The 68,005-nt window shown below is 38.1% G+C and overlaps 3 protein-coding genes and 1 long non-coding RNA gene across 4 annotated transcripts; all 4 read right to left on the bottom strand.

Moving 5' to 3' along the window:
* Positions 1-7,482: 7,482 nt before the first annotated feature.
* On the bottom strand, positions 7,483-17,127 carry LOC140936702 (uncharacterized). The gene is made up of 4 exons (XM_073386189.1): positions 16,860-17,127; positions 15,327-16,064; positions 8,220-8,239; positions 7,483-8,127 (listed from the first exon to the last, which is right to left on the bottom strand). Exons 1-4 carry the CDS (start codon positions 17,125-17,127, stop codon positions 7,483-7,485), a joined length of 1,671 nt encoding a protein of 556 aa, XP_073242290.1.
* An 8,987-nt stretch (positions 17,128-26,114) lies between these two features.
* On the bottom strand, positions 26,115-43,864 carry LOC140937735 (CUB and sushi domain-containing protein 1-like). The gene is made up of 13 exons (XM_073387299.1): positions 43,552-43,864; positions 39,206-39,377; positions 38,551-38,718; positions 38,246-38,413; positions 37,308-37,484; positions 36,730-36,897; positions 36,335-36,511; positions 33,014-33,181; positions 32,548-32,724; positions 32,043-32,210; positions 29,318-29,494; positions 28,537-28,559; positions 26,115-26,943 (listed from the first exon to the last, which is right to left on the bottom strand). The coding sequence occupies exons 1-13, from the start codon at positions 43,813-43,815 to the stop codon at positions 26,287-26,289; spliced, it is 2,664 nt and encodes an 887-aa protein (XP_073243400.1). The 5' UTR covers positions 43,816-43,864; the 3' UTR covers positions 26,115-26,286.
* LOC140937743 (uncharacterized) lies at positions 39,889-42,107 on the bottom strand. Its single transcript, XR_012165514.1, has 3 exons — positions 41,747-42,107; positions 41,376-41,522; positions 39,889-40,607 (listed from the first exon to the last, which is right to left on the bottom strand). It is a non-coding gene; the product is annotated as an uncharacterized lncRNA (long non-coding RNA).
* Positions 43,865-46,610: 2,746 nt separating the features above from the next.
* Positions 46,611-60,715, bottom strand: LOC140936701 (coagulation factor IX-like). The gene is made up of 7 exons (XM_073386188.1): positions 60,595-60,715; positions 59,343-59,510; positions 58,228-58,419; positions 55,215-55,409; positions 54,345-54,467; positions 49,615-49,744; positions 46,611-47,463 (listed from the first exon to the last, which is right to left on the bottom strand). Exons 3-7 carry the CDS (start codon positions 58,412-58,414, stop codon positions 46,863-46,865), a joined length of 1,236 nt encoding a protein of 411 aa, XP_073242289.1. The 5' UTR covers positions 58,415-58,419; positions 59,343-59,510; positions 60,595-60,715; the 3' UTR covers positions 46,611-46,862.
* Positions 60,716-68,005: the final 7,290 nt, after the last annotated feature.

Raw genomic sequence — 68,005 nt, 5'->3', positions numbered from 1 at the left:
GAGTTCATTATTTAACAATTAATGAATGAGGCTAAGTATCTTATGAAGAATTATGGAGATCGAGGAGGGTGTTATCCGTCGAGGCCATGGGCCGAGGCGGATATCACCCTCCGAGATCTCCATAATTCTTCATTTGATACGAAAGCCGAATTCAATAATTGTTTTATTATTCATTCAAAATAAATCCTAAAAACATAGCTAAAACAAGCTTTCCTGCGTCGATGTCAAGTTTATCTTCGATAGTTTACGTTTAGGTTTGTCCAGCTCCGCAAATACTCTTCAAATAGCAGATGTCACCTTCCGAGTTGTCTTCCTGCTGTTTTTGCTTATTTCGCCTAGTTCCAGCTGTAGTTCTTACTCTTGAAACGAGTGAAGTGTCCACCATTTTAGTTTTTACAACGAAAACAACTCAATCTCTCCCCAGGTCTTCTCGGTTAACGGTACATTAACCTGTACAAGCCTACATTTTTGACGTCATTTCCTCGTTAAACACAAAATTCTTCCAAATTTGGCCATAAGTAACTGGTTATGGTGAATTATGCGTGTGCTTTTAGCCAATCAGATTGGGGAAAAATTTTGAATGAATAATAATAGGTGTTAATTTTGGTAGGGGAGCCTCCGATATTCACCGGTCTTGGGAAGCCAGGAAAGGGAAAAGGCATGGTCAGATTAGGGTTAAGATTTTGTTATTTTGGTTTATATTTTGATACAACGAACTTTTCTTGTCTTTTGTCGAATTTTTTTCGTTTAAAAGCTACGATATATTGCTACTGCTTATTTGTGACTGTATAGATCATGTTTTAGCGACCACGAAATGTAACTAATTGTTTCTTGGTTTAAGAAGTCTTGGGAAAAAGTTAGCGGGACTAATGTCTCTTATTATCTCTTACCCATTAACTTACCTAAGCAACGTGGAACAGGGGAACTCCAACTCCTATTAGCTTGACAATATATGACATCAGTCCCCACTAGAGTGTGATTCTTGTCACAAACAAACTTGACTGATCCCCCATAGACGTAGCCTTTCTTGATAATTTGCTCTCCATTTGTTATTTTGCCAGGATCACCACACTCAACAGCTATATGAATTGCAAGGGAGCTAAATTTTTAACCTTTGTTCTTTACAAATAAACAAGAATGGGAAATGAAGATCACAGCTGCGGGATACCAAGCAAAACTTTTGACTAGAATTAGAGTAGAATTGAATGCACACACGAGTTAAATCATCTTTTAACGGTTACAATTTGAGGGCTTATATTACACAAAAATTTGTTACGTGGTATTAAAAAATGCAAAAAAAAAAAAAAAAAACAGCAACAACAACAACTTTAAGCTCCAAAATCAATACAACATTTTGGTTTGGGAAACGAGAAGACTGCTAACAGCTCGCGCGTGCCTTTTCCCGGTATGATAACACATGTTGCGCGTTTCTTAAAAGTCCTCTTAAATTTTCCAGCCTAAAGCCATTTTCTTGAATCTAACAACTGTGTCCCCAAACTAACCAGTTGTTTCTTTAACTGATAGTTTTTTTTTTTTTTTTGCAACTCGTTTAAAACTATTATAACCTCGACCTTTAAGGTAAATTCCTTAAATTAAAGCACTCCGATTTCCTGGTAGGTCACTACAGAGACTTTCCAGAAACTCAGGTCCCTGTACTAGACAGTTTATAAAAGAAGCTCAAGTTTCTAAAATAACAAAAGCTGTTTGGAAAATAAACAACAATGATCGTTACCTTTGCACTTTGGAGTATCAGTGTTCCATCTTCCCTCCACACAAGTCAGTTGAGCCTCGCCTTCAAGTGTGAACCCAGCGTTACAAGAGTATCGAACTGTCTTTCCGTGCTTGTAGTTATTACCGATTTTAAGGCCGTGATTTATATCACCAGGGGATCGACAGTTAGCTTTAATTAAAACAGAAAGAAAAATCTTCATACCATAAAAGCTAGAGTAAACGAATGAGTTGTTCTTTTAGCTCCAGTTTCATAACAAATTAATTGGTTTCGTTAACTAGCGTTTCTCTTTATTTTACTTAGCACACTAAGTTAAATTGTTCGGACAACTACATGTAGTATTAATACCTATCAGTTGTAAAAAGCTAAAATTTTCTACCGCTAATTTTCCTAGACTTATGTTTCTACCGACTTTACAATCTTACTGTTATTTATACTTTCAAGAGCCCTGGCTAAAACTAATGAGGGTAAATGTCTTTTGTTTTCTCTCAGTACCAAACTGTACTTACCCACGCAGCGTGGAACAGAAGAACTCCAACTCTTATTAGCTTGACAAAACATAACATCAGCTCCCACTACAGTGTAATTCTCGTCGCAAACAAACTTGACTGATCCGCCATAGACGTAGCCCTTTCTGACAATCTGCTTTCCATTTGTTGGTTTGCCAGGATCACCACACTCAACAGCTATAGTAACAATTACAGGGTCGTTAATTTTTAGCCTTTGTCGTTTACATACAATACAATAAAAGAAGAAATAAAGATTGCTGGGTATTAAGTAACTGCAACTTGAATAGACGCACACGAGCTAATTCTTGTTTTAACGGTTCAAAGTTGCGGGCTATGTAATTCATTTTGCAACCATTAAAAAATCTGCAACGAAATTTGAAATGTTGCAAATAAGACAACCCGCTTTACCTCCAAAATCAACACAAGCTTTTATTTTAGAAAACAAGAATGAACGCTAACCTTTACACTTGGGAGTGGCAGTGTTCCATCTTCCATCTACACAAGTCAGTTCAGCCTCGCCTTCAAGTGTGTACCCAAAGTTACAAGAGTATCGAACTGTTTTTCCGTGTGTGTAGTTATTACCGATTTTAAGACCATGACTTAAGTCACCAGGTGAGCGACAGTTACCTTAATCAAAAAAGGAAAAAATCAAGCTTAGCTACAGAAAAAATTGACATAGGGAAAAAAATTGCTCGTTATTTCTTTAGTTCTTTATAGAAACTAATTGACAGAGTTGTTTCAATTTGCTTAGAGCGATTTTCGCATGACCTTGCCAATGGACAAAAAGACCAAAACATGGGCTCTTTGTTTTCCCGCCAAAGAAGAAGGCATTGTTCGATTGGCCAATCGTTTTGAAGCAGTATGAAGTCAAAGTGAAGTATCGATTGATTTCTAGAAAATTATCGGGCATGAAGGTTTTTCACCCGAGCGTTCGGTTAACCAACCAAAACACACGCGCGTTTGTCTCCGTTCGATAAACCAATCAAAGCGCTCTATTTCCGTTCGTTTGTTGTTTTGTTCGCGCGTTTTCATTTCAAGGTCATACGAAAATCGCTCTAATTTACCTTATTGGGACCCAGGAATATCTTTGAATATCTTCAAAATCAATCAAACTATGAAATGAAACTTAGCAAATATTTCTAAAAATAATCTAAGAACATTTTAAAACGTTTTAAAAACTTCTAGGTATCACTAGATGTTAAAAAAGGTTGAGTAGATTATTAGGGGAAATTTTGGTGGTTGTGTGTCAGGATCTGTTTAAAAGTTATAGAGGGGAACCTCCGACGTTCCCCGGTCTTAGGAAGGGGGAAAAGGGAAAAAGCGTGATAACATTAGGGTTAAACTTTTGTCTCTTCTGAGTGACGACAAGTTTTGTCGTGTTTTGACGAACTTATGTCGTTTAAAACTACAATATTTCTACTGCTAACCTTGTTTTATCACTTTTGAAAGCTTTTTGTAGAAACATACAAAGGTAAAGAAAATTTCACGCTAGGTAGTGAATGAGAAGGATGTCGCATTTATCGTCATGACTAACAATGACAAAAAATAAATCCTTTAAAGCGGTCGAGGAGGCGTTTAGAACTGCCTATCATGGGCTATCGCCTTGCAGGAAGAGCCTATGGCCAAACTCATCTAAACAATTTGTAAGACAAGAATCGTTCTAAAACACTACAGCATTAGAACGCGCAGCAAACCTTGGTGACTAGGCTTTCTCGTTGCGTTCGAACAATGACCTGTGGACTTTAATCCTAGATAAAAGGATAATGAATTTGAAATTTTCTTTAAAGTTGTAGTAAACGATTCTTCAATCACTTCAATCATCGGTTTTTCTCTTTTTCCGTTTTCTTCTTTGAATAAAATAATGACTCACTTCAGGTAATTGCTGAAAAAATCCTATTAAGTGACTAAAAACAGTTCCCTGTAAACCCGCTATCCGGTATCCATTCATCACTTCCGCAGCCCCTTAAAATAAAGTACTGTATTTACTCGATTAAACACCGCACCCAGGTATAAGAATGCTGCATTTATTCGAGGATTTTAAGAAAACTCGGTAATCTACACCATTTAGCAGAAAATTACGAGTCTATCAGGCTCAGAAAAAGAGCGAGACATTGGGACAGTTTAAACCACTCATTCTCTATCCGTTCCTTTCACATAATACTGGGTTACAAAATTTAACAAGTACTAGTGAAAAAAAACGCCGCCCTTTAATAAACGCCCATGCGGAAACCATATGTTTCTGTAAAAAAAAAAACCAATAAACGCCACGGCGGTTAATCGAGTAAATGCGGAAGTCAGTCTTATCAGGTGAGTATGCGCGCGAGAACTCAAGTCTGCCATTCAGCCGATCTAACCAAAATACTGACCCACAGCTGTTTTAACTGAGGAAAAAAAACAAATTACCAAGGGCCCGTTTCTTGAAAGTCCCGGTAGCCGGCGGGCCCGAGACCATATTTTAATGTCAAAATCCAAAGAATGTTAGTGTTGCTTTTAAACTCCTAACCAGCCCAAATTCTTTCTTTATCTAAATTTCAATTGTCGTTTTTTAAAAGTCATTTTCAAAACTATTACAACCTCGATCTTGAATAAATACACAGCAAATATGAAACATATTTCGCGGCCCGGTTATTATCTGGACCTTCGATAAATATGTCTCCGGTATCACAACTAAAGCTACAGATACGTTATTAACCAAGTCAAAGGTTGCCCGATATTGGTCAAATTTTCTTATACATTGTAATAAGTTGATGCTTAAAGGATATTACACGGCGGCGTGATCGAAGATATGAATTCTATTTTCGAGTGGTGAAAACAATATTTCGGGAAAGAGCGTAGAAAAAAGACTGGAATTTAATTCAAAGTTGAAATATATTTTAAACTTTTGAATTTCAAAATTGGCAGTGAAAAGGTAAACTTTCCAAAGATATAGATGAAAGTAAAAACCTTGTTGGCGTCTCACTCCTATCACAATCTTTATCGCGATCTGATGTTAGTTCGGCGGCAGGAATTTCTTGACGTTCTCTCCTTTCGTCCTTCGTTCTCTTGTTCCTTAGAGAAAGACTTTATGTCAACTTCAGTTAACTTTACGAACTTTATCGCTCGCCATTAATAAATTGAACACAAACAAAAAAATGAGGTAAATGACGTCATCGATATCCTCACTACTGAGGATATGGAAAATACGGTACTCAAGTCCCGGATGTGGTTTCGTATGAACTTCACGAGTACAGTTGTCTATTTTCCACTTAAACACTCTCGTCTCTATAATAAATACAGTTATTTTCACACCGACACCGATATGATCAGGTGACTCACAAGACACTTTATTGCCCTTTTTATATTAAGCAAAATAGTTAAGATTGGGTTTAACACCTGCTAGATACCACCCAGAAATAGTATAAGATATGAGGTTTATATTCATGGGGACTTGATTTTTATATCGCCAATAGTGCCAGCTCCAACATTAACTCGTACTCTAATTTGGGTCACAGTTATGCCCAAATAACGGGATACACATACGGAACAAGCAAAGCGCAGACCCTGCTTGCAGGATCCTACAAATTTACGCCGCACGAGGTGGAGGTGTTTTACCAGGCTTACAAAGACTAAGAGCAATTAGTTATGGGTAGCGTTTCTTAACTCCCAATATTAAATCCTCCTACCAGTAAGCCCTCTTATCTAGTATGAATCCTGCCCGCGTCTCGCGGCTTTGGAAGAGAAGGGGCTTCCCTTGAAAGCCCCTTTCTACCTACTTAGTCTGGTAACGCGTTTTGGTCAAGACAGTACATGTACAAAGATTTAAAAAAGTGAGCTGAAACAGTTTACAGATAAGTTGACACTATCCAAGAATGAATGACAAGGACTAAGGAAGATAAATAGATAACATAATAAAGAAAAAGGTTTAAACAAAATCAATTGTAAATTAAAGTAGAAACTAATGAGCAAGAATATATTTTGCGACAGTTTTGGCTAATTTTTCCCTTTTAATTAAGTTGGGCATTTCAATATAGTCTTCTTCTGAATTCAAAATGTGGAGAATAGTCAAGAACCTGGGAATCGTGTTCAGTACACAGATAGAATAAATTCGATTTTGCAGATCAAGAAAAACTGTAAACCCACCGTTCATAACTGTATTTTTTAGAGGCTAAAAGAAGTTATGTCATATAAATGTAATTGACGCCGACCAAAACTCTTAACCGCTGCTAGGGATTACCATTCGTTTACTGTACATGTCGTCCTGTGCTAATTGACCAAATTACAAGAGGAAGGATTTTGCCGGAACGAAAGCTTTTCCTTCAATAGTTGTGGCTGACGGGAGCCGGACTTCCTGTCGTTACCATAAAAAACGGGTCAATTTTGTTCGAAATAAAACTAAATAGTGCTAGTAGAGCCAGTGAATGCCTTTCATATAGCGTACAAAACTCTGCTGTTTGCACACAGCACATCTAGGCGTAACCAGGTATTAATTGTTAAATACTTTTAAAAATTAATTTAAAATGGGATTTTCTCTTTTTGCACGACGTCTCCATATGCATGTTCAGAATTACCTGTGTAGCCCCCACTTTTCAGCGCGGCCAAGGGTTCCTAAATTGATCTTATCAGAAATAAACATGTTGACTTGGCACAATCAAAAGTGAATAATTATTGTCAATTTATCGACTTACATTTTTATGATAGCTTTTAATCCGACTTCTTCTTATCTTATTGTCTGTTATGCGCATATGAAATATTTCTATTGTATATGCGCAATATAAGTTTTATATTTATTATTATTTATTTTATTGTCATTTATTTCGCGACGTGATTATGAAAGCGGCACCTCACCATTTATATGGTGAGTTGTTGTTACCCTCTTGCATTTAGCCGTATTTTGTATCTTAACAAAGATGTGCCTTTTATGAACAAGTAACTCAAGATCACTGTCAATTAGCGGATCCACAAGTTCAGTGAGTAGGACTGGGTTGGAGCAGTCCCCGTATTAGCTTCATATCCAAAGTCATATTTAGTTGCACTCCCGCCCATTTCAACAAAGGAAGCAGCGTCAGTTTCTGTTATTCCAATCCCGTGATCAGCACGGTTACAGTACTTTCCTCCTCCACCAATCATCATCACTGATCCATCACCACCACCCCCCCCCCCCCCCCCCCCATCGAGACAGTGTGTTGTAATTATAATTGTGTTTTAAGTTGTATTTCGTATAGGCCGAGAAGCTTTTATGAACAAGAAACTTAAGATTACTGTCAATCAGCGGATCCACAGGTTTAATGAGTAGCCGTGGGATCGAAGTGTCCCTGTCACAGCGTCATATCCAAAGTCATATTCAGTTTCAGTGCTGCCAGCTTCAACAAAACAAGCAGCCCCTGTTTCTGTGATTCCAATCCCATGATCAGCAAGATTACAGCCACTTCCTCCTCCACCAATCATAATCACCGATCCATCACCACCACCCCAGTCACACCAGAAGCCTATCTTGTTGCTACTTTGGATGTTGCCACTACACTCAGCCTGTTGAAACCCGTCTGTTGTCTTGTACTGTCCGCCATATTGAACCGTGCAGCTTCCCAGGCACCTGTTACTGGACCAAACCTTGCCGTTTCTGAAGTCGCCATAACTTGTGATTTTTGATCGAAATGTTTGTCCACCCAAACAGTTCCCTGTGGTCTGCAACAGGGGCGTGTGACTGGAGTCATCACAGCGCGTGATTTTAAACTCCCCCCCTTTGACTTGCCAAAATGATGATGAGATCATGTCAGCGTTAACTGACGGATTACTTGTTGTTCCAGCAGCATTTCGTTGGTCATACCACCAGTCCCCACTGTTTTTCATCCAATTTTTGCCGTCATTATTGGAGAACCGAGCAATCAATAACCAGCCCGATTGACAGTGGCTCTAAAAGGGAAGAAAATGACATAAATATCCTGATCAAAAGGAAGAACTCTCAAAACCGTGCAGTAGGGAAATAAGAACTTTGAGAGAATCACCTGATAATTTGATATCATGACTGCAAACCAACAGATAATCACCTCAAAAGTTAACAGCTATTAGATGTGACTGAACATGATGTAAAGAATTATGCCTTCGGCCTTGGCAGATAACATCCTCCGAGATCTGCATAAATCTTCAGATCGTAAGAGACCCATATAAGAAAGCCAAATCCAATATTAATTGTTTCATCATTCATTCAAAATATTTCATACTTTAGAACATATTCTCGGGAAATTCAGGATATAAAGGAATGTTTAGTGTAGCATGATATTCCAAAAATAGCAGTTGATATCCGTTGAGTTGTCTGTTCTTGCTATGTTTTTAGCTCGACTATGTGTTAAATTGTCCGCCATTTCCTTTAACTATTTACAAAACAACTGAGCTTACGCAACCTGGTCCCTTAGGCGTCTTATGCTATCTCTTTTTCGGGAAATAGCAGTACTATTGACGTCCGAATCACGCAAACTTCTTCTAAATTTTGATCAGCGATAGCCGGTTAAGAACAATTAGTCGGGGAATGAGGCCAATCAGGACAGAGAAAAATTCTGAATAAATTGCAATGAGGAAAATATGGTTTCACAAATAAACTGTGTTTAGTAAAGGCACCGCGATATGATTCACAAGAAACCTATTCCACGAAGGATTCCAGCTTTAACTTGGCGGTTGAACACTAAACACTAAAATTTTGATAGCAATACAATGTTCTAGCTGTTTTTTTGTTGTTGTTGTTGTTTTTCTTCTTCTTCTTTTTTTTTTTAGTATCTTTTATATAATGTTTAAACAGTCCGGAATATCCCTAAATTCAAGGACAGCTGTGACGTCATTGTTCCCGAGTAAAATGGTGTATAGATTACCTAAACGACCACAGTCACGGTTTCGAGGCTCTCAGGCATATTTTTAAGACTTTTCATGAGGCATACACAATTTTTGTTAAGTCTCGTGAAATATTCAGCACATTTTGTGGCTTATTTCTACTTTTAAACACGCGACGTAGGCGTGATTTTGGTCGGTTTTCAAGGAACGTGAACAAGTATCTATTTTTTTTTTCGATTCACAGATTTTTTACGAAGTTCTAGATATTTTTCCTCGATTGTCATATTGATTAACTTTTACCATGTTGAATGTATGGGGATGGTAGACAACCTAGAATTTTGGTAGACAATTTTTGGATCCTGAGGTCCAAAGCACGTACTTTTTATCCCTCCCGGGTTTCTCACAGAGCCGACTGTTATTACTTTTTTTCGCATTCAGTGCAAGCCTTTGTCTTTTTTCTTTTCAAGGCCAACAACTTTATTACTCTTATGGATATCCACGTCCAACATCTCGCCTCACTTTGCCGAATTTGCGGGAATAAAATTGAAGATCATACGCGCAAGGTAGATACTAACCGCTTTGTTTCTGAAATTTGCCAAATCTGGAGAGATTTATTGTTGTTGAATTCTCCAAATGTTCATTCACAGTTTAAAAAATTAAAGAAAAAAGGAAACTTTCAACTGTAAATAGTGTATTTCGCTACTCATTGAACATGCACTGATTATCTGGGATAAAATTAAAACATTGCAGGTACGACTGGCAAGCAAAGAAAGCACCAGATGCGTGAAGTCAACACGAAACAACGCCAAAAAACAAACGAGAAAAATTAATAAATTTGAACTACCTTTTATTCTCGTTATGTTGACTGGTTCTCTGATTCTTGCTATGTAGAAGTTAATATGTAGTACCAATTCTGTTTGGTACGATCTCATCAAATTTTCACACTCTCTCTAAGGCTATTTTTACACGGGACCAGATTGCCTCTATCAAAAATCTTGCGATCCATGCCAGAGAAGCCGCACGACCTCTGCGATCGGTCCGGAATCAGTTCGAACACCCCAATGATTCCTTGCAATGAATAAGACTCTTATTTTCTTACATGAAATGTTTTATTTGAAATATTAATTGTGAAACCTAGACGAGTACTGTAAGCTCATCTTAAAATCTGTGCGACTCCGTCCGCTGTTGTGAAAATTTTTCATCACTGGGGCGATGTTTTGATTAACACAAGCGCGCCTTCTCATTGGTTGAAAAGTGTCGCGTGACCCGTCCCTGGCCCTGTCCTTAAATTTAGGGATATTCTGGACTGTTAAACACTAAACAGTGCAGTATTATCTAGCATTTTTAGACTCCCTGATTAATGTAAATTCCTTGCGCTTTCTTAAAGAGCTCACGGCCCTGTCAGGGAAAAAAAATCAAAAAGTTTTGACTAATTAGTCACGTGACCGTTTGTCCGCCCGCCCGTCCGTCCGCACCACAGGTATACCAATGTAAAATAACTCAATCAACAGGTATGGCAGCCGAAATGTAACTCAGGGTTTTATTTGGCAGGAAATCGCATGACCACCCGGAGTTTAGAGAGGAAAAAAAACAAAAACAATGTCGAGTCTTTTTCGACGTTATTTTTGATGTCTACACTCCGGTTGAAACGCAGACCATCCAGACTGCAGACTGCAGACTGCAGACCGTGCAGACTGTGCAGACTGTGCAGACTGAGTGTTATTATTTTTTTTTTTTTACTTGTACCTTAATTTTCTAGTAAAATCTTTACTGTAGTTTCCCGAAGGAGTGAGCACGATGGAGGAAGGTAAGCTGTTTCTTTCTGTAACTGCATTATATTGCCACGATTATTCATTTTTTTAGTAGAAGAAGCTCTTTCAGGTTAAGTGACTTAAAATAAAACCCTTTTCGGCTTCCTACAACGGCTAGGAGAGAGACATTTCCTCAATTTCCTTGATTGTTGATGATCGTTTTTGGTTTCACTCTGTAATTCAAACCGGTGACTTGCAAATCTTACAGATACCGACGTCATCGTTGTTAGCTGGGAAGATTCGGGTAAGACTTTTGTTTATGTATTTTTTTTATTCGATTCTCAAGAGTGTCCTTCGCTCCTGCGTGAACGCGGCGCAGCTAAAAGCACGCGAAACTGCTTTTACATCTGCCAGTAAACATGAGCCCGTGATTTTCTCATTTCCTACCCATGACCCTTGCAGGTACACATCAGTGCACTTACGATGGTGGTGCACAGTGCACATAATGAGAGGAAGCAGTAAGCTATAGTAAAAATTTTACTAGAAAATTAAGGTACAAGCAAAAAAATAACACTCAGTCTGCACAGTCTGCACGGTCTGCACAGTCTGCAGTCTGCATGGTCTGTGTTTCAACATGACGGCTACACTCAGGTGGATAACAGAGAAAAAGCTAAAGTGAGTGATTGAAAACAAAGGAGACGAATTTCGTTGGAAGAAAAATATGACAATTCCAAAGCGGCAGTGAGAAAATGAGAAATACTGGCGGCCAGCGAGGTGAAAAATGAGCGGCAGTGAAAACAAAGCGAACAGGAGCACAAGCAACAAAATTTTTGGTGATCACATATACGACAATTCCTCGAAAAAATGATGTGTAACAAAGGAGTTTCACGTTTTAGTCGTGCAAAACAACCGCAAAGAAATGTACAAAAAAGTGCGCCGCACATGCAAATTTGTATTTTTTTTGCTCATTAGATCTGTTGATTTTGATGCTGTTCTCATTGCCGTCGCCCACGAGACGATTTGCAACGACAATTTTTAGGGCAACACAGCGTTGCAATGTTGGTACAATGTTGTAACAATTCGAAACAACATCGCAACAATGTTGCAACGCTGTGTTGCGCTAAAAATCGTCGTTGCGAATCGTCTTGTCTAACATCACCTAAAGGTACGGAAAAACGAGCAACAAAAAACGTGCAACTTGTCTTGCAACATTGTAGCAAAACGAGTTGAATAGCGATGTTGCGCGTTTTACCACCCACATCAAACCTGACATGCAACAAATCAGGTTGTTGACAGGTTTGAACGTGGGTGGTAAAAAGCCCATCATCGGTATTAGCTGCTATTCAACTCGTTTTGCAGCAATGTTGCAAGACCAGCTGCACTTTTTTTGTTGCCCGTTTTTCCGTACCTTAAGCATTACACCATTTTCTTTTTTTGTTTATAAGTATATTAACTGGAGCTTCGCTGCGCTCTTTCCCATGCTAAATCTATACATTATGAAAGTAACAGTTTTCGTATGAAGTTGACGTGGTTGCAAAAAAAAATTCACTCTTTTGAAAGCCTCCATGGAAGATTTATAAGTTTTTCTAAAATGTAAATTATAATTATTCTAGATATAAATATACTGTATAAAAAGTTAAATTGTACCTGGAAGGATTGACCTGTACACCCTGAAAGATAAATAATACAAAACTATCTAGAAGGTCATTTCAATTACACCGCCTTCATGAGGCAGTTTTTGTTTAAGCGAAAAAACATGATTAAAAATAAGAAGACCGCCAAAACAGAACTGAACAATAACATGCACTCTGAAAAGTGGCTTAGGACACATTTACTGTTTCTCAGCTACTCTTTGTGTACAAACCTCCATCCACCTCCCTACTGCATATGTTAACCTTAACTAAGACCTTTCGCTGGTTATTCACCCAAGTTAAACATTCGTTATTCTTTTTAAAAATATTTTGTTTTTTTCTTGGAATATTTTTCTGTTTTCTATTCAATTTGTTTATTGTGGGTGTTTCAGTAACATACACCAAATGAATATATTTTCCATGAACTAGGATGATTCTTCAATCATTTCCTTCTTATCAAGGTGGCACGAATCTGGTACGGCATTAAACGACTGCGGAGCGAACATATGTTGAAATAAGTCGACACAAAAATGCTTCCATTAGCCACTTAAAATAAAAATCAATATAAGAGTGATTGAGCCATCGTCAAAAATTTTTTTGTGAGTTCGAGGTGGGGTAGTTTTTCAGGCTGACAACATGCAGAACATGCCTTTAGTTGGAAAAACATTGTAATTATGTAAGTGTTGGTTAATTTTTGCTTATTATCACCCGATTATAAGTAGCGGTATAGGCACAGAATTGACCTTTTCTTTGTGGATTTGATTAACTTTTTGAGTGACATAATTTAACGCCGAAGACGTCATGCACCTCATTAAGAAAGGATGATGTCATAGTTTATTTTCAGTTACCAAGCGCTCTGACCTCGTTTTCATGTTTTGCACGAAAAATCAGTACGAAATCGCATTCGCCTAACCCTCTTTTTCGCACTTTTGAGTACTATGAGATAAATGGATGATTTAATTAAGGACTGTGACTTAAAAAGCAATCTACCTTTTTTACACATTTTTATCGTCTTTTGGTTGAGAAATGTACGCGCACTTGACAAAATAATTATCGGAAAAGTTAAATTTTGAGAAGATTTCATTGCAACTTAAAATTAACTATTGCATCATCATACCTGGATAAATTATGACATCATCATGAGCAAACAGGGACATGATATCATTTTCCATTTATAGATTATGATCTCAACATTTTTTGATGACGTCACCCTAGGGTATTCTGACGTCACTTGCTCCATGCTAACTGAAAATAAACTATGACATCATCCTTTCTTAATGAGATGCATAACGTCATCGGCGTTAATTTATGCCACCCAAATTGTTAATTAAACCCACAATTGAAAGAAAAGGTTAATTCTTTGCCTCTACTACAACTATTATACCTTAATCAGTTCACTTTATATGTATTTTTGTTGCTGAAAGAGTACTCATTTGTGGACATAAAACTTGAAGAAAACTCACTTATGACGTTAGTGGCTATTTTAAAAGAAACAGAATATTATGACGTAAACAATAATAAAGAGCCCCGACTCAGAACGATTCTTGCAATGAAGATTCGGTGATCAGTCGTGATGGCCTTGCGTTTTTTGCTTCATGCAGAAGTCTTTGCCATCATGTTTTTTTTTTTTAAATGACATTAGACAGAGTCAGGACGTTAAAAAAATTACGTCTATGACAAATAACATCACCTGTAAAAACTACTTCAGACGTTACTTCCGATATTCCAAATTGGTTGGTTGCACGACAAGTGTATTCCCCAGCCTTCTCTTCATTCACGTTTCCTATGGAGAGGCATCCATCCTGCTGGAAATATGGGAGCAAAGCAAGAGCTGTTCCTGATCGTGACCACACCACGTGACCATCTGCCTCACAACAGAGCTTCACGGTGGATCCTATGGCCGCAAAAACTTGAGGTGGAGGCTTTCTTGTAAATATCGGTGATGCTGCATCAGCGAAAGAAATAATGAGGATTTTTTTTTTTAGGTTTCAGTGTATTAAGATCTGATAGAGATGTATCTGATATATCTTAGTATTAAATGACAATCTCTGCCAAAACAATAAGTAGTAAAGAGAACCCACAGGTACCTTAAGCTCACGAGTGAGCGTAACAGAAATATTACGAAGGTTTGCATGAAGTTATATACTTGTGTAACGAACAACAGCAGAACTAAAACTCCCTGGAATCGCCCAGAAACTGCCAAAAATGCTAAGAAAACACCATAAATTTAGACAAGGAGAAAAGGTAAGAATTTCTGATGTATTTATATTGTTATTTTTTACACCGGAATAACGATCGCTTAAATCACCGTACAAACCCTTATAATATTTCTGTAACGCAACAACGATTGTCACTCGTGAGCTTGGGGTATCTGTGGAGAACCGCGTCAGAAACAAACGCAAAACAACAATTTTGCACGTGCGTTCTATTTTTTCAACTGCATTTCTTTGCCATCACTGCGAGGCAACGACATCACCCAGAAATTTTTCTTTCCCTATCTAAGCTAGATGCAGTCCGTAAATCCTGGTCTATCGTCTTGACCGCCTAAGCCGTTTCCAATTCAAACACCTCTATGTCGCGATCCGATCCGAAAGACGGCAGTCTCTTACGCAACGTATTTTGTGACGATCAACTCAAAAAACGGCTGAGAAGAAAAAACCGAATAGGACGACGGAGACAAGCAAAGAAATCGAGGATGGCCCCGAGAAATGGAGACGATCCAGACAATTGCATTATAATCCAGTCATTAGAATTCAACTCCAAAAAACAAATTTTGATTGGAATTGTATCTTAAATTGAATTATACAGTATTATAAGAATATAGGAAAAAGACATTTATAACTCTCTGTGTTGTACCATAAAATAATTACTGCCCCTCAATAAAGCCATGGAAGGAGAGGTGTCTTACCTTTTATTCCTAGAGTGGTGACTGCTTGGAATATTCCATAACTAGTGACGACTGTACATAAGTATGATCCAGCGTGTGATCTTTGGACATTATTGATATGAAGAATTCCATCTGTCGTACTTATGTCACGGAGCAAGTTACCTTCCAACTTGCGCCAGGTTATTTTCTTAAACGATTGACCTTGAACCCAACAATAAAACGTTGCCGGCTTGTTTAGAAACAGATACTGAGATTCTGGCGAAACAAATATTTTGGGAGGAACAACACATTCGCCTTTTGGTCCTTGAATACCAGTAACGCCCCTGTTTCCTTTGTTTCCTGGAAATCCAATAGAGCCTTTTTCGCCTGGTGGGCCCATAAGTCCAGTATCTCCTTTTGCTCCACGAGAACCAACAACTCCTACTTTACCTTTCTCTCCCTTGGATCCCTGCAACCCTGTAGGCCCTTGTTTTCCCCTGATACCTTGAGTTCCCGTGAGGCCTTCAGGACCACGAGGGCCGCTCTTCCCAGGAGCTCCTTTTTCTCCCTTGTATCCAGGGTATCCAAGGGCACGTTTTTCTCCCTTAGGTCCCTGTTGACCTGTTTGACAGAGCTTATCAGCTGTGCTACACACTTGTGCGAATTTCTTGTCGATTTCCTGGCGAATTTGGTGTAAAGATAATGCACCAGCTGTCGGGGCTATTTTTCGTCTTTCTCGTAGATGCTGACCTGGAACGCTTTCTACGGTTTCTTGAAAATCTGTTTAAAAAGAAAAAAAAAGGAATTCACCGTCTGACCGTCAGATTTCACGCGACCTCTGATAACCATTGCGGTAAAAAAAATAAAAAAAAAAAAAAAAAAACAGTTAATTCGGACATCTGTCCTTGCCCACAGACTAAGTTTTAACGCCGTGCATACAAACACAATCATTTTAGATAAACATACTTTTAGAGATGAAGATGAGGGGCGTATGATATACCAAGTTGACTGAAGCTTTAGGAAACTTTTATTTAAATTTTATACAAACACAGCTGAAGCTAGTACATTGGACATACCACTGCATTAAACCTCATGCATGAAAACGCTAGTCGTTGACCTAATTTAAAAGGATGTGTGATTTTTCTCCTCGGCAACAATAAACAATTCCCCATGATACTTAGTAAATGGTTTAAAGCGATCTTTGGGCGAATTATTTTTTGGTAGACATTTAAGATTAATAGAGATCATAATGTGTCAAGCGTTTAATGCTGATCGTAAGTGCTCCTGAGCGCTTGTGCTACGTCCTGTATATTCAAAAACAGTAGTTCTAGACTTACCCGTAACGTAATCTTTTTAAATTTGTAATTTAAATGAATTGGAGTTAATATCTTGTACATTTTAATAGTTTTTACATATTTTAGATTTTTAATGTCTTGGCGAATTGTGTGTATTTTGTAATTTTTTTTTTAAATTTTATAAGATCCTTTTTGAAAACCATATTTTGTATGAAAAAGTCATCTCAATAAAGATTATTATTATTATTATTATTATTATTATTATTATTATTATTATTACCCATGCTTGCATAAACTCTTGAATGTCCTGTCGTAGTTCTTTCCTCTGTCAGTAACATCTCCTTCACAATAGTCTGTACTTTCATTTGCATTTCGTCTTCGATTCGCTGAATTCGCTTTTCAAGTTTTGCTTCCATCACCTCTGCCTTCCTATGTACAACCTCTATCCTCACAAACATCAACCCAAAGAGAAACAACGACATAGCAAAGATCACCAATGATTCTCTTTTGGAGAACTTGGTAAAACGTGATTTGGATCCCTCTTCCATTGTGCTTTGAGTTTAGTGATTCGCTGTGTCCAGTTTGCTTCGCGAACGGAAATCAAGGTCTGGCAAGAGTATCATTTGTGCAAGCTCTTATAAACACGAATATGATTACAAAAGCTGTAAACAATTTAATAGTAGCTATATTAAGGACAAGGTAAGGGTATAACGAGTGTCAGTTTACTGCTAGAAGGTATCTAAGGGGGTAATTACGTGAGACCGGGACGAATTAGAACTGGTATGAGTTCGTATCGCTGTCCATACTTTAAATGTTAATAAAACTCTATTATAATCTTTAAAGCAATATAAACATCTTAGGATCATCTCGGGATGAATTCAGAGAAAATGTAAGGGCTTTCTTTCCCCAGGGACAAAGCGATCTGTCCTTAACAAAGAGCTGTCCGTATTAACTATTAAGCGGGTGTCCTCAAACCCGAGTTTCGGCGGGGTTTGACTGTACACTCTACTATCTGAACGCCTGGCAGGCTAACGTGTATAAGGAGTCAAAGTATCCGCGAAATAAGAAACACAACAGGTCATATAAGTGAGTTTAGCACATTCCTTAAAATCAAAAAAAATCTAGGGAACAATTTCTTTCTGCCGTTAACGCTTTTTACCCTATTTGCGGCTACCGGTTAAAATTTTTCTATTTTTACGGCTATCGAGTGAAGTAAATTTTTGGCCTTTTTACGCCTAACGGTTAACCCCATTGAGACCCTCCACTTCATGAGATGATTTCAACATAAAATCAGGATGCTAGCCTCCCTGGTTAAGGTAGCTGAACACAGTTTTGTGGGGGGTCAGCGGCAACTCGCATGACGGCGCGGGTTTTAATAGCGCTGCGCGCGGTTACTATTTATAGACCCGAAACTGAAATTAACATTAGCAAATTACTCACTTTTATCTGACTTTTGTCCTTAAAATGTCATGTTTGTCTGTCTTTTGTCATTAACATAAGAAAAATGACAAAACTCAGACAAAAATTACAAATTAGTCACTTTGACGTCATGCATTCGCGCTACGCTATTAGCGGAGCTCCCGCGCGCGAAGCGCGCCAGCGGAGCACCATGGGTAATAAAATTTGGTAAACCATCCATCTGAGAAAATTTGGTTATGACGTAGCGTACGCCCGTACACTCTTTGCGGGGGAGGGAAGGGAATCAGGTGTCAGCCCGTCCGGGGGAGGAGTATGTTATAAATCGCGCGATGCATTTGTGCAACCCACCTGTTTCTTGGCGGGAAATCGCGCAAGAAATGACGTGACTGTCGTCGCGTTCAAACGTACTTCAACGGATCTCCTTCATTGCATAAGGATTTTGTGTCCGGAGATCTCAGTTTCTAGTAAACTGTTTTGAAGAAATTGTTATGGCAACAAACAATAGCGGATTGGATTCAAACTATTTTCTTGTAAGTGAAAAGCGACGGGAAAGAGAAGAAGAGAAAGGCATAGAGTAAGAATTAACAGGCGCGCTAGCGAAGAGGATTCAAGTGGAAAATTTATGCAGCATCTGCGACTTGTTCACTGATAGCTGAAGCTGACAGAGTTTTGAGTCATCTTTTGATGTTTTTACCTGTCTTTTTGCACTGGATCTACAAAATGAAATACAGCAGCTATCAACATTCTTTTGTTATTCTTGGCTGGCTTTTGTTTACTGGGTTGTGGTTGAGAAATGCGCCGCACGACAAAAAGAAATCGGGAATCATCGTTTTCAAAGATAAGCTACTCTTAGTAAGCTTACTTCGCCTTGCTGGACCATGCGAAAAGTCTTAAGCGATTCTCGCCTTACTTGATGGGTTTCCGTGCTGCATCTCGACCGGTAAGCTTGAGTAATTTTATTACATTTTATTTGTTTTCTTTTTTCATGTTTATGCCGTCATTTTACGCACATTTGTAAGGTTTGAATCAATTTATCTGACCTAGTAAAGAACTTAAAAAGTCTTTGGACATTTTCTGACCGCAACTAGAAGAAAAAGTTCTGAAAAATAGTTTAGTTATCCTATTGTTTGTAAAAAGAAAACTTTTAGCGATATTCTTGCCTGGAGTTCATCTTGCAAAATAGCAAACACGGCGAAGGCGGCTTAAAACTTAAGGTTTTGCTACGCCAAAAGTGACAAAATATCAAAGATGCAACTTTATAATTCAAATCCACCAATTCACTATCAAGATCGATAAAATTAACATCAATTTGCTTTTTGAATGTGTCAAGATTTTAGAATTTAATTTCAATTCGCGCGTGTTTCATGTCATGTATCAAGAGACACGTATTCTAAATCAAGATGTATGTTTTTTAATTCAAGAAGGGAGACGACAATTTTTGATCAGTTCTGTTTCCGAGGGGGACTGAAACCGAAAACTCTGCCATGCTCCATGGACTGTCCCATGAAGAATCCCACCCATTCTTGCCCATTCCCGTCCTACCGCGTTAGACATGGCGAAGGAAGGAATCGAAGAAATTGTCAGAAGAATCATTCAAGCAGCACATGGAGTTAACACATCTCGAACACATCTCAAACGTGTCAACACCTGACGAAAAACTGAGGCAGCGATTTAAGAACGAGATAGGCTCGATCAGAAAGAAAGCAGAACAGGCTCTCGTAGAAGCGCTGGTGAAATATCACCACAGGCGCGCAGAACGATTAAAAAACAAGTATAAATCTCGCAGGAACACTGTAAGGAATAATATGGGAATACTAAGCAAACGTCTCACCAGAAAACGCAATCACCGGCTAGAAAGAAAACTGTCAACAAAGATGACAATGTAATTGAAGACCAAGATTATTAGCGAAGTCGATGTATTGTTAGAACAGTGTATGCGAATAAACAAAGTGAATCTTACTCTTGTCTCTTATCAGACTCCTTAGAAGTAAGGGGAAAAGGGAAAGCAAACCGCAGAGATAACAAAGCGGCCAAAAACCGCAAAAGAAAAGAGCGGAGAAAAATCAAAGACAAAAAGCGCGCCGTTGAGTCACGCAAACAGTATATCAAAAACCTGTCAAATGAACAACTGACAGATAAGCAAATTACTCTACTATCGCGTGGTCTAAAGTTTATTCCTACACCCGTGACAAAAGAAAATCTTATCAGGCGCCGGCTTCTCGCGGATTTCAATCAATCTGCGAGACGAATGCGACTACAATATATTTTTCACGGGGAAGAAAACGAACCTCATCCTTTCCACGTGAAGTCGGACTGGAAACCACCAGTCCAGCTATCTGTAGCTCTGGAGACCTTCCTAGAGGAGGTAAAATTAGAGCTCGCAAGTATTGAATTTGACAAGCCAAAAGATAATATATCTACGGGAGAGCGCCAAGCTCTCAAAGAGTTATCGCGCAACAAAAGCATTATTCTTAAGAAATCTGATAAAGGTAAACACCACCGTACTGATGAGCAGACAGGACAAACTAAAGGAAGGTCAGGTCCTGCTTGATGATTTAAGTAACTACCTACATCGAGACAAACCAATGGTTGAAACTACAACCAAAAAAGCTCAACAACTTATTAAAACACTGCTCTCAGAAGGCCACACTGATATTACGACGGCTAAATGGCTCTTCCTTACGCCCGATCCTCTGCGAATCCCCGTGTTTTACACACTAACGAACCTATTATATCGCAGGGTGTTCCGGACCTACAGAACGGATCTCAGCATTTGTTGACCACCTTATTCAGCCAATAGCACAACTACAAGCTTCGTATCTTAAAGATACGACAGACTTTAAATTATTTACTTCATCGAGAGGATTAAACTGCCTAAAAGTGCCATACATGTTTCAATGAAAGTCACAAGCCTATACGAAAAAAAACCACAACGAGAGGGTACTACCACTGTATGCCTTGCATACGAAGAATTTCACCAAGGAAATCCTCCAGTCCCTACCAGGTTTTTAAGCGAAATGCTTAGTCTGATACTACTAGAAAGCTCGTTCCAATTTAACGAGAAAGATTATCTTCAAACCCATGGAACAGCCATGGTCACGAAAATGGCTGAAGCCTTTGCTAACATCTTCATGGCCAAAATAGAAAAAGAAATACTCAGACAGAGGAGCATTAAGCCCATCTTTTGGAAAAGGTTTATCGATGACGTCATATCAGCATGGGACACAAGCAGAAAACGAAATCGGTCAGTGTAAAACGCAGACTGCGGACTGCGGACTGCAGACTGCGGACTGCAGACTGCGGACCAGGGGTAAAATGCAGACTGAGTGTAAAATGCAGACTGCAGACTAAGAGTAAAACGCAGGCTGGAGTAAAATGCAGACCGAGCATAAACTGTAGTCGTGGAAGGGTTTAAGGGCAAAAAATTCCCGCAAATACATGTAAACGAACACTTACTTGACGACACCTGCTTTCACAAATCCATTCCTTTCTTCTCTGGAACGGCGTCGACGACCCGAAAACATACGGTAAAATTCCGAAAACAAGCCCCGGGGCTTATATTTTTCAAAGGCCCTTTTTGAGGGGCTTATATTCGGAGGGGCTTATCTACGGAGGAAAATTTGCGTTTACAAATCGATTGGGCTAGCCTTATAGTTGGAAGTAAATTTACCGTTTTTGTGTTGTTTTACTTTGTATTTGAGGGCAATTTTCCAAGTACAAGCCCCCAGGGGGCTTATATTTGGAGGGGCGATTTAACAGAGGGTTTTTTTGCGTCACCGGTTTGGGGGACTTATATTTGGAGGAGCTTATACATGGAGGGGCTTATTTTCGGAATTTTACGGTAATCGCAATCTTGAACCTTTTTCCTGTCCGAGAGACTTCACGCTTCAACTTTAGATGCGAAGTTTTCGATATACGTGACCAGGGACCCTGAACTGGAACACCACGATGTTTACGCTTAAATGAAAGCTGCTGACCCAAAATACTGTACAGGAAGAATTATGGCGATACAAAAGGGAGTAAATCATTCCAACAACAAATAAAGATGTTCTGCAGGAAATTTGGATGACCTTCTATGAAAGTATTGCAAATCAAGGTACGCAGACTTAAGCTGTTCAGATGTTCATTGAAACTTCAGGCGAATGTGTAATGCACTTCGACTAGGAAGCGAAGTGTGTAACTGATACCGGCTAGCTATTTCACCGATTTGGAGAAGAAGGAGCACAAATGTTTAAAAACGTCTACAGTCTTTATTCTGCATTTTGCACCCAGCCTGCGTTTTACTCTCAGTCTGCAGTCTGCATTTTACACTCAGTCTGCATTTTACCCCTGGTCCGCAGTCTGCAGTCCGCAGTCCGCAGTCTACGTTTTACACTGACCGGAAACGAAATAGAAGAATTCCTTCTACAAGCAAACAACTTCCATCCTACAATCAAATTCACACACGGCTGAAATATCAGAAACAGAGACTACATTCTTGGACACGAAAGGTACGAAGGTTTCAGATTCAACAAGGATTCTATCCTTGAAGTGCGAACACACTTCAAGCCAACAGAAACATTCCAATACACGAATCAGTTGTATTCGTGTCACCCACCAGGCGTCACAAAAGGCTTCATCACTTTTGAAGAGAACATGAGGAATTTTTCAACACGCCTCAAGAATGGAGATTACCCAGCAACAACTGTAGAAAAACATCTCTCAGAGGTCATTCTCGCAGACAGAAAGAAAGCACTAGAACTTTGTAGCGCAATACCACCCTGCGTTGCCCAACCTCAAGAACATACTCATGGGGAAATGGCACGTTATACAGAACCAACCATATCTCAGAAACATCTTTAAGGAACCTTCCCTCATTTCATATCGCAAAGGAAAATCCCTAAAATACACTCAAGTAAGAGCTAAACTATAAAGGTTTTAAGACCAATCTATTTGCGAACTGCAGGAGTCGTGCAGGCCCGTCAACACTTTTAAACCTTGAATTCCAACCTGTGTGCTCGGTTTCAGTCCCTCTCGGAAACAAAACTGATCAAAAATTGTCGTCTCCCTTCTTGATTTCAAAAACATGCATCTTGATTTACAAAACGTGTCCCTTGATACATGACATGAAACACGCGCGAATTGAAATTAAATTCTACAATCTTGACACATTCAAAAAGCAAATTGATGTTAATTTTATCGATCTTGATAGTAATTTGTGGATTTGAATTATAAAGTTGCATCTTTGATATTTTGTCACTTTTGGCGTAGCATAGTTTAATTTAAATCTATTCGTGACTCAGCTTTACTCCCAAAACACGTCTTCGGGAATAAAAATTATTGACCTTTAAATGTTTCTTCGTATTATATTTCTTGTCTTGATTGTTTGTCAAGATCTCGTTCTTCTCTGATTGGTCAAAATTTGACAGGTGAGTTTATGCGGAAAATTTATGTAGCATCTTGAAACTTGTTTACTGTGACAGCTGAAGCTGACAGAGTTTTGTGTCAACTTGAAGTGTTTTTAACTGTCTTTTTCTACTGGATGTACGAAATGAAATTCAGCTACTATCAAGAGTCTTCTGTTATTCCTGGCTAAATTGTCTATGGGGCTTTTGGTTGAGAAATACGTCGCCTGTCAAAGTCGGAAATCCGATTTCGGATGGCATCGAGTCGTTTTCGTTTTTCACCTTGCTTGACTGAAAAGTCTGAAGCGATGTAGCTTCCAGGAGCTGCCTGAGTAATTATTGTATTTGTGTTTGTTTTTTTCATATATCTAATTTCATGAAGCCGAGCGCAGTTTATGGGGCTATAGTTTATACACGTTTGAATTAAGATTTGAGATAATGATCTGACCTATAGTATGAGGTTTGATTTAAGCTTGCAGAACTTTAAAAAGTCTTTAGTCGATATTTTCTTACCGCAAATAGAAAAAAAAACGTTGCGTTTTTATTTTGGCTGTAGAAAGAAAGCTTTGAGCAATTTTCTCTCCTCGAGTTCATCTTTGAAAACAGCAAACACCGGGAAGCCGGCTTTAAAACATAAACTTAGGCTTTAAGCATAAAGACTCAGGATTCTTAGAGACACTTTAATACTTAATTGTCTTCGTGAATGAAAATTGTTGTCTCTGTAAATGTTTCACCGAATTATATTTCTTTTATTGATTGTTAGTAGTCTCTCTTGCAATTTGCCGTTAATGTTTTCAGTTGCAGGAGTACTCAAAACGTCGCGCGTGTTAAACGCTTGTTAAGTTTACACATCGTTATAAAACCATTAAATAAAAAAAAACTATAAATTCTTTATTATGTTGAAGTGTAACTCTATTAATATTCATTCAAACACTCTGCAGCTTGCAACTGGCTGGCCGTTATGTAGGTGATTTTGGAAATTTTTTAGCGGTTTCGCTAAAAGCCCACGCGTGCTTCGATCGTCCTGAATATTGAATGAGTGCAACTTATATTTCAAAACAGTGAAATACTGCATTCTGTCAGAGGTCTGTATGCGCCTCATAGTACTGTTTCACCTCAGACTGTCAGATGTGATGTATAAAAAGTATAAAAGGTTGGTTTGCACGCCCCCAGATTTGTTAGCAAGATTTTGTGAAGCAAACTTGTCAAACGGAAAAAATTCTGCCGGATTTGCTTTCCAAGTATCTGTTTTCCAGGCCTATTCTACTGTGATCAAGAGCCCTTATAGACGTTAAATGCGATCGAAGATGATTGCTATTTTTTGGGTGTACATATAAAGGCCGTCAACTCGATGTAAGGTTTGGTGCACTCTTGGACTGTTAGCAAATTATTTTTCTCTCAAATCACTTAGCCTTATCCCTCAAAACAAAAGTCACATGAATGTGCTCTAAAGTGAACTGATTTGTGGAATACAAGTTTATTGTTTGATTGAAATTACAAATTTATTAATGGGAGCTTCGCTTTTAGCCCTGGCTAAATCTATATATTAGACAAACAAACACGGCGGCGAAAAAAGCAGTGGTACACAGAAGACGATTTCTCAAAATCTGCTTATTAAAATTTTGTGATATTTGGCAGAATTTTTACTTTCATCGTATTTTGAATAATGAGAACTTTAAAATGAAAGTTGAACCGACGATTTCTGTGACACATTTAATAAAAACAGTACAATTATATTATTGATTATCTAAAAATCCGTCTCTTAAAATTTGGTCAAATAAATTTCAAATGGTAATGATTAAGGTGACTCGACCCAGTTTTTTTTTTTGGGGGGGGGGGGTTCCATCCTACTTTGAAGCTCTCTGGTATCCCCACCTTTACTTTTATCGTAAGTTTAACACATAGAATGAATAACCTATAGATCAATCTACAATATAACATAAAATGTTTGGCAATCGGAGTAAATGTCACGTGGTTATAATGAGGTCTGAGTCGAAAATCTGCTGTTGCCGGCATTTTTCGGGAAAATCTCTCGGCTACACATAGTGCGCATTAGTGCCCTGCGCTGAACAGAGTTCAGACCCAATTCGAGAAATTCAGCGGTTTCCAAATTTAGGTCATAATTTATGCGAAAATGATAAGCAAACTTTACATGATTATATCTAATAAACTATGAGATTCATCCCTTTATTTTGGGCATCGTTATAACAGATGGGTCCTTGCAAGTCAGCAAAACGCTTTAGGGCATTGTAAATGCGCGCGATTTCGAGCAAAGCAAACATATAGAAATTATAGTTTTCGCTAACTGTTGACGTTTGTCAGCGTTTAAGAGTCCTTCCTACGAAAAAAGCATTTTCTTAAAAATTCGTATTTTTTTTTCCTTCAAATTTTTTTCTGGGCCACAATTGATTAACAAAGTACCCGGACTCTGAATTTCATGGTCATTGAAAAACTGTGACATTATCTTCTATAAGCCCAAATTTGAGTAAACATTGAAGATTTTTAGCGTTTTGGCTGAGTTTGTGCTTTGGGAGTTGTCTATCTATTGTTTCTAGTCTGTCATTATACAGCATTCTTGTTCGGCACGCGTGCAATGACCACGCGTGGCTGACTTCCGAATGCTCACCGAGATATGATAATTTAGTATGAGAAAATAGAGGGGATTCCCGTCACGAGTTTGTTTAATTATTAGCTTGCATTAAACTTATGAAAAAATGATATTTTTTTAATAGTAAGTAGATTTAGTGTGTAGCACTTCTTGATTTTTTTGCAAAGGCACAAGAAGCACGAGAATAGATTAAAAATTGTGAGTTAAACCTCTACGTATCACGCGATGGCCTGTCTCGCTGTACCAAAATTATCGTAGCCATTATAAAGATCCAGGTAAGTAAGGATAACAGTGCATCAGCGAATCCATAAGTTTAAAGAGTACGACTGTGATGACTGGGATGGACTACCACTCCCTTTTGCTGGGAGATATCCAAAGTCATATTCAGTTTCATCACTGTTCTTTTCTACAAACGAAGCCCCATCTTGTTCTGTTATTCCAATCCCATGATCAGCACGATTACAGCCACTTCCTCCTCCACCAATCATAATCACCGATCCATCACCACTACTCCAGTCACACCAGAAGCCTATCTTGTTGCTACTTTGGATGTTGCCACTACACTCAGCCTGTTGAAACCCGTTTGTTGTCTTGTACTGTCCGCCATATTGAACCGTGCAGCTTCCCAGGCACCTGTTACTGGACCAAACCTTGCCGTTTCTGAAGTCGCCATAACTTGTGATTTTTGATCGAAATGTTCGTCCACCCAAACAGTTCCCTGTGGTCTGCAACAGGGGCGTGTGACTGGAGTCATCACTACGCGTGATTTTAAACTCCCCCCCTTTGACTTGCCAAAATGATGATGAGATCATGTCAGCGTTAACTGACGGATCAGTTGTTGCTCCAATAGCATACTCTTGGTCATACCACCAGTCACCACTGTCTTTCATCCAGTTTTTGCCGTCATTATTGGAGAACCGAGCAATCAACAACCAGCCCGAGTGACAGTGGCTCTAAAAGGGAAGAAAATGAAACAACTGATCATCGAAGCAATTAACAAGTATTGGATGTGGTTGAATATGATGTGAAGAATTATGACTTCGGCCTTGGAATGTAACACCTTCAGAGACCTGCACAAATCTTCAGACTATAAGAGACACATAAGAAAGCCCAATAATAACAGGCCGCTTGCACTAAGAGTTCACGTGACCATGCTTCCTTTAAACAATGAGTTGGAATCTGGCTGATGCCAAAAATTGACAGAGCACATAGAAATTATCTTACACCCGAAGTTAAGGGAGATATTTTATGGCACTTTGATTTTTTAACAAAGTAGTATAATTTGTATTGGCCGCCATGTTGGAGGGCATACTCTTGCCCTCCAACATGGCGGCCAAAACTACTTTTTGCTTATATCTTGTTAAACGCTCAGATGTACTGTAAACGTTACCAAATCATCTTTTAAACATTTTCCTTCAAGTTTAGGTAAAAAATTTGTGTTCAGAAAGAGGTAATTCAGAATTTTCAAAATCACATTTTGGTCACGTGAGCAGCTACGAACTTACTCATTTTAAGAAAATGGTGCGGGTTTGAAAAACCAAATTACTATTATTTTGTTTAAGATATGACCTACTAATCGTTTTCCGAAGGCAAAATCATATAACTTTCATTTCAATAACAACTATGCCACATGACCTCTTGGTGCAAAATGGCGTATTGTTTCATCATTCATTCAAAACCGCATGCGCAATTCGTACTATAAAACATGATCGGCAAATTCAGAATGTTAAGCGGATGTTTAGTGTAACATATATTCTAAAAATTGCAGTTCATATCCGTTGAGTTGTCTGTTCTTGCTATTTTTTAGTTCGACTATTTGTTAATTGTCCGTCATTTCCTTTCGCTATTTACAAAACGTGAACTGAGCTTGCGCAAACTCGTCCCCAGGGCTTCTTGGTTGCCATCTCTTTTTCTGGAAATATAGCTGTACTATTGAAGACGCCGGAATAACGTAAACGTCTTCTAAATTTTGATCAGCGATAGCCCGTTACGAAGAATTAGCCGGGGAATGGGGCCAATCAGAGACGGAAACAAATTCTGAATAAATTGCAGGGAGGAAAATGTGGTTTCATGAATAAATTGAGTTTAGTGGAAGGCACCTCGACATGAATTAAAATTTTGGCTTCAAAAGAAACCCTTTAAACCAAGGATTCCAGCTTTAACTTGGCGGTTGAACAGTAAACACTAAACTTTTGATAGAATATGTTCTAGCTGTCTTTTAAAAAATATTTTTTGTATAATGTTTAAACACTAAACTGTGTAGTATTACCTAGCATTCTTAGACTCCCAGCACTGTAAATTCCTTACGCTGTCTTAAATAAAGAGCTCACGACCACAACAGGAAAACAGTTTTTAAATGTTTTAAATAAACTACAATTTGCAAGTAAGACACGTAATATGATATTAATTTCAAAAGTTGGTCTGGTCACGGATGGCGTAGACTATTACAACAACTTCACTCCGCTGAGAGCCTGTGTGGAAGATTTATAAATTGCTCTAAACTGTAAATTACAATTATTCTAGATATAAATATATTGTAATTGTACCTGAAAGGATTGACCTGTACACCCTGAAACATAAATAATACAAAACTATCTAGAAAGTCATTTACAAATTGTTTTAGCAAAAAAATAATTAAAAATAAGCAAACGAAACAGAACTTAACAATAATAGCCACTCTGAAAAGTGGAATAGGTCACATTTACTGTTTCTCAGCTACCTTTTTTTTGCAAACCTCCATCCATTTCCCATCGCTAATGCTAACCTTAAGTAACACAATTGCTAGTTATTCACCCGAGTTATTCTTTTTAGAATTTGTTCCTTTCTTGGCATATTTTTCTGTTTTCTATTCAATTTGTTTATTGTGGGTGTTTCGGTAACATGCACCAAATTAATGTATTTTCCATGACCTACGATTATTCTTAAATCATTTCGTTTCTATCAAGTTGGCAGGAATCTGGTACGGTATTAAACGGCTGCGGAGCGGACATATGTAGAGAGAACAGTCGACACAAAAATGCTTTCATTAGTCACTTAAATAAAAATCAAGATAATAGTGATTGAGCCATCGTCAAAAATGTTTTTGTCAGTGTGAGGCGTGGTGGTTTGTCAGGCTGACAACATGCCCTTAGTTGGAAAAACATTGTAAGTGTTGGTTGAACATTATTTTGCTTATTATCACCGGAGTATACCTTGATCAATTCACTTTATAAATTCCGTGGCTGAAAGAGTACTCATTTGTGCACATAAAACTTGAAGAAAACTCACTCATGGCGTTATAGTCAGCAGGACTAATGTCTTTTATTTTCTCTTACCCATGACACTTACCTAGGCAACGTGGCACAGCGGAACTCCAACTCCTATTAGCTTGACAATATATAACATCAGTCCCCACTAGACTGTAATTCTTGTCACATACAAACTTGACTGATCCGCCATAGACGTAGCCTTTCGTGACAATCTGCTCTCCATTTGTTGGTTTGCCAGGATCACCACACTCAACAGCTATAATAAGATTTGTAGGAAAGTGAATATTTTAGGCATTGTCGCTAACATGAAACTACTATATGAAAAGAAGATTACATGGATATTAAGAAAAACTTTTTACTACAACTTGGATAGATGCACACGAGTTAACTCTTCTTTGAACGGTTCAAAATTTTGAGATATTTCATGTTTTAGCAATGAAGTCTTATTGGAAAAGTTCAATATTACTAAAACCTCAATCCTCAATTTAAATTCTTAAACGTACTACCAAAGCTTTTCGCAATTGATCATTTTAATGACATGGCCGGATTTTCCAGTATTAAACTGGTCACTGGACGCACCATAATAAACAATAGGGGGTTTAAGAAACGACCACGACGACGATAGGGAAAACGTCTCTTAAACTAAGTGAATTCACTCTGTTTCAAAATTCATCGCTCTTATTACATGACGTTTAATTTGTCAAATGCTGGCGAATTTTTCTGGAGTTGAATTCCAAAGGACTGTATCTAAGTTGAAAAAAGAAATAGAAAATCGTTGTCTTGTGTTCACGTCCTCCAGAAAACGTGAAATTAGGCAGTTTTACGTCGTGGTCGTGCAACAACGGCAAATATAAATAAATGTACAAAGAAGCGTGACGCACGTGCAAACTTTTGTTTTGCTAATCTAAAGCTCTTGCTTTTGATCCGTTCTCGATGCCGTAGTCGACGTCGTTGCTTAAGTTCCATAATATTATAGTCGACGCAAGGTTATCATCAAATAAGCACAACTGCCCCTTTGTTAAAACACAAAACAATGCAAGTTGCTCCCACCCCAATCTCCTCGCGGTTTCTCTGCCCTCGACCGCCTTTCAGTTACTTAGCGCGCCCAACCAAAAACCGCCATGCTACGCAGGCTAGCTTTGAGCTAGAGTTTACTAAGTCGTTCGCGTCGCTTGTCAGTCGCGTAGTTAACAAACCAAAGACGCAACTGAAAAGCGACGCAAACGACTTCGTAAACGCTAAAAGCCTTGAAGGCAAGAGAGAAACCTCTGCTCGCAGGCTAGTACAACTTGAAGATAACAGCGGTTGAGGAACATCAGGGAAAATGATTATTACAGACTATTACACGATTTTGAGCAGACATACTTTATAAAATTCAACAGGAATACTTTTCTACTCAAACTGAATAGTCTCTCGCATTAGGTGCTAAACTTCCTCCCCGGAAAAAAAAAATTCGTTTCAATGGTACATTATAAGAAGCTATGTAAACGAGCATTATGATGCGAACTCTGAGGGATCTCCTTGAGAATCCATTCGGCTGTTCGGGGTTGTTCCTCATCGGCGCAGTTTCCTCTGAAACGTCTTTTTTTCTCTTTCCCGAAGCTGGTGGTACTCGAGTTGGCGATTGAAGTTTAGTTGATCTCTTTTCTTGCACTCTTACGGCTTCATCTCGAATTGAAATACCTTTTTACAAAAGCGACATAATAAGCTGACGTGCTGACGTGTTGACATTTTAATGACAAATTAATTCCTGGAGGGCGGATCGGCGGCATCAAAGGCATGTCTCCAGGCTCCGCCACCCTTTTCCCTCCCCACTGACTGCATCTTCTTCCTCTCTGGAAGATCAGCTCGAAAAAAGATCCATAATTTCTCCATCAAATCGAGCCATTTGTGCCGGACTTCGAGTCGACACGGCGGGTGCCAGGGCGGAAACGACACGTGACTAGGCTCTTGCACTGTGAAAAAGCGAGTGCTAGCACCCGTCGTGTAAGTGCCAATTGTCATAATGCAAATTATTTGGTAAGCGCGACAATGGTCACAGGCACTGGACGAAAGCCAGACGTGTCTCGAAGTCCGCCACAAATGGCTCGATTTGATGGGGAAATTATGGATCTTTTTTCGAGCTGATCTTCCAGAGAGGAAGAAGAGGTTTCCCTCTTAGGCTGGAGCTGAAAAGTTTGCTGTGGATTGAATTTCGGCTAAAAAAAACGGCATTCTTGTTGCGACTGGTCCAGATTCCCGACAGATCGAAGTGAGCAGACTTCACTCCGTTCTATGAAAGGAGTAACAGTGGTTACGCAATAAAGCCAAAAAATCAGTAAAACGACAAACAGACACCAAAACGCAGTGGAATACATTGCGGGCAAGTCTTTTGTATTCATTTCATTTAAGAAAAAGTAAGGTTTAGCGTTATTTAGCGTTCGCAGATCTCAGTAATATATTTCTCATACAAAGTCCCCAAGCCATACATTTCTTTGTAGCGACTTGCAATGTTTGCCCCCTGGCGATCCCATAATCCTGTGCGCATAACTAAGTCTCACGTTACTGGAAAATCATTCATTACATTACACCCTTCCCTCGTAAAGTGAGTTTGGGCCACCTGTGATTCTAATACCTTTTTAAAAAAGCGACATAAGAAGCTGACGTGCTGCCGTGTTTCCCTCCCCAGACTAGATTTTTTTTTTTTTTTTTTTCGCCCACGCTGATTTTTCTTTCGATTCCTTTTTCTCCCAATGCGGATCCTGGTCCCAGGCTACAAGCTACATAGCTCTAAATACAAATTCATGCACCCTTACAGACTGTACCTTTGCACTTGGGTGTATCAGTATTCCATGTTCCCTCTTCACAAGTCACTTCAGCCTCGCCTTCAAGTGTGAACCCAGGGTTACAAGAGTATTGAACTGTCTTTCCGTGCTTGTAGTTATTACCAATTTTAAGGCCATGATTTATATCACCAGGGGATCGACAGTCAGCTTTAATTTAAACAGAAAGAAAAACCTTAACAACAGAAAAACTAGGGTAAACGAATGATTTATTTCTTTAAGCTCCAATTTCAGAATAAATTAATTGGTTTCGTTAACTTGCGTTTCTCTTTTTTTTATTCAGCACACTGAGTTAAATTGTTCGAACAACTAGTATTAATACGTATGTGGAAAAAGCTACAATTTTCTACCCCTAATTTTCATAAAATTATGTTTCGTCGACCATATAATCTTACTGTTATATTTACACTTTTAAGATCCCTGACAATAGCTAAATAATTAGGGTAAATTTTTTTTTATTTATTTTCTCTTACCAAACGGTACTTACCCACGCAGCGTGGAACAGAGGAACTCCAACTCTTATTAGCTTGACAAAACATAACATCAGCTCCCACTACAGTGTAATTCTCGTCACAAACAAACTTGACTGATCCGCCATAGACGTAGCCCTTTCTGACAATCTGCTTTCCATTTGTCGGTTTGCCAGGATTTCCACACTCAACAGCTATGGTAATAATTACAGGGTCGTTAATTTTTTGGTCTTTGACGTTTACATATAATAAAATCATAGAAGAAATGAAGATTGCAGAGTATTAAGTAGCTGCAACTTGAATAGACGCACACGAGTTAATTCTTTTTTTTTTTTTAACGGTTCAAAGTTGCGGCTATATAATTCATTTTGCAGCGATTACCAAAATCTGCCTCGAAATTTGAAAAATTGCAAATAAAACAACCCGCTTTACCTCCAAGATCAACACAAGCTTTTATTTTAGAAAACAAGAATGAACGCTTACCTTTACACTTGGGAGTGGTAGTGTTCCATCTTCCATCTACACAAGTCAGTTTAGCCTCGCCCTCAAGTGTGTATCCAAGGTTACAAGAGTATCGAACTGTTTTTCCGTGTGTATAGTTCTTACCGATTTTAAGACCATTATTTAAAACACCAGGTGAGCGACAGTTAGCTTAATCGAAAAGAAAAAAATCAAGCTTAGCTACAGAAGAAAGAAAGGGAACAAGACTAATTGCTCGTTATTTCTTTAGTTCTTTATAGAAACTAATTGACTGAGTTATTTTGATTTTGCTTTTACCTTTTTGAGACCAAGGAATATCCTTGAATATTTTCAAAATCGTTCAAACTATGAAATCAAACTTGGCAAATATTTCTAAAAATTATCTAAGAACATTTTAAAAACATGGCGACCTGTACGTCAACTTTAACGTTAACATGGTAACCCAGGTTTAAGAGCCTTGTTTTACGAAATTTGTCTTTTTTTCTAGAAAAAAGGAGTTATTGTAAGTGTTTTTTTTTTTTTTTTTTTTTTTTTTTTTTTTACCGAAAAATTGTATTACACTCAATTTAGAATTATTTAAATATTTGTTATAACTGTTAATTCAGTCGAGGCCTTTTGGTGACCACATTCGCTATTTGCACTTCTCCCATAACGCACCTTGTTTGCCCCCCAAATTTTGCATAAGCATCGTCTTCAGTCTCTCCTGAGAAAATTGCAATACCCAGGAGAAATTGGAAAAAAGGTTATGTAAAGCTTTAGGGGCAAACGAGGTGTATTATGGGAGATGTGCAAATGGCCAAATGACCTTTTTAGCGATACGGCGGCCATATTGAGTTAATTAGTTTTAAGGAGTATTATGGGATGCCCAGGGGGCATAAGTTTGATCTGATGTACTCGTTCGGTATTTACGGCCGCTTTTCGGGCACCTTTTCCCAAAGACTTCCTAGAATATGTTTGTAATGGGAAAAAAAGGCCGCTGTGTTGTATTTGGGGTAATAGAGCGGTTTTCACTTGACTGTCGTAAAACCAAAACCAAAGTAAATACACTAGCCAACCAAAGGGCGTAGTAAAACCAAAACCAAAACCAAAACCAATCCCTTTCGACAGTCAAGTGAAAACCGCTCTAATGATCATACCAGTTTCTTCGGAGGTACGTTAATTCTGCTCTTGCAAAGAGCAAAGGCACTTGGCTACTTGGACGAGACTACTGAGCCAGAAGGTATTTAAGGTGGACAAAAATACTAATTAAGTTTGCTCAAATCATTTTAAATTTGGAAGACTGGTTGACAGTCATCCTCATCCAACGCTCTTTCTAAAGGGTCATGAAAGGGAAATAGATGTAACACGTAAGAGAAATGCTCCCATGGATATGCTTCTAGTACTTCTAGTACAACCAATTATTAGTAAGAGGAAGAAGTCAGATAATGATTCCAAACAGCAAAAGATAAAAGAAGCAATTAAAATTGTGGACATTCCGAGGAAACTGGTATGGTCTTTCACTCAGGTACGATTTCTCGGGTAAAAACCGATCATTATCACATCCAAACACGGTACAAAGTTCTTTTTTCCCATTACAATCTTATTCTTGAAAAACTTTAAGAAAAATTGCCCCTAGAAGCGCGCTTAAATACTGAGCGAGTGTATCGGATGGTGCTCATGACCCCTGGGCATCCCATAATACTCCTTATATTCTAATTAATTCAATATGGCCGCCGTATCGGTAAAAAAAACTGAATATAAAATGACTCAATGGTAGATGTTGGATTTAAATTTTAACAGTGTTCAACAGTTTTAATTGTCAGCAGTTTTTTTGTTGTTGTTTTTTGTTGTTGTTGTTGTTTTTTTTACTTTTACACTAACAAGTATTTTACTGTTAGCTTGTTTTATTTTATGTGTTGCTTTTTAAGCATATATGTACTTTAATACACAGAACAAATTTTATATCACGGTTTCCTCGATTTACATAGGCTAGCTTCGAACAAAACTAATAATTCAAAATGGCAGAATTAATATGGCGTTGTTCCAGTTTGTTCTCTAATAATAAGTCATCATGACGCCACTGCTATGGTCAAAGACTACCAGTGTGTCAGCCAACGTCATGATTTTTATCAGACATTTCACTATTTTAGCATGTTTCACTTTAGGCTACTTCTAGGGAAAAAAAGATGAAATTTGGTTTCTGCTTATAACTTTAACAATGTTACGTCATAAGTACGTCAAATCGCGTTAGTTATCCCTAGATGTTGAAAATGATGCGTACATTATTAGGTGTACGTAACTGATTTTGGTGGCTGCGTGTCATGGTCTGTTTTTAAAGTCCGACGTTGCCCTGTCTTAAGAAGGCAGAAAAGGGGAAAAAGCATGGTCAGATTAGGGTTAAACTTTTGTTTATTCCGTGTGACGATACGTCTTTCGTAGTCTGCTACACAGCCGTTTTTAGTGTCGTCACGCAACGCTCCTCCCCACTAACGGCTGCTGAAAACCGAACCACATTCCTTTCCCGCGATTAGCCAATTAGAATTCAGCTCCCATTTTCTGGAAGGTGTTCGCGCAACGTTTGCGGTATGGTGACTCCTCTAATCACAGCTTGCTTTTATCGTTGCCCCATGTGTGAATGACAGAACAATCAAATTCGTCCCGTGAAAACAAGCAATCAACTAGAGTAGCGTTGTCGTGGTCGAGTCCTTTCAAACTTTTTGAGATTTATAAACAGTAACAGCAAGCAAGTCGAGCAAATATGATGCACAACATGGATGTGCTTATAAAGTTGTCGGGTATAGTTTCGGAAAATCGCGTATCGATAATCTATAAGATTGCTTTTGTTTGAATCAGTACCCCTGGGAGTTTAGTCTACACAGTCTTTTAATAGCTTCACATGTACAACAACTCAATGAGCACATCCGGCACATGAAGTCCATGATATTCATCATACATATGAGGCCATGATTTATATCACCAGGCGATCGACAGTCAGCTTAATTAAAAACACAACAAACTAACTTTAACAACAACAAAAAAAAGACTGTAAGGCAACAAAAGAATTGTTTTTTTGTTTTTTTTTTATGACGCAAATTCATAAAAATATATTACTTGTCTGAATTGTTTCGTTATTGCAGTACGAGTTCTCTAAATCAAATTGTTCGAACACTAATTAACTAGTAGGATTGATGAAAAGCACTTATTTCCTACCCCTAAATTACAGAAATTGTGTGTCTTCGAGCATCAAATCGAACTATGCCTTTGAATTTTAACTGAGCATTTGTAAAAACATGTGAGACTAGTGTCCTTAATCCTCCTTAATTCTCTCACACCCATGGAACTTACCTAAGCAACGTGGAACAAAGGAACTCCAACTCCTATTAGCTTGACAATATATAACATCAGTCCCCACTAGAGTGTAATTCTTGTCACAAACAAACTTGACTGATCCACCATAGACGTAGCCCTTCTTGACAATCTGCTCTCCATTTGATGGTTTCCCAGGATCATCACACTCAACAGCTATAATAAAAATTGTAAGAAAGTGAATATTGCCTTTGTCGCTTACATATAAACTAGTATATGAAATGAAGATTGCAGGGCATTAAGAAAAACTTTTTACTACAACTTGGATAGAGGTACGCGAGTTAATTCTTCTTTGAACAGTTCAAATTTTGAGCTAATTCATTTTTTAGCAATGAAAACAAAAATCATTTTTTAAAACAAAAATCAACTCCTACCTTTGCACTTTGGAGTATCAGTGTTCCATCTTCCGTCTTCACAAGTCAGTGCAACCTCGCCTTCAAGTGTGTACCCAGGGTTACAAAAATATCGAACTGTTTTTCCGTGCGTGTAGTTATTACCAAATTGAAGGCCATGATTTATATCACCAGGTGATTGACAGTTAGCTAAATTTAAAAAACAAAGAAGAAGGAGAACAAATAAATCTTGTTTTTTTTCCCCGTATGACGACATAAGTACGTTTCATTGCTTCTTGTTTCAATTAAATGCTGGAAATAATCAGTACATTTATGTTAATAATTATGCAATTTTGGTAACTGTATCATGATCGGGTTTAAAGTGCCTCCAAAGCCTACTGTCTTAGGAAGTCAGAAACAGAAAATGCACGGTCAGTATAGTGTTAAAGTTGTTTTTATTCCAAGTGCGCTAAATTAACTTGTTCATACAACTAACTAGCCTAAGTTATATTAAGAAGTGACAATATTTCCACTGCTCATTTCTTCGACCTTGACATCTAACTGTTAAGGAGCGTCCGAAAAATTTTATTAGTAATTAGGATTAATGTCATGGATTTTACCAAAGCAACGAGGAACGGGAGAACTCCAACTCCCATTAGCTTGACAATATATAACATCAGTCCCCACTAGAGTGCAATTCTTGTCACAAACAAACTTGACTGATCCGCCATAGACGTAGCCTTTCTTGACAATCTGCTCTCCATTTGATGGTTTCCCAGGATCACCACATTTAACAACTATAAAAATTTTAGGGAAGTTAAACTTTTAACGTTCATTTATCGTTTATACGTAAACTATTGTAGAAAATCAGGATTAGGGGATATAAAGACTACAAGTTGGATAGACAAACACAAGTTTTTTTACTTTATTTTTTTTTGTTTGTTTCAACGGTTCAAAATTGCGCTCTAAGTCATTTTGGTTTACCAAGAAATTTTTATAGTTGTGGTGAAGCAAAAGCAGACCCCTTCGGCTCTTCTTCGTCCGATAACACATTTTTAGGAGATCAAAATTGAAGACTTTAGATTTGAGAAGATAAATTAATGCAGACATAAACTTCTTTGTAACAAACTTTGAAGAAAAATTGCCTGCCTGGGAAATGATTTGGAACCGCGAAAGATGTCCTCAAGTACAATAATCTTCCTAAACAGCGCAAGGTTTTGTGAGAATCGCGGCCTTGAGACTTGTTAGCAATAATATGATCCGTAAATCTATTAAATTTTATTAACATTTTATTTTAAAAACTACGCCTAAAACAGATTTACGCAAAACGTTTAGGGAACCAGTTTGCCGAACTCTTGAAGACCGAGATCAGCTCGCTTGGTCGCACGTGCCTTTTGTAGGATATGTGATTCGCGTTTCTAAAAAGTCCCAGTTATAGCCATATTATCAAATCAAAACCTAAATCCCCTAGCTTACAAACCAATCGTGTGTGATGGCTGGGTTTTGTCAGTGCTACATCAAGCTGTACCAATAAATTACCAAACTGTCGAAAACCTACTTGTACATTCAGGGATGGTCTCACTCCATGTTCCATTTACGCAAGCTATTTTTTCGGACCCAAGGAGTTGGTAACCAACGTTGCATCGAAATTGAATGGACGAACCAGAACTGTAATCCTCTCCGATGATTGAACCATTTGCGAAAGGTTCTGGATTCTTGCAGTTGCCTTTGGACGAGAAAGAGAACGAAAATGTTCTATTTATTTATTTTTATTTATTTATTCTAAAAAAAGAATAGCTTACTTTTTTTGCTCATAGGAAAAATATTTCACCAAAAATTCTAGTCCATTTTCATATCTCAAACCTTCACAAGTTGGAATACTGCCGTTCCATTTTCCTTGAACACATCTGATCTGCCTCAAACCTTGCAACTTAAATCCCTCATTGCATGAAAATGACACTAATGCTCCATTTTCATTGCCATTTTTGTGTATTTTTCCATTCCTAAGGGTTTGTAGAGGATCACAAGACGCTGAAGATGAAACGAGAAGTCAAAAAAGTAAACACAACATCAGTGTCATAACATACCCATGAAAGTTTGATAGGTCTAAGTAAAAAAGACGGTAGAAGAAGAACCCAGCTGCTTCTTCTGTCTGGATAATAGTAACTCATGTGCTAATTAGCGTCTATAACCAACAGCAGTAATAAGTCAGAATCACTAACAGAAAGCTTCCGGAATTAACCCTCAAAGCATCAATCCTATGATTAAGGTATTTTAATTCTTTGTTTCGGTTTGGTTTGTTTTTTCTTTTATTTTTGTTGATGTTGTTATTGTTTTTTTAATCTGCAGTTTGAATTTGTGATGTGTGTAGATCATAACTCATGGATGAATAATCGGCAATAATTCTGAAATGATATGTCATCCAAAAGCTGACTTGAATTCTTCGCGCCCTTTAACACACAAATTTCACGATTTCGTGATCCACGCCACTGCCTTGAAGTTCGCCATCTTTACCTACCTGGAGCAGAACATCCATAGAGCTCCAATCTAAGACATGGAACCACAGGAACTGTTGAATCCATCAAAAACCCAAATGGATCTTTTGGGTATATCCTGATTGATCGTGTCTTGATTGGTGGCTTAAAGACATTATTTTTCAAGGATCTGCTGTTTCGATTACCTTTAAGTATCTGTAAACAGAAAAAAGGTGTATACACTGTAAAAACTGACCAGTTATAGTGACCTCAAAAAAATGGTTAAGGTTTGAATCCCAGGTAACCGTATTTTATTAGGTTACAGTAACCAAAAAAATATAGTTCAGGTTAACCATTTTTTTTTCCCGTTGAAATAACTTTTCTTTATGGGTTATATTAACCCTTAAAAATGGTTGTTTCTACCACAGCCCACGCCACTTCTTATGACTTGTTTGTCATAACCTCTACTTTTTGGTTAAACTAACTTTAAATTTTTAGTTGTTATAACCGAAATAAAAAGATAAATATGTTTCAACCCATACAGATAAGTTATAATAACCATTTTTTGTGGTCATGGTAAACCAGTTTTTTGGGTACTAGCGATGAATCTGTGGTAACCCATTTAAAATAGTCAAGAGGTGGTAGCTTTAACCATTCCATATGGGTTAGAAGAAAACGGTCGTTTTAACTGATAATAATGAATTACATTAACCTCACAATAATAGTCTTCAGCAACATTTTTAATGGCTATGTTAACCGTTCTCTACAAACAACATAGTTGACCACTAACTTCATAAAAAAGATAATCATACAACATTGCAAGTAAAAAATGCTTATGTTTCTTAATACAAGTATTTAAAGCAGAACAAGAAATGATTAAACAATCAGCCCTGCTTCCTAAACTATAGCAAATTTAAATTGGAATACTGCATGTCTCTCACAAGACTGTAAAACAAGACTTTGTACACTGGCATATGATTGTAAAACAGAAACATCCTTAAGCAGAAAAAATTCAAGTAACTCCAGGATCAATAGTGATACAGTACTTAGATTAAATTAAACCCTTAAGGTATAAGTGCCTTTCCTGCCAAAACTGCTTTGTCAAGTACATAGGGAATTAAGAATTTCGTGAGATTCAATGATATAATAATTGTAAGATCTTGCCAGTGAAGAGTCAACTCCTCACCCACTGTACATGTAACTTTCTTTCTTTGGCTAATGATTGAAGCGGAGCATATGATCTAAAACTACCACTGCCCTTCATTGTTCTACAAGCCACGTTTTTCTACTAGAAAGCAAAAAAAGATCCTATTCCAAGCAGTGGCTCGTTGAGGGTAACTCATCCGCCGGATCAGGACTTGTCTTGCTTGTAATGAAAATATGGGTACTCGCCGAGCTTCATTCAAAGTTGTTTATTCCCTCAGTCGTTCAAATTTGATGATATTTCTGAAATAAACGAAAATATTTCGTTTTTAAGTTCACTGGTTAACGCACGAAAAATTACAGTCTTTCAGCGATACGCCTGTGGGGAACACGCACGCACGCGTGTGCGTGGTCATCGTAAGCAATGCGCGACTCAAAGCTACATTTAAAAAAAAAGCTTGGTAATAGAGTACCGAAGTGATGACGTCATAAAAATGAAATTTGTGAAATTATGGGATTTGTTAAGCTATTCTGAAAGAACAACGTCCAAGACGCCTACTCGCCAAAAATTAGCAATTCGGGGCAAATTGTCTCTGAGATATTAGCCCAGTTATGCTGTGACGATTCCATACAAATCCTTCTAAATTTGGCTTGGTTCATAAGATTGGGAACCAGGCAAGATTTAGAAGGATTTGTATGGAGTCATCGGAGCATAACTGGGCTGATATCTCAGAGACAATCTGCCCCAAATTGCTAATTTTTGGCGAGTAGGAGTCTTGGACGTTGTTCTTTCAGAATAGCTTAACAAATCCCATAATTTCACAAATTTCATTTTCTATGACGTCACACTTCGGTACTCTATAGCGTATGATAGCTCTGTAACTGCAGTACAATATTGCAATTAAGATGGTCATCCGAAGACCGGAAAATCTATGCAACTGTACTGAACATTTAGAAAACTTTAAAGGGCCACGCGAGTGTGTGGGGTTGTCTTAAAACGCGTCTATTTATTTGCAAAAAGATAATTTTAAAAACGATTTAGAGTTCTGTTTAAAAATAAGCAATACATACCGGTCATGCTGTTTCAGTGAAGGTCGGTGAAGCAAGTCTTCGAGATTTTGCCTGTGTTCATTTGTCTTTAGTCGACGGGGCAGATATTTTGCTTATCTATTTCAGGCGGTCAACTGAAGTAAATTCTGTCATGATCTTATCATCCTCCTTTGAATAAAAGATTTGCAAGGTATTCGTTAGCTGAGAATTTTGTAGAAGCAGTAAAGACTGAAATTCAAGTGAGTAATCTATTCTGAAGACGTTGTCTTCCGACTACCCTGTGAGCAGAGTCTCCTTCGATCTTCCTAGATAAGTCGACTTATCTAGGAAGATCGAAGGAGACTCTGCTCGCAGGGTATCTTCGGACTTGCATAAATTTGAAATCACATTACCTTTTTACTTGCCACATCTCCATTGCTGTCCGTGACTAAGAAACGAGCTCCTATTGACTTTTAACTGAAGGGCTTTATCCAGGCGAAATATAAAATGTTTCTTTTCGCAGCGATGAACCAAGAGTACTGACTTCAGCTTGGCGCAAGGCGGTTAAACTAAAAAACTGAACTATGAGAGCCGAATTTGGCATTGATTTTGAAATTCCAAGTCTCTCATTGGCTAGCTAAGTAGATTAACGTCAAGGTGTTAAGTAACATACTACAGTTGACAGGAAACAATGCAACATTTTCTAAAAACCCTTAGTTGTTTTTCGAGTAAACTCAGTAAACTCGCCTCACATGTTTCCAACCATGAAATAGTTTAAGCTTATAAAAAGGTTTCTGAGTAAGATTTTTAATTTACTGAGAACAATTAACGCCATTTAGGGTTCGTGACGTGACGAAATAGAGTTACTTTAGGTCACTTAAGACAAATACCGGAAACCCGCTGGAATTTTGTGACCGGTGACAAACACGAAAGTATTTTTTGAAAATACGCAAGGATAGCTGTTGGCTTTTCGAGGTGCTCAGCATTGATTTGAATGACATAACCTGTACAGGACATCGTGAAGAATCATTTCACCTAGATGACGATTATTTCTCTCGGCTTGTCCGTCGAGGGAAACGTCAGAGAAGAAAATAGTCCTCGCGTCACGCGACTTCGCCTCTCGCGCGCGCGTACCAGCCCAGTCATTGAAGCAAGACTCGCGAGTTGGACGCAAGTCATTTAAAATATTTTAACTGTTGGGGAAAGTTGATTTGGCTATTCAGTCTTAACCTATCCTAAATCCCATAATAAATGCTGATTATTTGTTCTTTCTTCAGCGTAAGGGAAAAGTCAGCGTTGAAGGTTGGGTACAAGGCTTTTATGATCTGTTGTTGTAAACTCATACCCGCCGTTTGTGTAGCCATTTCCTTCTGTGGTTTTCCGTTCAGTTTAACCCCTCGGAAAAGTCAGTTTTGACCATTCAGTGTTTAACCTACTTCATGGCTCTAAATAACAGATCATTATTGGTTAGTCATGACCAACAAATAGTTAATAAAAGATTTTAACCAATTGATTTCAGGTTAGATGCACATTTTTACCATTTGCTTAACCATTTGGTTTCGTTATTTTGACTGCCTTGAAAAGTTATTTTGACCAGTCGATATTCTAACGGAATTATAACCGTCACAACAACTGCTGATCATTGGTTAATCTAACCAATAACATAAAGGTTACGATTTTAACTAGTTTATTTTAGGTTAAAATTACCTTTTGCAACTGGTTATAACCTTTTAATATAGTTACCATAACTGGTCTGTTTTTACAGTGTATTTTATATTCCTAGCTCAGTAATAGCTATGTTAGCGGAGAAAATTACATACCTTTGTTAGTGATAAAATTTATAAGAATGTAAGGATTTGTATGTGTCATCAAGTATTTGCCGTCAGCCAGTATTTTTTCTCAGTTTGGGTCTGTCGCGTTATGAACGCCGCAGTAGTTTAAGCTCCACGGAACATTCACAATATAACAGAATACAAGATATATGTCAAGAATGTTGTTATGTTCCGAAAAGAGCCAACGAGATGTCAGGAATCTAAACCGCAAGCATCAACACCTTAACGGTGATTATTTTATGGTTTTGCTATTTGCCTGCGTTTTGTCCCCTTCAATGTGAAATGACAAATTAATCATTCCGAGAAAAAGTGGTTTGGTTTGTTTTGACGAAAGTAACTTTATAATTCTGGTAAAACCACCACTGTTAGTTTTCAGAAAAAGTTACCTTTTTGTACGATGTCCATTTTTCGTCTCTCATGTATGCAACTTCAAAATTTCTGGCCCAACTAAAATCGCGAAAACTTCCCTGGGTTGTTATCGCTGTTATAAGGTTTTCTTCGTCCCAAGTAATTTGTATATACGGTGATTGATCTCCCGGAGCTGAGCACCAGGCACTCGGTCCATCCAGCCGTGCAAATACAGGTGCGTGATTAGCGCTTAACTCAGATGATGACGTAATATCATTATCTGGGATTCTTTTGTCTTGCATTCCAAGTTCGCTGCTACATTCTAATGCTTAGAAACAATATATACGTGAGTATAATATCACACAAATAGAACTTATATTTACGAGTCACTGATGGACCTGATCGTATAGAGTAATGGTGGCTCATCAGTAACATCATAAAAGATAACGTCAGATGCAAAAGCTAAAATAAAACGAGTTTGCAGAGTAGGTTGAACGTGACGTTAAGACTTATATCTGGATTAGCAAGGCCAAGACGCTTCTCAATTACATGTCTATAAAACAACTGATGCATTATTTTTTGAATCCAAGTGATAGCCAATGAATTTTTACTTGAACCTATCTTTAAACTTGCGCATGCGCCTGTATATTTGACGGAAACGCCGATAACCAAGACGTGGGTGCTTTAATTTGTAATGCTGCTAAGTCATCCCTAACCGTCTCCTATTTTCCCTTGCGTTCACTTTCAGTTTTGTAAATGAGTGCGATACAATGCGATAGAAATATGGCTGATAACAAACGTCATTTGAGTAATTCCGATGTATTACAAATTATCGACTCAAAAATGTTGTTTTTCTTTGGTTTTAAGAGTAAACAAACGCTTCAGACCATGTTTCAACGCAATACCGCACCAACAATGACTGCTTTAATTAAAACTGAGTTCTTTAGCCTGAATGCTTAATCACATAATTGGTGCTTCATCTCTGCATCCTATTTTTTCACATCAAAGCTATACTTCCTTAATATCTGGCACGTATGATCTCTCAAGTAACACACTTTAAAGTTTGTTTGTAAAGTGTATCTCCGTACGTCCATAAAAGTTATTACACCGTTGTTAAGTTGGTTTGTGGTGACATTTTTTTCCTTCCGTTGTGTAGTGCAAATTATATGCCGACACACACTAAGGTTAGCACACTCTCAAAGAGTAGCCATTTGGATCCTAAAATCACCTTAATATTAATACTTACTTGCACTTGCAGAACGTTGACCAATGAAAATCAGTAAAGCCGCAAATAACCACATTAAAATCTGATGAAAATAAGACGATAAAAAAAGAAAGTATTCGGACTTTTACTTAAATGAGTATTTCATAGATGAATAGCGATTTTTTTCTTTTCTTTTTCAGGTTTAAACTTTGACACCATTCACAACTATTCAGTAGAAGCCATACCTCTTTGTTCATTTCAAAAAAAAAATTATAATTATAATTATAATAACCGAGAACAAGCTAGTTAAAAAACCAAATGCACTGAATGAAAAGAGCGAGTTTCACTTGACATTTGTCGTCTCGCGTCATTTCTACTTTGTAGCGGCTGCTACATACAAGTATATTGCTGAAAATAGTTTTTGTCAAGATGGAAGCGGTTTTATTTTCATATGCGGTCAATGTATAAAAACCTGAGCAGAATACCATTTGGGCTTTTAGGTCTTTTGTTTCAAATGACGGAAGCCAATTGTAATGGCACGTCCAATCGAGACTTAATCGAATGAATTCAAAAAGGAAATGTTTCACTGACTGATAGTTTACTGTTATCAGTGGACTTGCAGCTCAAATCATGCGTTTTATAAGCGTTGTTTGGAAACCTCTTCATAGTAAAAATGCTGGTAAAGCTTAACTCTTCGAAGCAGGTCTGTGGCGTAAAGACCTCTGACGTGCACAGTGTTTAAGCTAGGCGATGGTTTAGCATGAAATAAACTTTTTTAGAGACAACATTTACTTTTTGTACCTTAACTGAACCTACCTGATAGCCAAGTGAAAACATTTCGAAAACTGGAAAATGACAGAACCATCAACTACTTAGAGATGGAATTCCCAGCTGAGTCTCTATTGTTAACTTTGAATCCTTGCTAGTCTACAAGGGATCCTTCAACTGATTATCGTGCAACGGCTGTTAACCTTTTAAGAAGCAAGAAGGTCACGTTTTCCCAAAATGACAGCCTGCCAGTAAAGAGAGTGACGTAATTGGGACAGTTCTGTCAGGGAGAGGTTTGGAAAAGAGGGGACTGACAGGATCGAGTGGAAATGTGCAGTATGGCCGGTACATGTATCGCTTTGAGTTATGTGGCTCTCAAGCAGTATTGTCTAAGACTTTTGTATAGCGAGATAAAATCAGAAAGGTTAGATTTTACGGAGTGTTGTCTGGTATCTGCCGAAATTGAATAATTATAGTTAACAATTAGAATTCCTTATTTGAGTTTTCAAAAATACTGCTGAAGACTATCAATCACAAGTGATATCATTTGCCAACATAAATATTAATGTTCCATAGAAGCTGAAAAGCTCGCGTCTTCCCGTCACGAGAGACATGCAACAGCAGTGCCTGGCTGTCCATTAAGGCCTACGGAAGCCAAATCTGTGGAGGTGGTTATAAATGCAAGGTTCTGCGGTAAAAAAAAAAAAGCCTATAGCATGGCCGTTACCACGACATTAACATTGTCGGTTCTAGAACAAGTCTTTTCCTTATTTACAAATTGTTACAGGCGAAAGTGGGACGGTGAAGTACATCATTCACCTCTCGGATGATAGCACCGGAGCGCTTAGAGACGTCGACTGCCTGGCCTGCCTCTTCCAGGAAGAATTTTAAGGAATTTATTACATCACTGATTTGAAAGCAGGGAGATGGATTGAATAAATCTGGCGTGCTCGAGAGTTACAGGCGACATGGGTTTACTAACAATTACAGCTGTACAGGTGAAGATGAATGCCCCCCAGTATCCCCCCCCCCCCCCTTATTCTAATTTTTTCTTCAATAAAAAACGAAATTATTACTGAAAGAGAAATGATTTAATTTTCAATAACGAATCAACTTAAGGTAGTCAAATATATGTGGCATATGTTTAGAAATAGCAACCGTTAAGTCTATGAAGCCTCCTGTTGCTTAAATGATCTGAATGACAACAAATCCTTGATTTGGGACTTTAAGGGAGTATTGTTTGTCTCTCACGAAGTCAATACAAACCTCTAACTCAAAAAAATCTACACGAAATTCACACAGGTTATAGACTGATCCTCGATCCATCAATTACCATAAGACTCCATTCATTAGCCATGGGCCTCCTTTAATACGGCTTCAAACTCCATTCATAATTTTATTTATCCAGTCAATGAATGGATACACCCTGGTGTAGTAGGCATACTGGTTTTTTTGTGCACACCCCTCCCCCCAGCTGACAAGGCCGGCAGCGATCCATCTGTAACCGTCACCTCTTCTTGATTCGCGAACAAAAGCCCCTCCACTGTCGCCAGTACAGGTACCTTTTACACCTTGTCCGTCCCCGGCACAGAAGGTTACTGTCGAGTTGTATGGTAAAGCTGCCCTGTTTGCGCAAAGTTGATCGTGTTGAACCGGGAAAACAGAGTATAGAAGGGAATTGGCATATCGGTCAGCATCTTTAGGTCTCTCTCCAGGCTTCAAGGCCTTTGTTGATCCCCATCCAGCTACTATGCCATATTTCAAAGGAACTGCCACATCGCCTTCTTGTTTTTGGGGGAGGCACACAGTTCGTACAAACTTACCAAGCTTCACTCCTGCTTTAAGTTTGACGAGAGCTATGTCATTCACAAATTTTGAGTGAATGTAATTCGCGTGAAGATAAATTTTCTCTAAGTCCATGAGCTGCTCAGACTTTTCTTTCTTGGATAAATTGTGGTCACCTACTTTTAGAAGGTATCTACAAAAAAAAAGGAATAATAAAAAAGAAATTAAGAAAAATATATTCGTACACTTCTGCAAAACAACCCCGGCAACAGCATGCTCTCCAAGCAAAGATAGCAACATTTATTGACATTTCTCATACCAGAAATTTGGTAAACAAAACTAAATTTGAAAAATGTTTGAGATACACCCAACATAAAGAATTGAGTACGAATAAACTCCACCAGAAGGTGCATTTATCTGAATACCATTAATGAATGTTAGTTTGCCATTTACATTGGCGAAACTTTAGGTCGGTTTACGGCTTGGGCGAATCGCAAGCAGAACTTAGGGTTGGTAAATTTCATTCCGGAATCGTGTTTAATTTTTGGTTGTTTACCAGTACAAAAAGTTTACGGAAAATCCGGTTGGAAAGTTAATGGAACATGACTTTTCAGGTCGATCCAGCGGAAAATTTCCGATAGCAACGGAACACTTGAAAAGGTAGTCCTGTTTTTCCTGACGGAATACTCCAAACGAAAATTCGAATTCCATTTCTTCAAAGCTATCTTTGATACCGGCATCAGGCATTCGCGGTTCTTTTCCGGTAAATGGAACAGATTTAATTTGTACATATGGTAAACGCGATTCCAGGACGAAATTTACCAGTCCCGAAGTTTGCGTACCATTTGCTTAAACCGTGGACCGCTTTTCACTAGTAAGTTCCATTTACCGAAAAATGGTCTCGAAAGCCTGAAACTTTCATCAAGTATGCGATATCACAAATGGAACACGCAAATCCGTTTGGAACATCCCCACTAGAAAAAAAGGACTACCTTTTCAGATGTTCCGTTTGTTCCGGAAATTTTCCTCTGTAACGACCCAAAGACTTGTGTTCCATTAACTTTCCCACCGGATTTTCCGGAAACCTTTTGAAAACGACCAGTATTACTTTAGGTTGCAGTTTATTTTAAATCCTGTTAGTTTAATGCGGATCGAAGGTGAACTTTGAGTTTTCTAAATCAACTTTTTGCTTCCAGGCCACCAGGCCTTTGATAAATCTCTCAAGGAAACAAAATTTGACACTTATTAAGGCAATGAAGGGACAAACGCTCGATCATATATTACAGTAAAGCCACCGGGTTCTTTTATTATTCGGGAAACTGAAGCTAAACAAATGTATTTTTGGGTCCGATATCTTACTTTCAAGTTTTCAGGTCCTTATGGCATTGTATCTAATTATCTATTGCCTCAAAAACCTGTTGCTCATACACTCATGATCAGTCTATTCTTCTGTAAATCCTGCCTTGACGCTCATACCATTTCGATAAATATTTATTTTACCACTCCAACATATGTATTTAATTGAGATAGATAAAAGGTATACAGTACAAAAGTGTCAAGTTCATTGATTGAATCCCTTATAGGAATCCAGCCTGAGTTCCTTACATGTTCCTAAGTGTTTTAAGACCAATGTAACACACCCTTTTGTTCTCTTCATCACCGCGGTCGAAAGACGGGTGCAGAAACAGAGCGAAGATTCAGTTAAAGGATTCATACTTTCTTGAATACAACTTACATTTCAGTCTTTCTTTTTTGTTAGTTCAATAACCACACAACAGTTCAATAACCATACCAGTAGTTCAATGACCACACTTTAGTTCTCATTGAGCGTAAACTACATGTTAAGCTGCGGGAAAAATAGCTACAAATACGTTAGATATTATTTAATTAGAATGTGTAGCATTAAGTAAGTAATAAATAACTATTTATTAGCAACGATACAAGAACCAAATTGAGAAATAGCTATGGTACACCGTTATTAAGTTCTAGTGAGTTCACTAAATATAGACAGGAACATGGACTGATGTTAATTTAAAAATTCTAGTCTGCTCAGAAGTTCTGTCATTCTCATCAGGGGCACGGTGAACAGACCTGGAAGGAGAGTAAGCGCTGAAAAGGGAAAGCTAACTCGGTCCGGAGAAAACTTCACACTAAATAACCTGACAAAGCGCGCGTTGATAAAGCAGCTGAAAACGTAATGGTTAACGGCGGATGACAGAAACCTTGTTTTTTGCCTCTCATTCCACACGTTTCAAACTGTGGTACCACAGCTGGCCCTAAGGTGTGGTTGTTTAACTGTTCTGTGGTTATTGAACTAACAAAAAAGAAAAACTTAAATACTTACAAATTTTTGTTATCATTGTATGTGTACGTCCCAAGAAAGGGATTCCAGGAGTAAAAACAGCTAGCTACGGTAAGAACCCATCGAGGAGAAATCAAAGCACCGGCGCAAAAAAAATGGAGCTTGCCTGAATCTATGAAAATGCAAAATAAAGTCAGTGAGTTTGCGGTCGTATTTTGGTATTTATAATAAATTACATTATACCCAAATATTATTCGTTTGCAAAGTGGTGGATGGCCGGGACTAAGCGAAGTATAATTCAGGCAGAATTCAAATCGCCCGAGCGAATACCGCGAAGATGATTAACTCTGATTGAACGACATGAAGTCAAGAGCTCAGAAGTAATAAACCGTTAAATAACAACAGAATTTAAATGTAGAAAAAGTAACTAATTGAAGAATCGAAAGATAACATATAGTAGAAGATTTGCATATAAAAAAGCATGCAACTTGAAAAAGGTAATATTGTTTTTCACTGCTGACATTGTCATTTAGGGAAGGTTGTGAATTTCTAATCAGTAGAGTGTCCTTTATCCTGCACTGGGTGTCAACGATCATTTACAGGTCACCTGACTAATGTTTCAACAATGAATATGTCACATATTGTTAAGGCCACCGAGCTAAAACTGTTTGCCAAGTTTCATGACGACTGATCAAAACAATCCGTTTCAAATGCCACTTCGCCAAATTATGCAAATTATGAGGTTACCCATGCCTTAACATACCTGAGACCGTCGGGTGTCTGTAAAACGTGGACCGGATACCTGCGGATGGCGGATGCGGATGGGAAAATGCGGATGGAAAAATGCGGATGGAAAAAAATGCGGATAACAAAAAAAGTAAAAAGGAAAAAACGAGAAATGCGGATGGCAAAAAAAATAAATAAACAAACAAACAAAGGAAAGAAATCTTTCTTTCAAGTCGCAGTCACATGGTTGGACCCTTCACTTAGATACAGAACGTGATGCCAATAGTTGACACAGTTATTTTGTACCTTGTAATTCCTTTCAGTAATGTCACAGAAATAAGGACGCTCCGTTCCTCCTCCTTAAATGCACACATACTTGGTGCACTTCTCCTTTGAGTGTTCAGCTTAAGGCTTGTAGGCAAGGTAAACAGCTAAAAAAATCGGCTAGCAAAGGAGGTGTCTGCAAAACGAGGACTGGATACCTGCGGATGGCGGATGCGGATGGGAAATGAGGATAGAAAAAATTGTGAACAATAACAAAAACAACAGAAAAAACAAATTTGGATATATAAATTGTGCCACTAAAACATTTCTTAACAAAACAAAACGTGTATAACGTTGTTCGGACAACAAGAACAAAAAAGGACTAAATTTCCTCAAATTAAAAGAAAATTAGAGAAAACAAACTAAACCAAAAAATAGGGTGAACTACGCGAAAAAATCGGCGTGCTTTGCGTCGCCTATTTCACGCTTGCCTCTGCTAAATCGCCATGTTTCCTCACAAAGGAGCCTGATTTTCAAAAGGGCTCATAATACAAATCAACTTTCGCTCTGCCTTGACTCTGGTTGACTCTGCCATAGCAGACACTTCAGAGGGTGATTGCAGACACCTGCAGAAGCCCGTTTTTGAGATCAAAAGCTAAGCTACTGTTACACTAGTGGTCTTCTGTTACAAAATTTCCTCTCGGTTTTGTGTGAATCGGTCTTGTTTAATGAGGGTTTTTCTACAGAAATTCATTTTCAAGCAATATGCCGCACCCTCAACAGAGTCATTTTTCTGGCCTTCGTTCCATTTTCACAGTTTTACGAAAAGCTTCCATCAACATATAAAGAATGCTGATCTGGTGTAGACATAGCTAAAAAATTTATATAGTCTTCTTAAGAAGCAGCTTGGTTTTTTTCTGATTTGTAATAATTAAACATCTTTCCATGTAGAAAAGTATGTTTGGTTGCTGCTTCACAGATAGACAGGAGCGGGCCAAATAATTCGAATATTATATAAATTATTTTCGATTCCGAATTCTGCCCTTCACGCTTTTAAAAACGAGTTTTAAGTTGCTCGATACAGACGTTCTAAAAACTCACTGAGGATATGTGTTCGAAACTATTTTGCTAGCAGAAAAATTCGAAACAAAAACAAATGAAACAGAAAGTAGCCTTCATTAATGCGTTTCCAAGCGACACTTCTTTGCGGGAGTTTAATTTTGCAGATTATTTTAACACCTTTTCGGGAAATAATTTTTGCGATTGATCAAGAAGTCTGTTTTTTTCTTTTCAATCTGCAGTATATTTTGCAATTTTAAAAATTCGAACTCATTATTCGTGCACTTATAAGTTCCCAAAGGGTAGAACTTGTAAAATATAAATCCACATGATAGGCGGATCAGGCGGAGTTGATTGGCATCTACCAAATCGGAACGTTCGGCATTTTTTCTAATTGATACTGCAATTTTTTCTGTCTTGAGCCGCTCAAACAAATAAGTCTTGATTTGATTGGCCTGAGAATATTCTCTCTGTAAGTTGAGTACACTATATCTAGTGAGAGCAAAGAAAACATGCCTCCCCTTCTTTTCTTGATAATAATGAAATTCCTAATGAACTAAATCATAAAAAAAAAAATAGCGATCACTCCCGAAAGTAAAGACAGACTGCTTCGTGAATTACACCGCTTTAGGATGCTGGTATGGTAATATTCTGCATTCTGACCCGTGATTGCAGGGACCACTGGCTCCTTATTTGGTAAAGAGAAGAATATTAAACGGGGCCAATGCAAAATAAGCGAACCTTTGCTAGCCGATTTGAGCTGTTTACCTTGCCTGCAAACCTTGGGCTAAACACTCACAGGAGAAGTGCACCAAGTATGTGTGCATTTAAGGAGGAGGAACGGAGCGCCCTTATTTCTGTGACATTAATGAAAGGAATTACAGGGTACAAAATAACTGTGTCAGCTATTGGCATCACGTTCTGTATGTAAGTGAAGGGTTCAACCACGTGACAGCGACTTGAAAGAAATATTTTTTTCCTTAATTGTTTGTCTGTTTATTTTTTTTTTTTTTTTGCCATCCACATTTCTTGTTTTTTTTTCCTTCTTCCTTTTTTTGCTATCGGCATTTTTTTTTCCATCCGCATTTTTCTATCCGCATGTTCCCATCCGCATCCGCCATCCGCAGGTATCCGGTCTGCGTTTTCCAGACACCCGAGACCGTCCTCTTAACAAAATTTCGAGTCTTCGAAATGGTCCCATTTCATGCTATGACCTGTTTAACCGTGGCAGGATTAGCTCAGTTGGTAGAGCGTTTGACTGCAGAGCGGGAGGTCGCGGGTTCGATTCCCGGGGCCGGACGATTACTCAGGGTCTTAAAATGACTGAGAAATAAAGGTACTTTCTTTGCACTGCAAGCGGCGAGACCCTCGCGTGGCTCGGATGACCACGTAAAATGGCGGTCCCGTCTCCATTAGGAGACGTAAAAATAGTGTCCCCAATTAGCACTCTCGTGCTAAATACATTGACACTGAAATAAAGTGCTTTTTTTTTTTGACATGGTCGGCAATAGAGCAGATGAGAGATTGCTACTCGTAATGGTTTTGAAGTGCTCTGTTTTTCTGTCATGCAATCTTCGTTTAGTTTCACCTAGTATGTAGAACTCCTGGCAGTCCCAGCAGCTAGCCTTATAAACAAAACTGGATATTTGGGAACGGGTGAGTCTGACTTTGTAGGGAAAAAAGACAATACGATGTGTGGTTTGAAAAACTGAACTCGAAGGTCAAAGCAGCCGTAGAATCTATTTTATGCAAGTGTTCACTTGTTTGGTGAGGATTCTACTTTGCAATCGTAAATAAGGTAAAATTAAGAGGACTTCCTTTGTGGGGACTTAGGATACCCGTTTATTGTCCATTATTTTTTGAAGGAGATTGATCTTGTCATTCAAAATGTCATATCCGTAGGTGGTTTGATTTATACTGAGTGATGAGAGAAGACAAAGCAAGGCAGAAGGGGAGAGAGATAGGTCTAGAAGTGATGGTGCCAATCTCATGGCTCAATTTCATTTTTTTTGTTTGTTTGTTTTTGTTTTTTCATACTTTAGGTGATGAAGTTTGTGGTAGTAACGCATATTTTATAGAGTTCCATACCTCCTCAGTCACCCTTGCAAAATAGCCAAATGGTTCGCCTCCTACCAGTGGTTATTTTAACCTTTGTTATGATCGAATTAGTTTTCTACTTTCATTTTCCCTGAAAAGCCTCATGAAGGAGAGAGAATAATTAAGTATTTATCATATGATGATGATGATGATGATGATGATGATGATGATGATGATGATTATGATGATTACGTATAACACCTATCTGTCGCCCTGTTCCCTTGATCTTCAAATTATATCCTATAGCCTTAGGTGTTTATGAAGGAGAGAGAATAAGTAAGTATTTATCATAATATGATGATGATGATGATTATGATGATTACGTATAACACCTATCTGTCTCCCTGTTATGTTATATCCTATATCCCTAAGTGTTAAGGGTCCTTCTTAGGATCATAGCTGTTCAAAACAGGCAAGCTTTCCCAACGATCCTATGTTTTTATTTTGTTGATTTTCGATTACGACGGTTTTTGACGGTAAAATGTTGCCATGGAATATACAGAAAATTTTCTACTATTGACATAAGTTTTTTAATCTATTGTCATAGTCCTAATGATAAATGCTAATAAACCTATTGTATTGCACTGTAATTGCAATTTGTGAACCGGCTGTCCTACAACTAATACCATGGTTGTTACCAGAGTATTTGTAAATTCCAACTGTCCAGGGCCACCATCCCTTTTTACTATTATTTCCGCCAACGATGCGACTCCTGAAATCGAATGAACTCACGCCGCAAGAAGAGTAACCTGCAACAGAACGGAAAAGAAAGAGTTCGAAATATCGTACGTTTAAAAAGAAATATTTTAATCTTCTTTTAAGACGACTAAGTTCATGTGACTTCAAAAAGAATCAACGAGTTTCGATAGTCGAGGAAACAAGAATAACTCCCCTGACAAGCTTATATACCTTGAGGGCATATAAGACAGCTGGCTAAGTGCGTTCAAGTTGGACAACCGATTTGGAAGGGGGCAAGGTAAGGCATTACGGTCGAATCTTCATTACGCAACCACTCAAAATGCGAAGATTCAGCGGTCGCTTGCGCTAACAAAACTACTGGAGCATTCGTTTACGTTTGAGATCAGGTCTCGAGACATCCGTTATTTGATAAAGAATTTATCACATGTAATTTGTAATTTCAAAGATACCATATGTCCTCAGTACCACGTTTTCACTAAAAGTTCTTCTCATGCGTGGTACATACTGCGAACATACTGAGACCAGGCCAATATGTCAAATTGTCATCTACACCAGAAAACAACAGAAAATTATATAGCCGTCACCTCCAAAAATGCCCCTCGGTCACTTAGTACGAGATCTGCTCGTTTACAAGAGGTTCAAGCTACAGAGCTATTACCGGAAAAAAATTCAGGTGTTTGGATCGATGGCCGCTTATGCCTGAGCTGGTTCCTTAAGAGCGGTGGTCGCACATGGATCGACATGGAGTTTCGAGGGGGTGTAAAACTAAGAATAATAAACTTTGCAAAAACTGTCACCTGTACATTTTGGTTCCTTCTTTTCCAACCATTTCCCTCGAAAACAAGAGCGTATTTCATTTCCTTCCAACATATATCCTTCACGGCAACGGTATTTCGCCTTAGAAAGGCGAATGTTTATGTTGATGATTGCATTATTTGGTGGATTCCTCAGAAGACCGCGAAGCATTTTGACACATCTCTTGTCACGCTCCTCTGAAAAAAATGAAATGTAACTTTAATATCTTGGCTTATTTACTGTAAAATATATATACTTATATAAAGTCTAATTTCTTTGTATTTGTCTAGTTTGTAGTAAATCATGTAGCCTGGCCTGCCTCGAATAGCCTCGCTAACAATAGAGTGCGAAAGTGAGTGTAGAAAAACATTAATCGCCAAAACACGTGGTTTGCCAACATTTTTCTTGTTTACGTGCTTAGCGACCATTCAATAATCTTGGGTTTAGTGCACCCCGGGATGATGGGGATATAAGATTCCTTGTAAAGAAGGGTTAATTTTAACCCCACCTAAGCGGGTTAACTCTCCTACCTGGGGTCTCCCACCTTCATGTAAACAGGCCCTGATACTAAAAGTGCATTCACGCCGGAAAGAGCGCGCTAGCTTATGTTAACAAGTTAAAGTATGTATTACAGGCGAATTTTTTTTTTTGGTCGAAAGCTGATAGTTTATCTTCGCATTACTGTAGCTGCCACCTATGATAGGATAGATTAGAAAATTTGCGCCCATGGAGTAGACGCCAAGTTTGAAGTAGGAGACGTGGGTGGAGCAGCCTACGTTGTTCACCTTGGTTTTTGTTTGAACCAAAGCTCATTACATTCATCGCGACCGCCATCTCCAGGTAAAAACTCAAAAACATATTATGATACAGCATTTTTGTTAACTCTTAAGCAGGCGAAAATTTATCCGTCATGATGGTTTGTTTTTGGTGAGACATTTTAATGAATCGACGCCATATGCGGGTTGAGTTTGTTGGTGGTTCTCTCCTTTGCTCCGAGAGGTTTTTCTCCGGGTACTCCGGTTTCCCCCTCTCCTCAAAAACCAACATTTTCAAATTCCAATTCGATCAGGAATCGGGTAGATAAAATTAAGAACCACTTTGTGGATGTACTACCTCCAAATCATTATCATTATTATTATTATTATTAATAATATTAATTATTATCTCGCTGTATGAGACGCGTGTTTCTTTGGGTTTGTAACTTACTTTCCCTAAATAATAATTTAATACAATTTCTCCAATACAGTAAGTAAAAGCATAATCATATCCACAGAAAAAATTAGTGTAGGAGGAGAAGGAAGCATCCAAAAACGCACTAGACACAATACGTGGGATGCTCCCCAGAAAACTACAATTTTAGTCTTTACACTAGAGCCTAAATAAGCTGAGAAATATCTCAAGACAAGTAAATTCTAAATTCTTCAAGTAAAAGAAAGGGTCACACACAACCTATCTTTTTTACTTCAGGTTTACTTAAGCCTGTTTTCCAATGCAACATAATTAAGATTGATTGACATGCTTCGCCCTTCTCAAAGCTTAGAAACAGCAAGTTCGCTAAGTCGGTTTTAAGGATAGTTTTCAAGTCAATTGAAACTTTCTTGAATTTTTCCAACTTTCCGACTTTAATGAGATGCAAAGTAAAGTTACTTGAGATTTTACTTAAGTCTTCACACGTATTTTTTTGGTTAAGTAAGACTTAGCAACTCTTAAGTTTTACTTAACAGCCTAGTGTAAAGACAACCATATCATTATCATCATTTTTAATATTAATAATAATATTTATTGCTTTTATTATGCATTTTCATTTAAAAAAATAATTTTCAGGATCAAATACACATAATACTAGAATAAGACTAAAACAAAATTATATTTACATACTCTCTCTATATAAAGCTTTTAATCATTTGTTACATGATTTCCTTCCTTTTAGCATAACTAATAACAAGTAAGAAGTAAAAATAGAAGATAAAAGTAGAAATAAAAACCTACTATAGCTCAAGATAAGTCGCTTTTAGTCTAACGGTCAGATACATGCAGTGTAATAAAAGGAGAACTAAAAATACATTACAGGTGAGGAAATGCCTAGCATCTAAATAAACCGTTAGGTTTCCGAGTTAGATACTAGTCTACTAGTACCAATTAGAATAACCTCAGTTTTTTACAATTTGTTGTCATGTGAGGCACCTACATTTCCGATTTGAGGTATATTTGGCGCAGAAAGGACTACCTAGTGCAATTGTCCCGTTTTACAGAAGTGGTCGTCTTATAGAGGTGTTCTTTTGTTGTTACTTGGGGTTTTTTTACGAGTACTTAACAGCGGCTCCAAACAAAAAAGTTAAAATAAAATAAAAACTCGTGGGTCTTCTGTATTTCTCCATAATGGCTCAACAACGCGCTTATCGGCAAGAAATCACCATAGCGCTTAGGCTTAGCCTCCAACGCAGTGCTCTTAGCTACTGTCATGAATGCCACGTTTATCTGTCCGTTCATTAGTATCTCTGAACCGCTGCAAGTACGGAGTGCACATCTTGTAGATTGCTTTCGGATGGCCTCCGTTTGCTGCTTGGTTAGGTGTGTTCTCAAGTGTGGTGTAGAGTGTAGACCAAACTTGGAGGCGAACTTTTGCTTCTTTGAAAAGTGTGAACTACGAACGTTTCCATGGTCACCAATTTGATTTAAGTAGTTACATTTTACCCCTTCACACAAGTCTTCACACTCAAAATAGGTTCCAGTGCAAGTAAATTGAGATAATTCTTGAAAGCTCTAATGTGAAGCCATCAAATATGGTAAGAGATTTCTTTTCTTTCCTTTTGCGCTTTTGTCTCTCTTTGATTTTCTTGTGGCTGTTGTTGTTCTTGTTTTGTTTTGTTTTGTTTTATTTTATTTTGTTTTGTTTTGTTGTTTTTTTTTTTCATCTCAAAGCGCGAGTGGATGATTTGTAATGGGTGCAAGGCATATTGAATTAATAATCTGGCTAATCAAGTAAAACTAGTCTTATCTAGGGTTTCACTATACCTCTGCATTTGAAAGATGACTGGGTCCATTTTCCATTGACGCAGACTCTGATGGGGTCTCCATTCGACTGTTTTGTTAGGCCTTTCTTACACTCTAGAATGATCATCTCGCCAGTTTTAAAGACACGTCGGTAGTTTATCGGTTGTACAATGTACATGGAAGACGGAATGCTTGGTAAGGAGCACATCTTAACTAAAAACAGGAGGAAAAAGAAAAGTAAGAATTAACTGTGACCGCTGTAAGGTGGAGACCCCAGGGTGGAATTCGAAGGGGGTAGTGCCGCTGGACAGCATCAGTCGTTTTGACCTCTATGTCGTTCTTAACAGGGTATGTATTTAAATTTTTTTTATGACTATTAAAAGGGTATATTTGCCTGCAAGATTGATTTAATTTGCTTGATGAATTGTTTGTACTCCAGGAATTTAAAAGCAATGACTTTAGGTAAAGTGAATTTGCTCTATAGCACTTGCCATTAAATGGCATCGTAAACATAGTATGTATTGTAGGAATTTTAAATTGGTCGAGTATGCCTCCCCCACCCCCCCCCCCCCCCACCCCCATACGCTAGCCTACGTGATGTTAAGATAAGTGTATATTAAAGATATTAAAGATAGAAGACGGAATGTTTGGTAAGGAGCCGGCATCTCAACTAAAAAAAGAACAAACAAACAAACTTAACTACTCATCGCCAGTAAGGACCCACTCTATTCCAAGTTTTCCTTTTTTGATACAAACAAGAAAATAAAAGTTCCGTTGTTTTTCTTCACTCTACCATCTTTTCACTTAGCAGACTTTGCTATTTAAGTAACGGTCTCTGATAGGGCGATGAAATGACAATTTTTCTAGTAAGTAAACTATCATTCTGCACCGGCTCTGATTTTTGGCGGAACCATCCAGGGTTTCCCCCTTTTTTACGGGAGATACCTGATGAAAAGGCGAAAACACACACAAAAAAAAAACTTGTGAGTAAATGTAGTTGGTTAACTGCCAGCATCAGCCCCATACATTGACTTAATTATATTTCATAACCAACTGCTACTCTCTATGCAGTTTTTTTACCGAAGTAAGTGTTGTTCTTTTGTTTTTCTAACGCCCAGTTAGCATATCTTACATACAGCAGTATGGTCTCACTCCGTTCCATTTCCCATTTGCCTGGCAGGTTCTTCGTGTTGGACCAAACAATGAGTAGCCTGGATTGCAGACGTAAGAAACATTGGCACCTGTACTGGTAAACTGGTACCAATCTTGTCCATTCAGTACTGGAGGTGGCTTGCTACAGAGAGCTGAATCAAGAGAAAACAAGAAGGCGTACAAACTCCATTAGCAAATATTAAAAAATAAATGAAATAAAATACAAATGACAAAAAACAGGCACTTTTGTTTCTTGTTGTTGTTGTTGTTTGTTTGTTTGTTTGTTCTTTTTTTGTTATTAAAAAGCACTCTTTAAGAAGCATTTTCTTGCTTCATTTTTCTTCTATTTTGAATTTCGGGTGCTCCCTCGGCTTTTCTATGAAAGGTTCGCCGCCTTCTTCCTGGTTCTTAATACGTTTGCAAACGTGACGCGGCTACGCCTATTTACTGTATCATAATAAACAGTATGCAGTATCCCATAAGTATTCCCGCCAGTGCACCCAAAACACAGCAATACCATTTTCGTTTGCATTGCCTCAGAGTAGGCGATGTAAAAGACAAAAGAAATGAACGAGGTCTGTGACCTTTATAACTGCGCAGCCCTGCTAATAGTACTCGTTAGCTTGTATTTTTTGGTTTTCCCATTTTGGGTCTAGTGATATTACTAATTAAAAGAGAACTGTTTCTTTGAAATTTTGTGTTATTCAAGTACACGCATAAATATGGAGCGTTATTTACGTAAAAAGGGTGAATTCTCCAAAGACCTTCATTAGGAAAACAAAACAAACATGCTAAAGAGATCTATTCGAAGCTTTGAATCTAAAAGAGGCGATTAAACGAATAGTGTAATACCTGCGGCATTTCGGCAAGCAACTGAACGGTGTTGGAGAAATTGTATGATGCATATTAATGTTGCTACGGTAAGGAAAACCAGTCGAGAATACTCGAGTCGGGTACCTCACTAAAACGGACACCTAGAGTTGGTTCCTGTCTCTCTCTACTCTATATAAGAGGAACATCTCTATTAGACGGACACAAGGGCCGGCCCTAAAGAGCGAGTTGACTGCGCATTTAGTTGCGTATTTCACTGTAAATTACAGTAATACCACTATCACAAAATTCGCAAGAGAAGGCAGTGGCTTAAACCTTTCCGAAAGTAGCAACATTTTGATATTTTTGTAATAAGCGTCAGAATTCTTAGAACAGATAAAGGGGGAATTAAACAAACTTACGTACTTGTACATTCGATGCTTTGACAGGAGAAAATCCATATGGCAGAGAATGACCACAACAGGATCTGTAAGGGCGAAGAAAACAAAAAATTAGACTTATGGAAAGTAAAAGAAATACCCTGCCAACGGTGGAGTCTGCAAGGGGAGGCGGAGAAACTGGCTTTGTCATCGCTAACTATGCTTATAATAGCTAATGACTTTTATTTAATGTTCAAATTATCCTGGAGCAACCTCTGTTTAAATGTCCGTTTACTCTTTTAAATGGTTCACCCCATGTAAGGGAATCCAGGAATTTTTTGCTTGTGGAAACCTGGGCTTTTGAATCAGGAATTTAGCTCAACAAATCCGGAATCCCGCTGACTATAGGAATCTGGAATCCAAGTTCTACTGACAAGGAATCCCAGAATCCAACAAAAGAATCTTTGATATCAAAGACTGTCTTGGATTACCTTACATACGTGAGGTGAAATGGTGTTTTTTTTATCAAACCAGCCTGAATATCTAGTTGTTTAGCACCCCCCTTGTAGTTTTCCCGAAAGCAGAGAATCTTAAATTGCTGATTTGCTTCAAATTTTCTTCGAAGAGTATAATAGAACCTAAACTTCCTATCCCGTTGATATTATGTGTCTTCATTCATCTTCCGATCGGTCTGTGTCAAGGTCAGAACATATCCACGTACAACTGTACACATGCATCGAACTCCAATAGAACACAGCTGAGAAAGGAATTAAGGTGTTTCGGTACAGTTTTTCAGAGGCGATACCGATATTTTTCAATCGCCTTAAAAGTGGTTTTTTCCTTGTCCGATCGCTATAAAATTTTTACCAGTAATTGGCTATGGATTGAAATGTGTGAAAATGTAATTTTAAGTAAAATCTATATTACTATTACAACAACAATAAACAAAAAAACTGATAAAAAAATTGAAATTGATAAAAGCCGAATTTTGTGTGTTCTAGACCTGCTACTGAAAGTCCAACACTAGGAACTTAAAGTTTGGTGTTTAGCAAACAATCTCCGTAAGAATTAAAAAACTCTGTATGTATATTTGTTTTTTTTTTTTTTTTTTGTTTTTTTATTTATTCCTCCAATTCCTAGCTGATACATAGTTATGTAAATATAACTGAGAAAAATAATATAGTAACAGATAAAGATTTACAAAGGAAATATACGCGTAAAATAGAAATTACAAGACTTAAATTGAATTACATTGTATATTGGAAGGAGAGGAGAGGGGCACATCTAGATAAACTAATATTGTGCCCCTTAAAGTTATGTATAACAAAGGACTTAAGATTATTAATAAAAGAGTAAAGGAAAAATGACAAAATAGCTCAGAAAGTTATAAAAGGGATAATGATTCATTAGTATTGAGCCAGGTACCAGCGTAAAAGTGCTTTCTTAAACATTTTTTTAGATGGTTTGTCTCTAATGGATTGCGGAATATCGTTCCAAAAGAAACTTCCAATAATGCTGGGGCAAAATCTCCTAAGATTAGTTCGAAATAAAGGTATTGCAACTTGATTGGATGATGCACTGCGGGTACTGTAATTATGTAGTTCAGATACTAATGAAACAGGTATATTAGGAAACTTTTCATGGTGGAAATAATCATAAAAAAGCATACATGTGTTCAGTTTAACAATATCAGGAAATTTCAGAAGGCCTAAGGATGTGTAGCGTGGAGTTATTGATTCCATTAAAGGAACATCATTTATAACACGAACCGCTTTGTTTTGTAACTTTACGATTTGAGACAATGGAGCGTTATAATTATTTCCCTAAAGTGTACAAGCATAAGTAAGGTAAGGATAAATAAGAGAATAATACACACTAATTGAGAAAAAATAGCCTGATCTGACATACAAAGCAACAGCGCCGCCTGTCGAAAAGGTGCGATTTTCATTGAGTAAAGTGTAACCTGGGATTTGAAAACGTGTATAATCAGTTTCAGAGGTGAACCGTGTCTCGGAGCAACCGATGAAATCAAACTTACATGAAATCGAATCCAGAAGATTGCACATTTGTTCGAAATGTTGTTTTAAACTTCTTGTATTTAAGTGAATAACAGAGTATTGAGGTTTGACAGTACGAGACAACTCGTTAATTTCTTCAACTGTGTAAATCCCATGATCATTTAGCAATTGTAAATTTAAATCAGGGTCAGAAGACTCTAGGGGCATTTGCATAAAGTTTTAGCTTGACGAAATTTAAAAGTAAACAATTTAAGATAAATGACAATTATAAAGCTATGTAGACATTTAAGATGGGACTTACACATAAACAGAAGTGTATACTTTTCAAACATCTCAAGCCTGATGTAGCTCACCGTCGATATAAAGCTTGCCATGATGAAATCTAGGTCTTTTCCCAGCTTCAAATGCTTCTGTCATAACAGATCTCAATTGTTTCTTCTTTTGACGGTCTTCCCATATCAAATCATCCGAAACGCGCACACCATCACGTAGATCCCTCTTCTTTTTAATAACTGTAAACCGTTCCGGACGATACAAAAACTTAGCCAAAATTGGTCTGGGAGTGCCATCATCCTTGAAGGGCCCGATCCTGTGGGCGTTCTCGATGTTTGATTGCAATTGGAGATCATTTTCTATGATATCACGGAGCTTTGCAATACAATCTTCGCCTGATGATTCTGGGATGTTGTAGAATCTCAGATTGTAGTCCCTAGAATATCTCTCCAGGGACAACAATCTCTCGTAGGTGTCATCGATCTCTTTTGCATACTTGGTGATATCGTTCTCGATTTGGTCGATTCTTTTGTTAGCTTCATGCAGTTGTCCTGTTAATATCTCCAGCTTTGTATCCAAAGATTCCTTCAGTTTTGAAATCGAGCTTTCATTTTTCTTGATTTGACCCTGAAGAGATTCAATGTCTCTTTGAATCTTGACTTGAGTTCCTTTCATTTCTTTCAGGTCGTCACTTATTGAACTCAACCGGTGGCGTACAAACGCCTCAAAATCCTCTTCCACAACTTCTTTTTGCTTTCCTCTTTTTGAAGACGTTGTTTGTTACTTGTTTGATTAGTTTGTAAAAGAAAAAGTAAGATTTACGTGAGAAATTATGTCAAGTTGGCAGAGCCAACGAAAAACGCGGCCATCATGCTCGCTGACCGCTTACCGTCTGCGTCTGTATGTTTGAATTCGACTAAAACGAAAATATATTTTAAACCTTTAATTTTCAATAGCCGTGATAGGTTATTTAATAAAAACGTCATAAATGACTCAAATTATTCTTAAGTAGTGTTAGAATATTGCTTATTATCATATTTTGATGCAAGGAAGTTTTGGTGTACTTTCGTTCACGCGATCTTGAAATCTAACCCGTTTTCTCACCACCTGTATAAGTGCAACTTCATTCAGAATTTGGGCTTTTAGCGCTTTCTTGTATATCTCCGAAACGACTCGAACGAATTTTTTTAAAAATCTCTTCACATAATCTCCATAATGTATATCAAAAATGTCTGAAACTTTAATTAAGATTGATTCACTGCAACACCTTGAAATTTCAAGACAAACCTATCCTACGAACCGGTCAAAAATATGCGTTACATATATATAGCGATCGGACAAGGAAAAAACCACTTTCAAGGCGATTGAAAAATATCGGTATGGCCTTTGAAAAACCGTATCGAAACACCTTAAAACTGAAAGCAAAAAAACTGGACGTGAAATATGGAGATCGCAATCATTGCTGAATTAGAACAGTACTCTTTTATTCATCTAATATCCAGCACTAGTGCTCGCGGGTTGTATCATGGGGAAGGGGACTGGGGAGATAGAGAATTCCTTTCACTCTCCTCTCCCCCTTCCCTGCGCTCCGCTTTCTTGCGCTTGTCACGCAAGCTAATTAACATCCATCTCTTACACAGGACAAATGACGACTTAAATAACAATTAAAGGACTCCTTAAAGGAATATTAAAGAACACTTAGTGTTCAAGGATAGAAAGGCATAACAGGAAGTATGTCGCTCTACCCCATGCAAATTTTGCCATGACTGCGCCCCCTCCCCCCTCCCAAGTTCCCCCAAAACACCAAAAGCATATTTCCTGAATAAATTCTCAAGCTCACTGTTAAACGGGCAAAATCAACTGAGATTTTAAAAGCAATGCCGATCTGTTCGAATGGTCACTCCACTCAGGTTCTTGTCCACAGACTTAAAAGTTATAGAATTACTTGACACGTCTCCTTATGGATTCTGATTAAAACACAAAAAGGCGTAGGGTAAAATACATTGACATCCTAAAAAGCAGCAGAACCTATTCCATATCATAGGTGTGCTTTAAGAACAACAGTATTGGAAATCAGGTCTTGGTACACGGCAACTTACCTTAAAACCAACTCGGAACATCGTTTTTATCGGCCCGCTAACACAACATTCAACTACATTCAGTTTCAGTGAGAACTGAAACTAAGCTAACTACTATGTTGTCTATTGAGAAACACATACTTGTGTAATGACTACCGCCAGTGCTGAAGCGATCAAATTTTGTCCGCAGTCAATCAGTAAACCTGGTTCTAGAATATCAAGTGCACGGTAAGGATGTTATTTTTTGGCGAGCATTTTGGTTTGAACTTCCGTTCAAAGAAGGGTAGGAAGTGTCCATATACCACTTGTGATCAATGCAGGACATGTTAGTTTAATCATTAAATGTTCAAATTCGTTCCGCGAAAACTGATCGTTGACCAGTGGAACAATCTTTGTTTTCTTTTCTTTTCTTTTCTTTGTTTTTAATCGCAAAGGCTGGCCCTTTTTTACGCATACTATGCAGAAATACATAGCAATCAGACGACAACTATCACTTCCCGGTTGAGCTAAGTTGGAAGAGTGCCTGTATGCTGAGCGCAAGGCCGTGCATAAATTTGCTCTATAGCAATTGCCAGTAAAGGGCTTTAAAACAACACGGCGTGCATTTGTTTGTCCTTTGCCCTAGACATGGCATGTGTTTTAGGAATTTTAACTTGGCCGAGTACTCCTTTCTTGCGCTTACCACGCAAGCTATTTATCATCCATCTCTTAGTAGGGCCAGCGATAGGGGTAGGAAAATCACATCGGAAATACAGTTTTGAAAGGCGTAACAGGAAGTATGTCGCTCTACCACATGCAAATTTAGCTCCCCCCCCCCCCCCCCCCCCAACTTCGATGTCCTAAAACGGATTAGAACCTATTCCATATCATAGCTGTCCTTTAAGAACAAAAAATTTGGACATCAGGTGTTGGTGCACAGCAACTTAGTAATACCTTAAAACCAACTCAACGAACATGAACTACTTTGTTGTCCATTGAGAGACAAATGCTTTTGTCCTGGCTACCGTCAGTGCTTTGCCCGCAGCCAGTCAGTAAACCTGGTTCTAGAATATCACCTGCAAGGTCAGGAAGTTATTTTTTGGCGAGCATTTTGGTTTAAACTTCCGTCCCACGAAGAGGAGGACGTGTTCATATGCCACTTGAGATCAATGCGGGACGTGTCAGTTTAATCGTTTGTTCAAATACGTTCGGCGACAACTGAACCCTGACCAGTAACAATGACTTTGTTTTAATCACAAAGGCTGGTACTTTTTTGCTCATATATGCAGAAATACATAGCAGTCAGACGACAATTATCGCTGCCCGTTTGAGCTAAGTTGGAAGAGTGCTTGTCTGTTAAGCGCAAGGCCGTGCAAGTCAGCCATTCGCTGAAAGTGAGGAAAAATGGCACCGATCACTGATTCCAATGGGGTATAACACCAGGTTAAACCTTAAATCATCTCTGATTGTTTCTAGGTTACCCAGTTGCTATGCAGGATAAATTTTAAACACACGCATGCTGTTGATCGGTCAAGCAGATAATTTGCCCTTCTCTTTTTCTTTTGGCTATTTTCCTCTTTACAGATGTCAAGATCGGGAAGTGTGTTTTTCTGGAACGACTATTTATAAAGAGCAATTTCAGGTTCTGCTTGAAATAAGTAAAAACAAACTTGTTTAATGACAACTGAAATCGCTCATTGCAATAAGACAATTAGCTTGCATAAGATTGCTTAAAACGTGAAGATGATTCACCTTTTGTTTCAATTTTGGTGGGTAGGTCAAACAGAGCGGGTTACTTGAGTCTGACCTGGTACAGCTGTACTCTGGATGAAAGCACCACGCTAACGTTTTCTCAGCAAGTAGGGAGTCAGTAGGCTTTGAGAGAATTCATTCCATGTAATTTCTGAGCGACTTATATCTTTCTTCTGCTGGAATTTTTGTCGCTTCGAATTCTTCAAGGGACATCACTCAGTTTTTGGGGCAACTTTGTTACGTGTGACTGTGCATTGATTACAATATGATTTCGCTCCTTATAGAAATCCAACCATTACTCGCGATCAGCTTCAAAAAAAGTTTATGTATTTATATATGGTTTGAAATTGGCAAAAGACTTTCTCAAAAGGCTGTGGCTATATGGCCGGTAACCGGTCAGGCTAAATTACCGGCAAGTCCGATATTTTTTTAAATAATTTTGACAAATCGAAGAATCCCAGCCAGACCAAACTATCATACGTCGATTTAGAATAGACTGAGAAACTTAGTTTGTGATCAACAAATGTTGTCAAAGTATAAGTCTCTTCAATTTTAAAAGAAAAAAAAGTCACGTGAATATGAGCGGATTCGATCACGGCGCATAGGGACTGCATACTACGACACTCTAACAACTAGACCACCGTGGTTTCACTGCAAGATGATGATTTTATTCAAAAATTATGCCGAAAACCCCAACCAAAAATAGAAGCTATAACTGTTAACCCTAATCACTATTCTCAGGGCTTAACCCTATTCTGTATCGTCAGTGCTTAACCCTTAAATCACTATAGTCAAAAAAGCGGACTGCCGGCCATTTAGTATTTTGTAAATCTTGACCGTTTACCAGCTGGTTACCGGCCATATAGCCAGAGCGTTCTCAAAAAGTAAACTACCAGCGCCAAAAAATTAACACAAGCAAACCTACAACTAAGATTGAAAAAAGAAAGAAAGAAAGAAAGAAGAAAAAAGAATAAAAAATTAGCTCGACAACGTTTTCTTCTTTATAATGTTGCTAGTATGGACGATATAATGCGTTGTCACAGCTTTGTCACGTCACGCCCTCCAAAAACAAATCATTTGTTAAAAATGCGAAACTGGTGCTTGAGCAGGCAGTTTGAAAGACAGAAGAGAAAAGGTTGAGATGGTGTGACGTGAAATCCTCAGTTGTCGAAAAAGTGTTTCACCAAAATTTGACAGTTATTGCATACTGTTCTCGGTGTTCAGAAACTGAACGTTTGGAACCGTGTAAAAAGACACGAAGTACACGATCAAAGACACCCTACGGACGGAAGATGAAACCGTGCCTTGACACACGATTGTTAGCTGACGTCAAAATCGCTTTAGCACAGGCGAGGGT

Source organism: Porites lutea, chromosome 5 (assembly GCF_958299795.1).
Source record: "Porites lutea chromosome 5, jaPorLute2.1, whole genome shotgun sequence".
In the NCBI taxonomy this organism is placed as follows: Eukaryota; Metazoa; Cnidaria; class Anthozoa; order Scleractinia; family Poritidae; genus Porites; species Porites lutea.
The sequence above is the reverse complement of the archived record's forward strand: the minus strand, read 5'-3'. Positions and strand labels throughout refer to the sequence as shown.

What these genes read in the sequence shown, in the direction of transcription:
- LOC140936702 (XM_073386189.1), bottom strand. Translation starts at nt 17,127, where the DNA reads ATGGAAGAGGGATCCAAATCACGTTTTACCAAGTTCTCCAAAAGAGAA. An exon ending in AAGAGTTTATGCAAGCATGG is followed by an intron (nt 16,065 to 16,859) that starts GTAATAATAATA and finishes CTTTTTAAACAG; the next exon opens with ATTTTCAAGAAACCGTAGAA. An exon ending in CACCACTCTAGGAATAAAAG is followed by an intron (nt 8,240 to 15,326) that starts GTAAGACACCTC and finishes GTTGGTTTGCAG; the next exon opens with TCATGATATCAAATTATCAG.
- LOC140937735 (XM_073387299.1), bottom strand. Translation starts at nt 43,815, where the DNA reads ATGCAAGACAAAAGAATCCCAGATAATGATATTACGTCATCATCTGAG. An exon ending in CGCTGTGCCACGTTGCCTAG is followed by an intron (nt 28,560 to 29,317) that starts GTAAGTGTCATG and finishes TTTATGTTTCAG; the next exon opens with GGTGTACAGGTCAATCCTTT. An exon ending in GTACAGGTCAATCCTTTCAG is followed by an intron (nt 26,944 to 28,536) that starts GTACAATTACAA and finishes CTTCCCTTTTAG; the next exon opens with AGCCACTGTCACTCGGGCTG.
- LOC140936701 (XM_073386188.1), bottom strand. Translation starts at nt 58,414, where the DNA reads ATGTGCTCCTTACCAAGCATTCCGTCTTCCATGTACATTGTACAACCG. An exon ending in GTCATCTTTCAAATGCAGAG is followed by an intron (nt 55,410 to 58,227) that starts GTATAGTGAAAC and finishes CATTTTTTTCAG; the next exon opens with AGGAGCGTGACAAGAGATGT. An exon ending in ATACTCTGGTAACAACCATG is followed by an intron (nt 49,745 to 54,344) that starts GTATTAGTTGTA and finishes GCATTTTCATAG; the next exon opens with ATTCAGGCAAGCTCCATTTT.